We start from the raw sequence: 67,643 nt of genomic DNA, 5'->3' as shown, positions 1-67,643 counted from the left end.
TCTTTGTCTCCGGACGGAATTGGCTGAATGACCTGATGGTGCAGCGCATCCTGCCGCTGATGCCCGATGTCCTCATCCTCTTCGACGACGCCTTGGAGGCCAGCGTCTATGGCGGCGTTGAGCTGGACACTAGGATAGTGCCGGAGGAGCAGAAGATCGAGCGCTTGGTGGCTCTCTTCAGGGACACCAATCTCGTCGAGGAGCGCACGGTTGTGGTCTGCTCGAGCGCAGACGAGGTGCTCCTTCTCCGCCGTAGGCTGGACAAGAAGGGGATAGACGTGCAGACCTGCATCTCGGAGTCGTGCTTCCCCCAAGTCGCCCGCTGGCGGCGGGATTGCCCGGCCTGCCCGCTCCTGGTCTCCGACGATGTGGTGTCGAAACTAAGATGTGGCTACGTAGTCCTGCTCATCCACTACAGCTGGTCCACCAGTTGGATGCGGTTCAAGCACCGCTTCAGCCTGTTCTACAAGAACTACAAGACGGTGCCACCAAAGCAGCGCGGTCAGTCCGTGATCTTCGCCCAGGAAACCGAAGTGGACACCATCTGGCTGATGGCCGACTTTCTGCTGAAGCACGGCCTTCCGAGGCCCACCCACTTGCTGGACATTCTGGCCCAGCGCCGCCTGGCAGAGCCACTGCACCCGGCCAGGCTTAAGCTCTGCCGCCAGCTGTCTGCCTACGGGGATTGCCTGAGGAACAGCTGCCAGTATCGTCATCTGCTGTGGCGGCAGGAGGTCGTGCCGCCGGATCACTACCCCACCAAGGGGGAGATTCGCTTCACGGTCCTGGCTGTGAGTATTTTAGATATGAATCTTGCCAATTAAGACCACCGACTCACCTTCCATGTGTCCGCCAGTGCAACAGCCCAGCCCATCTATCCGTGCGTCTGAACGACCAGTTTCCCACAGTGGCCCACTTCCTCGGCGTTCCGATGACCCATCTGGGCCAGCAGGTGCAGCGCCACTACGAACTGGAGGAGCACCGACACCGGCATCCGAGTCCTGTGCCCGGCGAGAGGGTGGTGGTGAAGAACCTCAACCGCTACGAGCGGGCGGTCGTCCTGGACGTGGAGGGCGGCAAGGTCTCGGTGCAACTGCTGGACACGTCCACCGAGATCCTCAGCTACAACGCCAGCCAAGTGTACGTCTGCGAAAAGATCTTTAAGGTAGGTAATCAATATATTAAGCTTTCATTTATAACACAATGTATTATCCTCTTGCTTACTTATATATGATATATGATTGTATCTCAAAAATCTTGATATCAAATATCATAAAAAAATATTAAATTAATCTTCATCTTATGTCGAATATATGTTATATATAGACTATCTTATGTGCTTAGTAATATCATGCACTTCTTCCTAAATTTAGAGAACTTCTTGAGCTATCTCTAGGCCTTATCATGTTTTATCCCTGGTTGATCTTAAATATGTAAAAATATAATATAATAATATGTCCTATATCATAATATAGACATATAACTCAGTAAATTAATATATGTTGATATACCCTAAGTAATATCATATTCTACATTCCACTAATGATTTTATATAAATATATAAAAATATAATATAATAATAGTATATCAACATATAATTCATATAGCACACTAAATTAATATATGCTTGTAGTTGATATATCCTAAGTAATATCATATTCTACGCTCATAATATTTTATTCTTATAATATCTTAAATATCCCTGAACCCTTTGCAGGACCAACCGAGGGAGGCGATGGAGGTGAGGATCACTGGCCTGGAGCCGGGCAGCCTGGACCGCATCTGGCCCGAGGACGTGCGCAATGTGGTGCGCAACCAGTTCTTCAGCCGCACGCAGAACAGACGGAGTCGCGAGTTCTCCGCCGTCGTGCAGGCCACCATCCAGGAGACCATCTTCGTGCGCGATGTGGTCGACAGCGAGGGCAACGACCTCCGCAGCTTCGTGGCAAATCGCTTCCGCGTCTATCAGGAGGAGCGCTGCCTGGACAAGCTCATCAGGATGGTCCTGAGCTCCGAGCCCAAGCCGTGCCTGATAAGCAATTAGTTTTACATTGAATCCTGCTCGCCTGAACATTTTTATCTCCTCAATGGGCTTACATTTTAACACGAAACGAAAGCGTTTACATGCTTTCATGATTTTTGACATTTTTCGAACATTGGCAATTGATTATTCCTGCATTTGAAACATAATACTTAATTATGGAACTATTCTACACTCCTTATTCTCATATACTTGATGAAGTTCAACTTTCTGCGCTGTTATTATATTGCAATGTTCCTCTCGTTTAATAAATTGCAGGAACTTAACAAAGTCTTTATAATGGTTTGCGTTGGGTTTGGTTGGTTAACCATGAAAACATCAACTTTTACATCTAACTAAGGACTTGATTTTTAAGAAATGATACATTAGAACTGATCAAAATCAGCTATTACTAGGTATAATACAATATATATAACAACAGAACTTAATATACCATATATTTATACGATCTACTTGGGTAGAGGATAGGAAAACCTACTTAGTGTTAAATACTTCCACACTAATCGATACAAGTAATACCCATTACTTTACCTATATCTCTTTAACTTCCATATCTAACTGAAGAACCGTTTGCTTGCCCTGTGAAGGTGTTTGTCCATGTGTAGAGTTCGCCACTTGCGCAATTAATGTCGTTTTCCAATGTCCTAATCATGCGACAGCCCGACGAGGTAGGCTCCCAGTGCATCCCAGTGCCGCAAGTAGTGATCCCTCCTCGTTTTCCAGGGCAAGTGCCACATCTGTAAGCGGGTTTTCTGTTGCGGCAAGTGCCGCCAGAATCATCAGTTCAAGACCCACGCCATTGCTGTGCGAGAGCCATTGGGATTGAAGGGCTCCAGCGGCGGCGCCGGCATCACGGAGCACCGCCATCAAATGGAGTCGGGAGCGACCACCATCTATGTGTTCTGCCCCATTTGCGAGCGGCAGCCGCTGCTGCTGCGCGAGGAGATGCACGGCGAGCTGCTGGCCCACATCGAGACGTGCCACCTGCCCCTGAGATGCCGCAAGTGCCAGCGCAACTATACGCGCGTCGACGATCTGCGGGAGTTCAGCAAGTGTGTGGATCAGCAGCAGAGCTGCAATGATCTCACCGCCGACACGGAGAGCTCCAAGGTGACGGTGAAGAAGGCGCCCAACAGCACCGCCATCTCCACGCAAACCTCGCCGGGCGTCACGCCCATTTCGCTGATCAACATGCGCTGGAAGGCCAAGAGCCGGCTCACCCACGAGGAGTTCATCAGCGACAGCGTCTCCTCCATACGCAACCTGTCCTCGTTCAGCAACAGCTCCATCCGCCGCTCCATTGGCCACCTGAGCGTGAATCCGCCCGAAACGGCCGGGAAGGGCAAGGTCATTCGATCCACATCCACGCCGCTGCAGGTGGAATCCGTGTTTGCCAAGCCCAAGGAGCCGATCATCTTCAATGCCTCCAATGGCGGGCATGTGTCCAGTATCTACCACGAGGAGCCGAGTCCGGCCTTGGAGAGCAATCCCGTCCAGCAGCAGCAACAGCAGCCGTTGCAGCAGCGCGCCTGGAAGATGGGCGCCCGGAATAAGATGAGCGCCGCCACACCTCTGCGCCAGGTCATGTCGAAGAGCATACAGAAGGCCTTCGTGGAGCACGGCGGTATGCTGGTCCACCAGCCGCCATCCGCGGTGATTCAGCGTCGCGTCCGCCTCGATCTCAGCGAGCACAGTTCCTGCGAGGCGGCAGGATCCTCCGCCCTGGACCTGCGCCTCTCGCCAGCCGTGCGGCGCACGCAGAGCGAGTCCAGCAGCTCGGAGGTCAGCAGCAGCTCCAGCTGCTCGCGCAACACCGATCTCTACAAGCGTCCGTTTCTGCTGTCCGCCCAGAAACTCACCACCGAATCGATCATCATCACCCGAATGAACTCCAACTCGCAGGAGAGCTCCTCCACGGTGTACAACTCGTGCGAGAGTGTGGAGATCATACGCTCCACCTCGGAATCGGCTGACCTCCATGTCCATGTGCCGGCCATAACGCCGCTCCGTGTGACTGGCGCCGGGATCAATAAGAAGCAGATCAAGTTCGAGACGCCGCCGAAGGGCAGCGGCCAGGAGCTGATGGCGCATGGCGAGGGCGACGAGACCAAGGATCAGTTCTTCACCCCGGATCCTGGAACGCCGGAACGACCAGATCGGCGTCATCGTCAGGCGATTGTGCCGCGCCAGCTGAGCGGCGAGTTTTCGCCCAAGAAGGAGAAGGCCAAGGAGAAGGAGATGGCGGTTTTGGCCCTGGTCTCGCCGCCATTGCAGCGTCCGAGGGCGCGTCCTCCGTTGCGCGAGTGTCGCCAGCGAAGGGTCTTCAGCGGCGTGCAGGATGTGGGCGAGCCGGAGGAGCCGGACGAAGAGGAGGACGAGGTGTTCCGGCCCACGAACGCCTCCACGCGCAACGACAAGCGGCAGGAGCCGCCCAACTCCGGCCGCCTGTGGTCGCTGATGACCTCCATGATGCGGCTGCCGGCCAGCCTGCGCGGCGAGAAGGAGGTGGATGGCAGGGATGTGGAGCAGGATAAGGAGAACGCCGGCTCGGTTTCGCTTATCCGCCGCTGCGCCTCCATCGCCGGCTCCCTGGTGCGTCCCGGCGGCAAGGAGTCGGTGTCCTCCATGGAGGACAACCAGAGCCTCAAGAGGAAGCGCACCCAAACGCTGGACAACCAGTACTGCAGCCCGCTGTCGCCGTCCAGCTCCTCGAAGCGCTACCGCATCCGGCCCAGGGAGCCCATCGAGCGCATGCGCCGCCACTAGGAATTAAGCTTTTAATTGCAAATTTGTGTTTTTATTGTGAATTTCTTTTTTAATAAATGTTTGGTCTAGCATTTGCCGTTATGCGGAGCGTTGCCACTTGGACAAGATCACTTTGTCGCACTGGCAACTCTGACAGCTTTATTTCACGCTTTTTAGCATTTTTTCTGAGGTTTGTAAGCAAAGGGTCTATAAAAAAGAATTGTGTAAATATATTTCCAGCCATTATTTGATGGTACACTCTTTATTTTAACTATTTGGTGTTTAAGGAAACCCAAAAGCTCAGCTTAGAACTGGCCTCGTGTAGAGGGGCCTTAGGCAGAGCTGCCATATCGATTAAATGATCCTGTGCCCACGCCAAAACAAAGCAAAGCGCAATTAATTAATTTAATTTGAATTTTTAAAGCGACAGCGGATTGTGGGATGTCCAAGCCGCGGTCCGGTAAGCTCCAGACGCCCTCCGGCGGCGCTGGCTTTGACGAGGCGGACGCGGTCAAGCTGTGGATCCACTGCAGCAGGTGCTACGAGCTGTTCGCCGAGAAGAGGTTCGGCTTCTTCCTGCTCGCGTGCCACCACGTTTTCTGTGAGAAGTGCATCAAGGTGACGGCCGGGCGCACGCCCAGCGACGCCCCCATCTACGAGTGCTCCACCTGCAAGGGCAGAGTGCGCGGCCGCCAGATAACCAACATGATGCCGAAGCTCTTCAAGGACTACTTCCACCCGGAGCCCTACAACCTGACCAACGACACCGTGGAGAAGTTCCAGAAGCGCAACCACATGCACTTCGACAGGTTCAAGAAAAGGAAGGTGCGGATGAGTATTCCTTGCTCTAGGATCTTCAAGACAAGGAAACAAAGCTCTGAAATGATTACCTGCCCAGGTTTACAGGGTCTTTAAACGCTCCTTAAATCTCGGAATATATCAAGAACTCACCCACCTATTTAGAAAACCTTTTAAATCCTTGTAAAACAATTCAATTTCCTAAGTATTGTACCAAACACTTGATATTTTATATTTGATTCTCCTGTTTCCGCAGGAGTTGGAAGTGAACAAGTTGACCAAGGACACCGAGTTGGCCAGGGCCCTGTGCCAAAAGCGCCTGCAGGAGATGCAGATGCTGCGCGTGGAGCGCAAGAAGCTGTCGCAGCGGATGAAGCACATAAAACTGGTGAATCAGAAGGCGGAAATGCAAAGGTTCGTCTTGTTATACACATTTCCTGCATCCCCACTGACGTGTTTAATTGCTACGCTCCCTAGGATTGCCCAGGCCCAGGTGAACCGCTCGCTGGAGACGACAAAGTCATCATCACCTGCACCGGATTCCACTCGTGCACGCATTCGAGGTAGTGAAGACTCCCAGGCCCCCAGGCGAAGAGCTTCAAAGGACTCGACTCGCAGTACTCAATCTAAGCGAAGGCATGTCACCGGCTTCAGGCATCACCCAAATCACTCCTTCATTCTCTAATCTAATTTTCGAATAAGAAACTCTACAATATCGTTGAGTAAATAGCTTAAAACTCATGTAAATAGCTTGGAACTGCGAAAGTAAGATGTTTTTGGACTCAAAAGTACTCTAACCTTTACATTATCAACTTGGTTATCCGAATAAAAGTTTACGTTAAACATTAAAGTTGAATTCCATATAAATATATTACATATTAAGAGGTTTACGCAATGAGCATAACAACTTATACTGTTAAATAAATAATGGACTACATAAATTACAAGTTAAAACTTACAATTCTCTGTGAATTTATATTTTTCTTCAAACTTAACGTGCAATTTGCTGTGAACTTACATTTATTTCTTTCACATTACTGTTAAGTTAACATTCTCTGTAAACATTCCCCGCCAACACTAACAGCAACGAATACGATAAATCGATAAATCCTTTCGTGAATCAAACCAGCGGCCACAATCGATGCCTGAAATATCGATTGTATCGAATGAACATCTGCAAAAAACGCATAAAAAAGTGAATTAAAAAGGAAGCCAAAAGTCAACGAGCGGCGAATCCGGCGCTTCCCCACGCTGCGCACCAGGACTAGGACACCGGATACGGACACGGAGCCGAAGATGACCGGCAAGGCGGGCGGGGTGGTGGTGCTCAACTGCCGGACGTGCACGCGTGCCTGCAAGCAGCACAAGCCGCTGCATGAGGAGATCGAGCTGGGACCGGAGGGCAGCACCACGCTGGCCAGCATGCTCCACTACTGCGCCGGGCTCTCCTTCGAGCCGCAGGACGGCGCCGCCATGCCGCAGCACATCTGCCTCAACTGCCTGCACCTGCTCGAGCAGGCGTTCAACTTCAAGCGCATGGTCATCGACTCGGATGAGCTGCTCCGCCTGGGCCTGGACGAGGCGCACGGCACCAGCCACCAGCAGAGTCAGCAGGGCGAGCAGAACCACCAGCAGCAGCACCACCACCAGAATCCCGACCAGCAACAGCAGGCGGGCGATCCCGGCGAGGAGTACCTCATGATCGAGATGCTCAACGAGGAGCAGGAGCCCGGCAGTGTAAATAAGTAGTATTTAGTGGTATTTTAAGACAGAATGGTGAATTGTGCCAGGTCAGGTCCGAGTTGCTCAGTAGGAGTTCTTAGTTATGCGAGGTGGATCCACAGATAGCTTGGTTTATAGTATTCAAACCATCACTATGATATGGGGGTGCGTCAAAATAGATTGGGGTAGGTTGGATATGCTAAGCAATTTGATAAAACGAAGGGATTCTGCCGACTCTCAAATAGAATGCCATATAGGCGTCTCTCCCACAATCCTTAATCATTGCATTGAGCTAACACCTAATAGCCAATCCTAATGACTTCCGTCTCTTGCAGTTGGAAGAACAAGAAGTCGAGTCGGAGCGCCATGAGCACCTGAACGATGAGGAGTTCGTCATCGAGGAGGTGGCCGACCAGGAGGAGGAGCTGACGGAGGAGGAGCAACAGCATGAACAAGCGGGCGGTCAGGAGGAGCACATCACCATGGAGAGTGTTCATGAGTTCCAGCCCGCCGAAGTGGAGTATGTGACGATCAAGGACGAGTTCGAGACGATCGTCACCGAGGAGGATGAGATCGAGATAATGGACGAGTCCGGAGCCCACGACGAGATACTGGACGGCCAGATGATTGTGATACCCGCCGAAGGAGCCATAGACGAGGTCATCGGCGAGGAGGCCCTCGAGCTGGACGAGAACGAGCGCGAGGAGCATCTGGTAGGTGGTCAAGGTACAACATACAAAGGGAGTCAACTTATCCACAATTTCTCAACCACAGCTGCCGGAAGGGGAGGAGGGGGATGTCTGCGAGGAGGAGGACTTCCTGGAGGAGTCGCTGGACTCAACGCCTCTGACCACGGGCGAAGCTCTGCCGCATGTGTGCACCGTGTGCCAGAAGGCCTTCCGCCAGCAGTGCCGACTCAACCAGCACATGCGCTCCCACGTCGACGAGAAGCACTACGAGTGCGAGGAGTGTGGCAAGCGGCTGAAGCACCTGCGCAACTACAAGGAGCACATGCTGACCCACACCAATGTCAAGCCGCACCAGTGCAACATCTGCGATCGCTTCTACCGCACCACCTCCAGTCTGGCGGCCCACAAGCGAACGCATGCGGAGGAGAAGCCCTACAACTGCGATCAGTGCGGGCGCGGGTATGCGGCCTACGACCACCTGAGACGCCACAAGCTCACCCACACGGGCGAAAGGCCGTATGCGTGTGATCTGTGCGACAAGGCGTACTACGATTCGTCCTCCCTGCGCCAGCACAAGATAAGCCATACCGGCGAGAAGGCCTTCACCTGCGAGATCTGCGGCGTGGGACTGTCCCAGAAGTCGGGCTACAAGAAGCACCTGCTCGTCCACACCGGCGCCAAGCCGCACAAGTGTCCCATCTGCGGGCGGGCCTTTACCTTCACCAGCAACCTCAATGCCCACGTCCGACTGCATTCCGGCGAAAAGCCGTTCAAGTGCGAAGTCTGCATGAAGGCCTTTCCCACCAAGAAGCGTCTGAATAGCCACTTGCGTGTCCACAACAAGGAGACGCCGGTGTTGGCCACCGCCGGCGCGCAGTCGATCGATCATCGCCGACGGGCGGCGGCAGGAGGAGCAGGCGGCGGCAGCGGCGGCGGCGGAGGAGCCGCCAACCTGCACCTAACCGAAGTACCTGAGCAGCCGGTGTCCACCTCCAAAGTGGTGGTGGTGCTTTGAGCGGGCACCGGCCGAAGGGTGCGGCTGTAGAGCGTAAGACTAGCCTAAGGTTTTTACATTTACGACTGCGTGGAGCTGTTGGAAATCACACACAATAAACCCGAATGACACTGTACCATGTACATGTATTTTTCTACCCCCAGAAAGTCTCCTTTTTTACATTCTGGGAGCATGTATGATGTATCCATTAACGATATTCCACCGGGTGCTATCACTGTCTTTGATTAGATAGCACCGAATACCTTCCCTTAGCAATAAAACACACGGTTTGTTTTCTGTTTTTGGTTTCGCTTTAAGGTCATCTGTTTATAATAATATTATTATGATTACATTGCCAAACAACAAAAACAAGCAAGTTTAGTTATTTATTTAAACAAAAACATTCGCCTTATCCTTATCCCAAAGGAGTAATAAAAAGAGCGTGCCTTCCTCGCCTGCACCCGGCTCCCTCTGGCCACCTCTGTTCACCGACGAAAATATGGCTGCTGCAGGGGCTGTGCTCGTGGAGCATCCCGATCTCTGTGCCCCGGGGCAGGCGGAAGGTTAAGGTATGGATATGGAACGGGGGGTGTGCGGGATGGCCAGCCTCCTAGCGCCCCAGAATGTTGCGCGACCACTGCTTGACCATGGGCTTGGTCTTCGACTGCTCGATGCGCTCCGCCTCCTGCATTTGCTCGGCCAACTTGCGCTGGTTCTCCCGGAACTGGCTGATGGGATCGTCGAACTGGCGATAGTAGTGCAGCACCTCGCGCACATCGTCCACATTGTTCTGGGCAATAACTGGGGGGAACCACAAGACAATGTTTATAATTCGAACTTAACCCGCAGTTATCTGTGGCAAAACTCACTCTTCAGGAAGGCAATCAAGTCCAGCAGTTGCCCGTCATCGTCGTTGCCATGCCAGCGGGCCAGGCCGAATGTGTTGTCCGGATGCATTTTGGTGGCATTCGCATCCCAGTCAATCACAATTACCTAAAAGAAATCCAGATCTTTAAAGAGACTCTGTCGAGAAGGCATTTTAAGCACACACACCTTCTTCAAGTCGCGGTTGAGGTTGTCCAGGTTCTTCACATGGTGCCCGTCCACAAAGTGCGTGGCATCCCTGACCAGGCGGTACATGATGTAGCCGTTGGGATCGAGGGCGTCCAGGATGGGGAACACGGTCATGCCCTGTTCGGCGGTGAACACAACGATCTCGAACTCCTTGGCGCACTCGGCCAGGAAGTGATCGACGCCGGGACGCTTCTTGAAGCGCCAGCCCGTCTGGTACGTCCAGTCCGGATGCACCAGCACGTCCTTCATCTCCAGGACGAGCGTGTAGCGCGGCTGCACATACGGCGGCTTGAGCGGATCGGGCAGCAGCTTGGCCCGCGACGGCTCCTGGATCATGCGCTGATAGTAGTGCATGCTCTTCCACATCCGCTGCAGATACTGCTGCACCAGCGGCTTGTGTGTGAACTCATCCTCGATGGTCTGCCCGTTGGGATCCACCTCGGGCTTGCCGAACTCGTAGACGGCCCACAGGCCAGCGGCCACACCGCCGCCGCCAAAGACTGCGAAGCTGCAGGAGAAGGGGTAAGTAAGGCTGCGATTGAGGGATTGTGAAGCGGAGTACCCACCCCAGCTTCATGCGCTTCCAGGCGCGCTCGTTCTCCTTGGCCTCCTCCTCCTCGCGCTTCTGGCGCTCTTGTTCGGCAGTGCTGTCCACCTCGGGCGAGGTCTGGGGGAAGAGCTTGGCCAGCAGCGGGGCATTCGAGACGGGTGGCGCGGCCTCGGGGGTGGCTCCTCCAGCCTCCTGCTCTGTGATGCGAAAGAAGGCTCGATGATTGGTTGGGGGATCTGGTGGCTGGCGCCGTGCGGATCACTTACTGGTGGTGCTGCTGTAGCCGCGAGCTGTGTGCAGGATCGGGGCGAGGGACGGCGGAGCCGATGGCAGCGGTGTGGAAGTGGCCAGGCGCGATGAAGCACGGCGATGGTGGAGGTGGTGGTGGTGGTGGTGGACTGGGTGATTACCCAATGCTCTGGGCTGGTGCATTCGGGCGAGAACGCGCGGCGAGCTCAGGCCGCGCAGCATCTGGAGGACGGTGGCCGGGGCCATGCTCATGCTGCCTGGATTCGTGTCCTTGCGCCGATTTCGAGTCCTGCCCGCCGAGCAGGGACCTTTTTCTCACAGAATTTCCAATAAAGATTTCAACCTCGCACCGGCACGGCGATGGCGTTAGGGATTTCTGGCGGCCAGTCACCAGCAGGCGTTAGGCCATTCAGCACGTGGTGTTCCGTTGTTGCGAGGCGGCTTCTTTCTAGCCAGTTCTAGCGAATTTTCTTCTTTTAGCACCTTTGTGGAGGTGCCTACAACAAAGGGTTATTAACTTTCAATTTTAGAATGGGTAAGCTACGTAAACTAGGCTCGATGAGTTATAAAGCGATTAATAAGTTTCTGTAAAAAAACGTTGATATTTCTAAATGTTCTGAGACACAAAAGTCCTGACATCAGATGATTTCTACCAAGAGCGCGTAATAATAATGAATGTAGCTATATATTGTTTTCAAGTGTAACTATACGTTGTTTTCTAAAGCCTGCAGGGGCTTACAGATTTTTAAATATGCCTATCTAATTTATTTTGTATATTGCATTCTTTAATTTAACTTATAAATTTAAAAAAAATATAGCTATTTTAAAGCCAAGTTGAGTTGTCCACGATCTAGCTTTTTTGAGCGCCACCACTAATGGATCAGCTGATCTCTGACGACTTTTGAAAACAAAACTTGAGTTTGGGACGCTAAAGTTAGTTTTTGCTTTTGGAACCGCCACTGAAGTCTAACCAAGGCCACCATGTCGCTGGCTGACTCGCTGGAGCTGCCGGAAAGCCTCCTGTCACGCCTTGAAACGCCCATGGACGCCCTGTGCCGCGTTTGCCACATTTCATCGCCGCGCTGCTTGCCCCTCTTCAAGCCGCTCAACAACCTGATATCCGGAAAACTAACGACTCTGGCCAGCATCTTGAGCTACTGCAGCGGCCTGGAGATCCTGGAGACTGAGCTCTTCCTGCCCCATCACATCTGCCCGGAGTGTGTGACCAAGCTGCGCCTCTCGCTGGAATTCAAGCGGAGTGTCCATCGCATGGACAGGATTCTCAGGCAAAGCCATGCGGACTTTTGCCGCACCAAAAGGATCAATGAGCTGGCTATTACCGCCAGGAAGTCGCCTGAATACACCGAAGACCTCGTCTTTGTGATCGATGACCAGGAGGTGGCAGAGGAGCCTGAAGAATCCATGGCAAGTGCGGAGGAACACCTGGTTATCGAAGTAGATCAGGGGGAAAGCCGGGAGAAAGAGCCAAGGCTGCAGGCGGAGAGGCTGGAAGTGCAACTGGAAGGCCAGGGAGAGCTATCAGAGACGGCAGACCAAGGAGAACGGCTTCACTTGGAGGCCAAAGCTAGTGAAGATCTGTACGAGATTGTCGACGAGCCGGAGCAAACCCCAGACATCTTGGTCAGCAAAGGCAAGCCTGGAAAGACCCCCAATTCGTCGCCTCAGTGTGTGGTGAGTGGATAAATTATGAAAAAGTCTAAAGTAAACCCTTCAAAAGTCTTCCTCTCTCTACAGATCCGCAAAAGAACCTTTCAGTACCACATAGCACTCGATGACCCACCAAAAAAGCCTCCCAAAACTAAAGAATCTCTCCGTATTGAGCCCCATTCTCAGGCCAAAGCGGGTAAAGATCTCTACGAGACTGTGGACGAAACAGAGCAGCGAGAAGTGGAGGGCCAAAAGCCTTTGGCCAGCCGAAGCCGACAATGGAAGCCACAAAATCCCTCATTGCAGTGTCAGGTAAGTTGGCCAAAGATATATAACTACAAACCCAAGGTGTCAAACCCTGTTTTCGGCAGATCTGCGGCAAGCAGCTGAGCACCAGCAACTCGTTCAAGTACCACATGCAGCTCCATGGCACGGCCACGCCGTACGTTTGCAAGATCTGCGGCGAGTCCTTCAAGACGCGCAATGCCCACGACGGCCATGTAACGCTGCACGACCTGAACAACCCGAACAGGTGTCCCACCTGCTTCAAGGTTTACCGGCAGGCCTCGTCGCTGCGCACACACCTCCTCATCCACACGGGCATCAAGCCGTTCGAGTGCAACATCTGCGGCAAGAGGCTGACCCAAAAGTCGGGCTACAAGAAGCACATGCTGACCCACACGGGCGAGAAGCCGCACGGCTGTGATGTCTGCGGGCGCAGTTTCCGGTACTCGAGCAACCTGATTGCGCACAAGCGGTGTCACAGCCAGGAGAAGCCGCACCATTGCCAGGTGTGCCAGAAGCGCAGCTTTGGCAGCCGATCCGAGCTCAATCGCCACATGCTCGTGCACAGCAGTGAGCGACCGTTTGGCTGCGAGGAGTGCGGCAAGACCTTCAAGCGACAGGTCTCGCTCAGCATCCACCAGCAGTCCCATAAGGAGGGCAGGCGGCGGAGGAAGCTGGACCCAAAAACGGAGAAGCTGCGCGAGGAGGCCTGATCACAAGCCTGGAATAGACCCCTTGAATCTCTTGATGTACTAACGATATTTATTTAGTACTCAATCTTTTCTAACCCCAAATAATACCTTACGTTTAGTCAAAAGGCGAAAAAGTATAGTCTTCTACAAAAAGAAATTGTTTAAGTAGTTAGAAACTAAAAAATTAAACATTCCGATCACTAAAACTTGGTGAAAATGGGAGCACCCAGAAACGACAAGTTAAAAAACTGAAAACTTATCTAAAAACCTGAATTATTTGTTGTTTATTTATTACCTGTAAGGGAAGATAAAGTTCCCTAGAAAAAACCAAATCGTATTTTGAATTTAGTTTGCTTTTATTTTCGGTATTCGCCTTTGTAAAATAACAAGTTCTAAGTGTTACTGTTGCAAAATACGCTCTAGGATTAAATGTTGTTCCTCTGTTCTCACCTAACTTATGTATTGTATATATATATATCATATATGGTTAACAAGGGGCGGGAGGCGTGGAAGGGGTAAACATTTCCAGACCTGCAAAACGTTCGAGTCTTTTTTCGGGAATTGGATTTTTGTTTGTTTCAGGTGATTAATTTATCATGCGGAGAATCTCTATACATATGGAAGTTTCGATTGGGCTTGGTGTTACAGGCTTAACTCTACTGAACCGATCTTACGTGCTAGAAACCAATTAGAGGAGTGCAGAACGAGTGTGCGAGCGAAAGGACAAACATAAGGGCTGAGAATTCTTAAAAAAAAGCGGGGAGTTCTCGCGTTCTATCGCCTGATACATAAAGTTAATGTATAAATAAATATATGTGTTTAGACAATGTGAGTGCTTGCTAATACTTGGCATACATAAAATGAGAATAGATCACAAAAAGTCGCATAAAAACATAAATGTTAATTCGTATAACATATGGGATGAATAATATCAGTGAGTTAAAAGTAAAATAAATGAGACATGAGACTGACAGGCACTCATGGGCTCTCACTTGGACGATCCCATCCCTCTCCCATCTTTCCTCAGGGTCCGGAGGCGTGCAAACGAACGAAGGAGATGCCACCGGATGCCCGCAGTTGCCACTGCTAATCCTTCTCCTGCTGCTGCAGCAGGGCGGCGATCTCCTGGAACTTGTGCCGAAAGTCCACGCTGCTCTCGCTGATCACCGACATGTTCGACGAGGGATCCTAATGGGTAAATATACCATTAGCTTACCAATCAAGAAGGAGTTTTGCAATAGCACTTACCAGTATATCCCTGGTGGCATCGATCTCATCCAGATGCCCCAGCAGCGATGTGAGCGAGAAGTCGTTGATGTTGTCCTCCAGCCAGCGCGCATTGGACGTTGAGTCCTTGAGCAAGTGCATCGGGCTAACGCTGCCGTGGAAGAAGTTTTGTGCTGTCGGGGAATACGAAATATTTAATAGGGGCACACAAAATATAGGATTTTTCATGACAAATGGTGTGAAATCAAAAAAACGAAGCTTGCAAAAACCGAAACCGTGCTGAAACATTAATCTGCCTACTTGTGCTCTCATCCTGGACCGCCTCGGCCAGGGAACTGCTGACGCCAGCGGTACTGTTGGCCACACAATAGTCCAGGTTGGGCATGTCTCGCCCGCTGTTCTGAGCGGCTGCATCGTTGAGAAACTCCATTGCCTGCTGATCTTCTTGCTGCTGCGTCTGCGAAGGCCCCGCAACACTCAAGCTGGAATCGGAGCCGGAACTGATCCCACTGGAACCGCTGCCCAGGCGATCGATCGGCTCGAAAAGGCCGCTGTGCAGCTGGCGCATGTTCAACAAGTCGTACGGACGATCGCCCATGGATGCGGGGGGCAGGAGACGACGCTGCACGAGCACATGTCGACTGATCTTCTGTCGTGTGAGCTGAGGGAAGATTAATGGATTTATTGGATTTTGAGCCATGCCACTAACAGAACCCACTCACCGCTGAGAGCTGTCGCACGGGATCGATGTTGGCTATCGGTCGCCTCACCGGCAACATCGGGGTGCGGAAGTTGCCGTCCGTCAGCCCCATTGCGCTGGCTGCCGCCGACGCCGCTGCCGCCGCCTCCGCCATCTGTTGCGCCTTGCTCATCAGATCCCGCTTGCGGTCGCATGTGTGGCCGCAGTTGCACTGGCGCTTGCGCACACGCTCGCTGAGATTGGCCACTAGCAGCAGGTGCTTCAGCTTGTTGCTCACCGACGATGTGGTGACGGCCTTGACGCGTTCCACGCTATCACAGTCGTTGGGATTGTAGGGCAGCGAGGAGGAGCTCGCAATGATGGCGGAGGAGTTGTTGGAAGATGCCGCTGTTTGAGCGACGGCGGCGGGGGCTGCGGAGGTGGAGGAGGAGGGTCCTGTTTGTGTGGCCACCGACGAGGAGCTGGCTGTCACAGCGTTGGCGGGCTTAGTGCTAGATGCCAAGGCCGTCGAACTCTCCATCTCACACCAATAGTACTCCAGCTCCAGCTTGGAGTCCTGGCCGAAAACCACATACAGGTCGCCTATAGTTATGTCCGCCGCATTGGTCTCCGTCCATCCCCTGCGGATTCGCTTGAGGATGTCATCGCTGAGCAGGGGCCTAAAGTTTCGCGCCTGAACTGCGGCCGCCGCCTCTTTGGCTTCTTTGCGCTTGGAGCGAGCTGGTGGCTGGACGACCAGGTTGCCAGCTGCAGGCGTGGAAGGTGCGGGAGCAGATGAAGTAGCGGCGACAGCGGAAGCTTGCAGAACTGAGGTTACCGATGGAGTAGGCAGCTCGGTGGCGGCTGGAGGCGGTTGTGGTGTGACAGGATCCGTGGAAGTTTCCGGAGCAACAGCTGATGTATCAGAGGTGGATGAAAGAGCTGGAATTGTGGCTGCCTGCGTTTGAGCCGTATCATCCACTATGTCGCCGAGAAACTCCTGAATCTCCTCGCCCAACTCGTCTCCGCTGCTGTTCTCCAGCTTCACCAGATTCCCCTCCAGGGCCACATCGTCCATACTCTTCTCCAGCGGCGGACTGGCACCCGATTTGGGTTTCTTTGTCTCCGGCGAACGCTTCTCGGAGCCGCTTTCGGTTCTGGGTCTCTTGCTGGACGTCACCGTGATGCCGGGCAGGTTGCCCAGCGTCTCGCTGCGCACTTTGAAGCCCATGCGCTCCTCGTAGGCGGTCAGGCAGATATTGATGCTGCTCAAGTAGGCGGTGATGCTGAGCAAGGGTCGGTGGATGGCCACTCCCGGCCTGGGCTGGAAGCACAGGGAGGGATCAAGCGATGAAGCCGCCGGCTGCATTGGCTCCGGTTCATTGTTATTGTTGTTGCTGGTGGCGTTGGGGGCAGTCAGCGCCAGGCTGCCGGGGAAGTAGACGTTCTTCTCCTCGTGCAGACGCTGATTGGCACTCCGCCATTTGTACTCGAATGTCTTGATCAGACTTATCAGCTTCTTGTGCAGCGGAACTATGATCCTGCCGCGCGGATTCTGTGCCAGGGATTGCACCCGACCGAAGGCCTCCATATTGGCGGGCGTCACCAACACCTCCACTTTGCTGGGCAGCCGTATATCCTCGAGGGAATCTAGAAGTGGGCAAGCATGACACCAGGTCATTTGAAAAATCCCTGTGAAAGAACTCACCGTCCAATTGATTGAGCCGCCGGAGCGCCTTGCACGATGGCGTCTTGATGCGGATGTTCTTGCCCTTGCAGCGCACGATGATCTGTCCCTGGTAGACCAGCTGCTTCAGCTTCATGAAATGCTTCTCCGTGAGGAACTGCAGCTTGCGACGCATTTCTCCGTAGTTGATCAGCGTGTACAACTCCTGGGCGGGCTTCTTTAGCTCTGCAAAGGTTGAGAAATTATTAGCTATATAGTTAGGATCTAGTCCAATAATAATTTGTGTATAGATTAGCTCTTAATAAAGAGTTATTAAAAGGTAATAGTTATGAGGATTTCGATTTTTACATTTTTTGGGATAGATAATAAAAAAAATGTCCTGCTTTTGAGTTTAAGAAAATCCGATTTGTACATGTAAAAGCATGAATTTTTAGCGCGAAAGTTGTATTTTTCGAAGAAAAAATTAAGCTTTTTGAAAAGATTATTAATATTCGATGGTTGAAGAGCTTACTTTTAAGTAACTGATAATAACTTGTAATTTTTAAAAGAAAGTTGCGCAGATTTGTTGACCCAATTTGCGATTTGCGTATTACGGACGTCGAGAACGTTCCATTGGCCAGCATATGGTGTAGCCCGCTTACCTTCCGAGTAGCGCACATACTTGCAGATCTTGTGATAGGTCTGGTAGTAGTGCTGGCGCACCTGATCCTTGGTCTTGAAGCTGTAGTCGCTGTTGGCGTTGCGCCGCTTCAGCTTGGCATTGATGCAGTTGGCCACCGCCTCGAAGTCCTTGCCGAACTCATTGAGGGCATCGAAGAAGCAGTTGCGCTCGACATTCGTCCAGGTGGTCTTCCCGCTGCCCGTCTTCAGCTGGCTGGGCGTCTTCTGGGCGGCCTTCTCGTCCTTCTTGCTCTGTTCCCGCTCGCTGGGCGGTGGGGTCATCGGGCGCGTCTGGTCCTGCTTCATCTTCTGGATGACCCGGGCACTGGCCCGCGTTCCCGGACAATTGTGCATGGTCACCGAGCCCAGCAGCTCCCCCTCGGGCAGCTCGCTCTTGAAGTGCACAGCTCCTCCACCTCCTCCCACGGCTGCTCCCTTGCCATTGGGCAGCGGCTCCTCGATGGCAATGGCCGACGGTGGCGCCTTGCACGGATCCTCCATGTTGGCCAAACCACATCCGCTTGTCGTCTGCACGGTAATATTAATTTTAGTATCAATTAAACTGCGTAGTCTTCGGGTAGCAGTGGCAAAAAATGGCGCTTGCCGCCGCCGCACTGACGGATTGTTTGTTATTGTCACCCTTCCGCTCGCCCGGAAAGAGACGCCACTGACCACCGGACATCCACGATTCCTGGCTCAGCTCCGGCGGGCACTCACCTAGAAATCGGACATAGAAAGTCGGTGCTTTATGGCTTTTAAAAAAGATTATTAACGAGACGAGACGCCAGGGATTAGAGATGTGAAAATTTATCAAAACAGCAGCCTATCGATATATTCAAAACAAATAAGCACTCCCGTCGTTGTGTGTTATCGATAACCGTTTTTCAAATGTTGCCACGGGTACACTGAACAAAACAGTGTATGTAGGTCGAGAGCTTAAAATATTAGAAGTTTAAAGTTGAGTGCGTATAAAATGAATTAAAAATTGTGCTCCAGTGCTTGCTTCTTTTTTTTCTAGTGGCTCTGTGGATAATTTTTTTATTCATCATATCAACAAATTTGTAGGTTATAAAAAAAAATACACTTTTTTATAAACTAAATAAAAACACCGCTTAATCAGATATTAAACTTTTTAGTCATTTTTACAACACATTTTTTAAAATTATTAATTATAAAAAAACTCCAAAAATAAGTAAGATTTTAAAACAAAATATTTTAAAAACTTCTGAGTATTCGGAGAATCAGAAGATAAGCTTGTGAAAGTTTCAAAAATTCAAAATACTGAAATACTAGATACTATTATTACCCTATTTTACTTTAAAATAAAATAAAAAATGGTATTTGCCTTACCCTTTGACAGCCCGTAAAAACAAACACCAATCTTTATTCCTGTGGTTCTAAATTTTATTTTCTTAAAAGTACTTCTTAAAAATAAGCAAAAAAAAATTGTTTCACATGCATCACAAATAAATACCAACAAATAGTAATACTAACAAAATGGCTGCAAGTATCGCGATGAGGATTATTTTTTTCTGCAAGTAGAGATGAAAAAGAGTCAGTTGAAAAGTGTTTTTGGGCTTCGATTTGGGATCAGCCCACCTTGCGCGCCCTTTTCTGGTGCTGCTCCGCCTGGTCCAGTTCGTCCGCCCCCTTGTCCACGTAGAGGGTGGCCTGCTGGGCGTGGAACTCCACCCGCTGGATCACCTCGCTCTGCTCCATCACCAGGGTCTGGATGCGCATGAACAGGGCGTGCACCTCCTCGATGGACTTCTCCAGGCGGCGCAGCTCGTTGAACCGGTCCATCATTTCGCGCAGTGTCTGCCGCTCCTTCTCCGTCTCCTGCAGGAACTGTAAGTAAAAGACCACAGATCACTAATTTATTCCAAAAAAGAAATTAGCAAAATCAAATATATTAAAAGGTAAAAATAAAAGCAGGGTTATGATAGAGTCTAAAAAATTTAGTATAAAAAAAAAATTGATTATAAATGGAGAATAAAAATATTTGCTAGATTTTCTTGATTTGTTTAAAGATAATAATTTGTAATTATATATTATTGCTTCCTGTATAAGCAAAAATTATTGTTTTATAAAGTCTAAAACAATTAATTTACATTTAATATAGTACCAAAAAATATTTTAAGGACTGTGCCATGAGAGCCACTATAGCATGGGAAAACAGTATGAATATTTGTTTAAATATTTTTAAACATAAGAATTCATTCATTTCAGTTTCAGTGCTAAAAAAAGAATATTGAACAGCATTATCTGTTGCCATTTTTTGTTTGTATCACTTTTCTTTACTCACATTATCCACAAAGAGTTTTGTTGTCTTGTTCTCAATGAGTAACTCGATTTCTTGTTCGCTGGCTTCTGAATTAACTGAAAAAATATAAATATTATATTATTATAACATATTATTATAAATTATTTATAATGACTTCTCATATTCCATTCATACTTACTGATTTTCGTATGCAGTCTCAGATTCTTTTTGACTTTGGTCTCGTAGTTCTGCAGGAAGAGTTCGTTTTTATGCCAGAGATTGATGAAGGTCTGGTGGAGGCCGTAGAAGAGGGTCCTCTTCATCCTCGCCTCCAAACTGTAGTCGTTCTCCGCTGGCAGATTCGCCTTGAAGTCCTTGAATCTCGTCATCAGCGTGTTGCCCAGTCTCAGGTTTTTGTTGTGCAGCTCATCCATCTCGTTTTCTGGGAATGATTTTGGATGATATTATTAATATTTATTCTATGACATCAGTTAAAATTATTACCATTAAACGTTCGCAGATTAATGGTCTGGGACATGCGGTTCATGGCCTCCAAATTGCCGGCTATCTGTGCCAGTTGATGGCGAATCTCCGTGTACTGAAACGATTAAAATAAATATACATCTTTACATCTTAAAATATATCTTATAAAATATTTATTAATTGTATTTTGGTGATATAATAAAAATTGTGTTATATTTAAAAATTGTAGCAGTGTCAAAAAATATTTTAAAGAGAGTTGCTTAAATGCATAGATGTTTTATAAAACTTTCAATATTTTTTGTTCCCATTCAAGATTTTTTTACTGATAGTATTTTTGTCCCATATTAAAAAAAGTGCTAGGACTGCAGTGATAAAAAGTATTTTAAAATTGTAGCTGTGGCAAAAAAATATATTTTAAAGAGAGTCACTGAAATGTGTTAAAAACCTTAATAATTCTTCATAAAACTCTTAATGGTTTTTTGTTCCCATTCTAAATTTATATTACTGATAGTATTTTTTACCATATTAAAAATAGTGCCAAGATTGCTATGATACACTATTATTTAAAAAATGTAAAAGTGCAAAAAAATATTTTAAGAGAGTTGCTGATATGTGTTTAAAACCTTAATAATTATTTATAAAACTAAAAACTGTTTTATTCCTATTCCAGATACTTTTATTGATAGTATTTTGTTGTATTGCAAAAATATTTAAAATTTGTAACAGTTGCAAAACAAAATATCTTAAAGAGAGTTACTGAAACGTATTAAAAACCGTAATAATTTTTCAAAAAACTATTAATATTTTTTTTTGTGTTCCCTTTCCATTTTTTTTTATTGATAGAATTTTTTGTTACCATTTTAAAAACACTGCTAAGATTGAAGTGATAAATAAATATTTATAAATTAAAATAGTTTTAAACAGAGTTATAGATTTATGTTAAAGTTCTTAATAACTCTTCAAAAAACAATAAATGTGCTAAAAAAATATTTTAAAAATAGTTACAGAAATGTAAGAATTTTTGTTCCCATTTCTGATTTTTTCAAAAGAGTTTTAAACCTCTATTTATGTTAAAGTTCTTAATAACTCTTCAAAAAACAATAAATGTGTTAAAAAAATATTTTAAAGATAGTTCGGAAATGTAATAATTTTTGTTACCTTTTCTGATTTTTTTAAAAGAGTTTTGAACCTCCATTTTTCTAGGGCAAGAACCAGATCTTTTTGCTACATTTCTCTTGAGATATTCTGCCGGTTGTCAGGTGCGAAATATTTGTTTACCTTAGCAGAGAGTTAGGAACCCCCCTGAAAAGTGGGCGGGACTGCACTCTCCACACCGCGCTCTCAACTTGCCGTGATCACAACAACACGGGCGTGGAACCTAATGGGAAAAGGTTTTTCTACACTTATCACGAGTTTTTGCGCTACGCCGGCAACGATTGAGTAATACAGCTGATTCATATAGTGAATGCTAAAGTAAGCCGTAATCTCTCTCTTGTTCTCCGTACTCCAGTTCTCATTGAGAAACATTTTGGATCTAACTGGATACTAACAGATTTGTGGCCACGATGCTCTGTTTTGATCAAGGAAAGTATCTTACAGATACTTTTTTGGGAAATAAATAAAATATTGTGTAATGCCTATCCTAACTTATAGATATTAATCACCACTACTAAAAACAAAAAAATATAGTAAAAATATATAGTAAAAATATATATCTTTTGCTAATACCACATCCCTATTGTAAACTCACCGGGTTGAGTATATCGTCCACATTCGTTCCATACTGCGTCATCTTGGAACTCAGCCGATCCTTGGCCTCGCTACTATTGTTGTTCTTGTTGTTCTGGCCGACAATGCTGTAGCTATTGTTGCCGCCGCCGGTGTTGTTGGCGATGAACTCCGTGGTTCCACTGTACACGTTCAGGAGCAGTGAACCATTGGACGACGAATTCGAGGAGTTCGTGCTCAATGAGCGCTGAAACAGAAACGGGGGAAAAATTCAAAGTAGGTCCATGCGATCCTAACGAACTGCAGGGAAAAACTGAGTAGAAAAAAAATCCTAAATAGAAACTACCAACTTTGGCTGAGTTTATTTACGTTTGTGTGTTCACAATCTGGCGCGGTGTAAATGAACAATAAAAATGACTCCGGCACTGGAATTCACTTAGTGCTAAAAGTTCGGCGGGGAACCCGGGGCCGGTGTCCCGCCAGTGTGATGTGAGGCCCCATTATCGGCGTTATCTCTGGCCGATCTGATAAATGCCGTGGAGAACCCCCTGGCCGAAGCCCCTTGGCTTCTCAAGTCGAAATAGTGCCAAAAGCGGTGAAAAATTGAGCGAATTGTAGGAAAGACGTCTGAACATTGGTTAGAATGCACTGAAAAAAGGGAGCTATGTCTTACGTTTTATTGATAAAAAAATGTCTTATATTTTGCAATTTTTTTCGACTTTTTAATAACTCGGGAAATCAGAAATGACAGAGATCTAAAATAACCTTTGATGATCAACGGAGACAGATCATATTTACAAACGATGTGGTTTTTGGTTGATATTTTAAATTCATCATCATAACGAGTCATTTTTCGTTCTTGCGATTTAGATTTAGATTTAGTCTACAACTATCGAGGCCATAAAAAGTTCAGGTATAGGTCCTACATTATGTTCTAGAGAAGTACAAAATATAGATCATTTTTTAGAACAGAGAAAATCTAAATCTAAATTTTTAAATTCTAAAATTTTAAAAATAAATGTTTAATATAATTTGGTATTTTTTTTTAAATTCCTATATTTCTATTATATTTAAATGCAAAATCTGAAGTACTTTCAAAATGTAAAATCCAAACTCAAAACTATAAAAATGTTGTGAATTTTAATTTATAAACATTGACTTCTCAAATGTAAAGCTTTGGCGGAATTTATATTGAATTTCTTATAAACAGGTGTTTTTTTTTTCACTCGCTTTAAACTGCTTTTTAACCAATGTGCTTCGAGCTAATTAGCAGTTACCTCATCCGCACACCTCCCAACCGCCCACACAACCAATATTTTCCCATTGTTAGTTCACTTACCTGTAAAAGCTCAGGCAGTCGATCTCTTCCCATCGTGGATATATTTTCGATTGTTTTTTTTTTTTTTAATTTATTCAGAAATATTATTTAAAATATTATGTTTCTTTTTATTTTATTTTTAATTCTTTTTTCTTAATTTTTGTTGTAGCTAAGGCTTTCAACAGCTGTTCGCGAATGAGAAAACTAAGATTGAGAGCGCCGAAGAGAGGGAAACTTGTCACCTTATCTGTTAACAGAGCTTATCAGCTGGCGGCCTCTGATAAGAGCCGCCCAAATATTCACGGAATGCCCTTCACACGGCGAAAGAGAGGGGTGGCAAATTGGAAAGAGAGGGGTATACGGCGGAGGAGAGAGACAGCGAGTATTACGATATTATCACCTTTTTTCCCATATATTTGCCGCTCTTTCTTCTAATTTCCTCGCTCCCGCGTTTCCACACACATTTTCACAAAGTTATTTGTTAAAAAAAAACCGGCCTCTATTTATTTTTAAAAATTATTGTATTGATTTTCCGCCACATCTTCTGCCGCCTTTCGATTTATTGAAAATCGATTCCTTTGTCTTGACCGCGCCGCATTCGTTTTTGAACTAAGAAATCGACGCCGGCACAAAAACGCAGAGCCTCCAGTCGCGGCGAGATTTCTTCAATTTAAAAAGATTAAAGACAGCAAACACTCTGCATACAGCCGGGTTCAAGATAATAGCAGATATCTGTGGTACATTCTTATAGAATTTTTTAAGCCCGACTTTCCAATAATATACCATGTTAAATTAATTTATTGAAATTAATATATTTATATTGATTTTTAATTAAAACAAATTTTATAGGGTTTTTTTTTTGTTCAATATTAAGATTTTATTTTTTTTTACTATATTTACTATATTTACATAATATATAATAAATAATTAATTTAATTATAAATATTAAATCTATAATAAAGTCTTCGTGATTTTTTAAACATCTTTAAGCTTGATTGTAACAAGTTTTGAGATATATTTTATTTTATGCTCAGATCTTAACTCATGGAAATAACACATTTTCGTTGAACTGCGGTGTATTTCATACGTTCGTGTTGCTGGAGAGCGATAAAGAGACTCGTACTATACTATGTGTAGTTAGTTGCGATCTACATTTTTCCGTTGTCTCCAAATAAAATGAATAAATCGTCTTTTGCCCCCGAAAACTGGTTAGGCGGCGGCGAAATATGTGTTAATTGTGTTTATTATTATTACTCTGCTATATGGTAAACATTTCAACACGGTTCTGGCATTGCTGTTGCTGCAGCACTTTTCACGCTCCATGTCGCTGTTCAATTGAAAAAAAATAGAATAGAAAGAAACGAACACAAACCTGCGACGACAACGTTCAAAAGTCACTTGCGCTAATTATTTGAGTTTTTTCTACTGCCGTTTGCCTGCTATAATGCCCGCATATGCATTTTACAGGGTATCCGCGGGTCCGACTTATTTGGGTCAAGGGTTTATTCATTGTCACATTCCAATAGAAAAGAAATGGCATAAAATATTTTTATTTTAAGTTGAAATACATTTGATAGTATAACTATTTTAGCTTTGTAGTATTTTTCTATGGTTTCTATTTTGAAAAAAATGATATACAAATATTTTTACAATATACGATGCGCTAAATATATTTAAAAAAAATCCCTTTTTAAGTAAAAAAATATTGAAAAGTAAAATATATTGAATAAATCACCATATTATTTACAGGGTATTTCTAAAGTGTACCCCCGTATTTTGCCACGCTTTTGTGGTTGCAAAATGAAGCTTATGAACTGCCCTCAACTACGTCAACAACAACCATAAAAAATAAAACCATCAACACCAGACAGTTGCGAATTTCCATTTCATTTTTTTTTTGCAATTCTTCTCAGGTTGCCAAGTCATGTGTAAGAGAATAGCAGGGAGAATTCTTCGCTCTCTAATGATTCTACAAAAAAGCGTATGGTGCACGTGATATATTGATACATTGAATGGAAATGCCTGTATCGCCATAAGGTTAAAGCATTTAAACAATCTGTAAACTTTATGTGAGCTTTGGGGAATCTTGAAGACCCTTTAATAAATTTATTTGAAGTACATATTTATTTCAATAGCAAACTCTAGTATTTAAAAGGGTTAAAACCACTTTCAATGTTGAGTTTTAAATAGAAATGGATTATCAAAATCCAGATTTTTATAACATTTTATTTCTTACAGTGTTTAAGGTTACAGAATGTATTTATGCTTCAAATTATATGTATAAACTTTATTTCAGACTTTCAACCGCTTATCAGCTGAATTCTTGGGAGTCATATATGACGTGCAAGTGTCATTTACCTGTGAAGTGCCAATGGGGAATACCCCCAACCACTTTTCCCCTCTGATTCACGGTTTTTAAAAGGCATTAAATTGCCAGCAAGTTGTATATCCACTTCAATATGTATGTACAACTCTGACTCAATGAAGATATTGTATACTTTCGCTCTGCGTAAATAAAATACGTTTAACAAAGTTAAATTTAATTCAAGCAAAGTGGCGATAACTGCCATACAATACATTTCCAGGCAACCAGTTTACTTTTATTAATCCCCGGGATTCACAAGTTTAGTCGATAGCGATACAACAGAGATGAAAATGCAATACTAACTTGTTTTATTTTTATTTAGTATAGTATTTCATTCAAGTGCCTAATTTCTGCTATCTACGTTTAGCACCCTTTTCACCCATTGTTTCATTGATTTACCATAAAAAAGCTGGCCTGCGAGGGTAAAATATTACCATGGGTAGTCAAGTTTATGGGTCTGGCGTTTGTTAGTTTTCTCGGCTCTCGCGCTTTCCTTTGTTTACAATTTATTTTGTCATGTGTCGAAAATTGCAAATTTATGAGTTTTTGATGAGTCCTTTTGTGCGTTGTCCCCACCTTAGTTACCACTTCTGTTGTTATTTCTTGTTTGCTTTTTTTTTTTTGCTGTCCTCACGCACAGAACGAGAAAGGAAAATTCGTGGAAAAGCCGGGGCAGCTGGGGGAAAAGCAATAGCTTTGGGAAAATCAAAAGGGGCGGTGTGGAAGGCTAGTGTGCGCGCTTTTTGACTTTCGATTAAATTCGCACTCGTCAAAAAACTAAAAGAACAGTCCACTTTTGCATATGGCCACGTAGAATGATACAAAAAAAAATATAGTAAATAATTGAGGCTTAGTAGAAAGTCTAAGGACTAGAAGATATCCTGTGAGTAAAGTATTTATTTATTAGGTATTTTTTGAGTTATTAAATAAATTAAATATTCACAAATAATATTTTAGGTCACTTGCTTAAAGTTTCAATAAAAATGGTAATCGAAGTCTAAATATGATCATCATTATTGCTATCAATTTGAGCCACATTTTTTCATTAGGCATTAATTATGATTTGTTAGTTATTAAGTAAGATACAAAAAGAAATTATTATATTTAACTGGCCTAGAGAAAACACCTTCATATGTGTCGATATACCCACGCATTCTCCCCATATTGGCAGCGAAAAATATACAAATATTTCACGTGCCGAAAAAAACTCTAGACAAATTGCTTTTAAAGCCTTTAAGGCATGCTGCAAGTGCAGGACGATGGAAAAAGGATGCGAAGGTTGATCCGCACCAATTTAAATGTGCGCCCAAAACTATGCAACGAAATTTCATATTTCTCTTTCCATTTGCATAAAAGTCACACCAACGAGACCAAAAGCCAAAAAATTCCCTTTTGCTGGGTTTTTTGTCGCTCCTCCCGTCGTTTTTGTTGCTAATGCAAATTTTTTTGTCTAGTTGCGGTCAGGATAAGTGTTTGGTTTCGATGGTTTCCACTGGAGCGTCCTTCACGTGGGGCGTGCATCTCATCATAATGTGAATTATTCATTTGTTTATGCTTTTAGTTTATGTTTTAATTAAACTTGCTGGTTGTCAGGGGGCGGGCGTTGGTTTTATTCATAGGTCGCTGGATATCCTCGTAAAACCCATGGGGCGTATGAGTAATGCATAGCCTGACAGATTTTCGCTAAGATTTTTCCTTTGGTGCTGCACTGGGAAAATGGCAGCCTAGGAATCAATAAATTTTATCGAATATTTTATAGTTATAGTTATAATTTTTATTGCATTGAATGTTTAAATATATTTCATATGTCACACCGGGCGTATGCGTAATATCACATTTCTTTTGCATTTTTCGTTTTAATTAAATAAAATGTTTATAAAATATATAAAAGAATTAATAACAAATTTTTTAATTGTTTTAAGCTCGCTTGTGGTATTTTTATGAATTATTATTTACTTAGAGCTTGTTTTTCTTAGAAGATTTTAACTTTAGTTGTTTATACTTTAAAGTTGCATCTCCAAAAAAGTAATGAAACCAAGCATATTCAATTTAAATGTAAAAATAACTAATTTAATGAAAATGATATGCAGTAAGAAATAAATTGTTTTCTTAAAAATCGTTAGTATTATTTTCTATTTATATAAAATGTGTTTTTCTTAGAATATTTTAAATTTAGGTATTAAAAAGTTAAAGTTGAATCTCCAAAAAAGGCATAAACCCAGAGATCTTTAAAATATTATTTTAAAAATTATATACAGAAAGAAATGAATTGTTTTACTGAAAATAGATTTTAGCTCAATATTTTTATTGGGTGCAAAACTTGTTTTTCTAAAAAAAAGCTGAGCTTAAAGTACTAAAATATTAAAGTTGGGTCTCCAAAAAAGGCATAACATCCAGAGGCAGGCAATGAAAATGGCCAAGTCGCATTATTTATCGTATACGCATCGGGGGGTATAGCACACACACATAGCATACACACACTTAAGCACACACACACTCGCACTAACACTCACACAGAGACGGATAGATAGAGCGGAAAGGGGCCAACACAAAATGGCGCTGCATTCATAATGGCGGTTGGTGGTTCGGTCGCTTCCTGTCGACGCTCCGGTTCTTCTTGTCGCAGCGGATGCTTGGCATTTATTGCAGGCGACAATATTTTGCTTTGCCCTGCATCCTCTCAGCGCCTTGGCACCGCCCCCACCACGCCCACTCGCCATGCACTGGAGGAAAAAGTAAGCAGTTCGCATTTTGCATTCCAAAAAGAATTTTAGTATTTTATTTCTTGTAAAGAAAATATTTAACCCTAAAAAATAAAGTAAAAAATAATACTGTTTAATTTAAAAAAAAGTTTATTTATTTTAATTAATAGTAGTTATTTATATATAGATTGTAAGCTTTTCACTTTTTTTAAGATCACTTACTTATGTTTTTAAAAATTTTTTTAAGATTTTTAAGTCAACCCGTTCTTGATCGTTCATATAATATGGCGTACTCCTCAATAGTAGCTTATTGATTCACTTTATGAAAATCCAAATTAGAAAATAATATTTTGTGCGTTATAACTGAAATATATCAATATTATTTAATAATATATAATATTCATTTACATTTTTGTTTTAAGATTCTTAAGTCAACCCGTTCTCGGTCTTCCAGATAATGTGGCGTACTCCTCTATAATAGCTTATTGATTAATATATGACAGTCAACATTTTGAAAAAACTATATCTGCGCTATAAGTAAACTAAATCAATATTATTTAATTTTTTATAATATTCATTTTATAGATTTTTTTATTTTAGCGAATACCTATGCATTTGTGGCAGTGCATTATTTTTGTGTGTGCATCCTGTGTTCTTGCCTTGTCATTGTCAGCAGGCGATAGAAGCTCGCTGAGAGCCAAGGAAATTTTTACTCCTATTTGTTTATAATAAAGTCACAAAAGAACAACAAAGCACTCGCCGATAGGAAAATGCGGGGCGGTGATGAACGGCCACAGGAAGTGACACGTTTGCCAAGCCGATGGATACTCGGAGACTGCAGGGATAGCAAAAAAGTATCTTAAAGGTGCCCTTAATCCGAGCACTCAGACTTGGGCCGGGGAAATAATTGAATAAAAGTTTCGCAAGCTTGCAAGACACGCATGCAAATATCGGTTATACTGGCAAATAAAAATAATTTACAGAAAGGTATGCTCTCTAAAAAAATGTTTTTCTTCAATCAAAGCAGCAAAATAATATGTGTGTTTATTTTGCTGTTTACCAGCTCGCAGTTTCTTATCCCATTAGAGTTTATTTATTCCTTTATAAGACTATATTCATGCTGTTCTCGGGGCAAGCTGATTGTATAAAGCAAAACTACAACCGAGGATACAGCAAAGTAAACGGCTTACTTTGTAATCAGAGCCCAGGATTTGGTGCTGCAACAACATGTTGTCCTGATGCTGCCACACTCAACCCACACCGCCGCAGTCTCAACCCTCCAAAGGACCTTTTGGCCAACACGTCTTTCCACTCAATGCCTTTGCCAGCACCTTCCCTTGATTTCTCCTTATTTTGCCCGGCTAGCTGGGCCAGCAATTGTCCTGTCCGAAGACAAATTTCATTCTTAGTCCTTGCCACAGCCAAAGGATTTGTCAAAGCATATGAAGAGACTAAAACTTGTTAACTGAAATCTCTTTTATTTTGCCCTGCTTCGCTCGCCGGGGAAAATCACTCGCATATGGAGAGGAAAATGCTGGAAAATGCATTTAAGCAAGTGGGCGGCATGGGGCAAAGGCGAAGGATTTCGCTTGGCAGCTTAAAAATTGAAGAGCATCTGACGGATTTATCGCAGATTTTCACAACTGAGGTTCGAAATGCCAGTTGACTCATAGAAAATATAGGGATGTTTTCATCGCAACAACCATAACTTCTTGAGCAGAATATAAAGCAAATGTTAAATTAAATACTATCACGGGTACCACACAAACCACTCGGTTTCCTAAGTGTAATAGTAGGTGTCTAAAAGTATACAACAATATATATTGAGTTCAGAAAAATAATTAATTCATCCTAAAGACGACCATACTTTTTTTTTGCTTACTTTAAGGAACATAAAAATATTATATTTATCCTTAAGTACTTAAGGTATCAGTATATTTGTTAAAATAAATATTTTAAAAAAGTAAGCAATGAATTATATTTGTTTAACAACAGCAAAGATTTACCAATTGAATTAGAACCGGTTGGCCTTCACAATCCACTTAAGGCATTAGAGTCAAGTGACAACTAACCACACGTTGAAAGTTAAGTGTGTTGCAAGGCAGCCAGAGTTCTTTAACTCTCCGAGATCCTATTCTAGAGCTCTTGCAACTCAACCCTATCCTATGATTTCCGCTTATATCACTAGGACAACTGGTGAGAAGGCAAAATCAAATTGAAATGCTATTCAGTTGCAGCCTCCATATCACCCATAAGCCCCTTTGCAACCCCCCCTTGGCAAACCACTATACACAGTAAAATTATTTATGTATAACAAATAATTTAATAATTAAGACGACAGACTGTACAGAAAAAATAGTATTTGAATGGAATATAAGGCACTGTTGCATTAAAAATATATTGTAGCATACTTTTTAACACCCTTGTAGGTGATTTCACATGGTTTGCCTTAAAAAATATTTGCGTATTATATAGTAAAATAGACCATTCTCTTATTCATCATCTAATATTTAAAGTTTACGAAAAAAATATATTTTGTTGTTGCATAAAAATATGTTTATCAGTGGCTTAACTGATATGGCTATCATCTAAAACTTATTTCAGTGCACCTAATAAGACGACTCCTGTTGCCACACAACGTGCGGTTGGGGCGACGTTGATTGTGGAATTCGCTTTGGTCAAACGCGGGCAATTACATCAATTATTTCGATAATTATCAATTGCAGCCTGGCCGCAAATTAATTGTGGTCGGCTCTTCTATCACTTGCTCCTGTTTGCGCAGATCAAGGAATGTCATACCTCGTTGAGCTCTTTGTTTAATTCCCAATCTGTTCACATTTTAATTTCAAAGTTTTTGACTTTTAGATTTTTCGAAAAAAATAATGATGCACCCCCTAACAAAAAATTAAAAAAAAAAAATTTTTAATATTTCTAGAAGTTATGGGTATTGTTAGCATAGGAAGCATGCTGCTCAAGACAGTCGGCTGTAGGCCTTGTTTTGGCTGAGCTACAATCGAAGAGAATTAGTAAGAGAATTTATTTTTTGACCTATTTTCGCATTTTTTTCAGGGGACCCATCATGATTTTTTGGATTTTAGATTTTAGCAAAAAAAAACTCCTTTTTGCGCGGTTATTCAAACGTAGTTTTTCCAAATCAGGGCGTACAGCAAAAAGACAGACTGTTCTGGAAAGCTTGCTTGAGTTGCTATCGATCTGCATCATTTGTAAGAGAATTTATTTTTTGACCCATTTTCCCATTTTTTTCAGGGGTCCCATCATGATTTTTTGGATTTCAGATTTTAGCAAAAAAAAACTCCTTTTTTCGCGGTTATTCAAACGTAGTTTTTCCAAATCAGGGCGTACAGCAAAAAGACAGACTGTTTTGGAAAGCTTGCTTGATTTGCTATCGATCTGCATCATTTGTAAGAGAATTTATTTTTTGACCCATTTTCCCATTTTTTTCAGGGGTCCCATCATGATTTTTTGGATTTTAGATTTTAGCAGAAAAAAACTCCTTTTTTCGCTGTTATTCAAACGTAGTTTTTCCAAATCAGGGCGTACAGCAAAAAGACCGAGTGTTCTGGAAAGCTTGCTTGATTTGCTATCGATCTGCATCATTTGTAAGAGAATTTATTTTTTGACCCATTTTTGCATTTTTTTCAGGGGTCCCATCATGATTTTTTGGATTTTAGATTTTAGCAAAAAGAAACTCCTTTTTTCGCGGTTATTCAAACGAAGTTTTTCCAAATCAGGGCGTACAGCAAAAAGACCGACAGTTTTGGAAAGCTTGCTTGATTTGCTATCAATCTGCATCATTTGTAAGAGAATTTATTTTTTGACCCATTTTCCCATTTTTTTCAGGGATCCCATCATGATTTTTTGGATTTTAGATTTTAGCAGAAAAAAACTCCTTTTTTCGCGGTTATTCAAACGAAGTTTTTCCAAATCAGGGCGTACAGCAAAAAGACAGACTGTTTTAGAAAGCTTGCTTAATTTGCTATCGATCTGCATCATTTGTAAGAGAATTTATTTTTTGACCCATTTTCCCATTTTTTTCAGGGATCCCATCATGATTTTTTGGATTTTAGATTTTAGCAGAAAAAAACTCCTTTTTGCGCGGTTATTCAAACGTAGTTTTTCCAAATCAGGGCGTACAGCAAAAAGACCGAGTGTTCTGGAAAGCTTGCTTGATTTGCTATCGATCTGCATCATTTGTAAGAGAATTTATTTTTTGACCCATTTTCCCATTTTTTTCAGGGGTCCCATTATGATTTTTTGGATTTCAGATTTTAGCAAAAAAAAACTCCTTTTTTCGCGGTTATTCAAACGTAGTTTTTCCAAATCAGGGCGTACAGCATAAAGACAGACTGTTTTGGAAAGCTTGCTTGATTTGCTATCGATCTGCATCATTTGTAAGAGAATTTATTTTTTGACCTATTTTCGCATTTTTTTCAGGGATCCCATCATGATTTTTTGGATTTTAGATTTTAGCAGAAAAAAACTCCTTTTTGCGCGGTTATTCAAACATAGTTTTTCCAAATCAGGGCGTACAGCAAAAAGACCGACTGTTTTGGAAAGCTTGCTTGATTTGCTATCGATCTGCATCATTTGTAAGAGAATTTATTTTTTGACCCATTTTCGCATTTTTTTCAGGGGACCCATCATGATTTTTTGGATTTTAGATTTTAGCAAAAAAAATTCCTTTTTTCCCGGTTATTCAAACGTAGTTTTTCCAAATCAGGGCGTACAGCAAAAAGACCGACTGTTTTGGAAAGCTTGCTTGATTTGCTATCGATCTGCATCATTTGTAAGAGAATTTATTTTTTGACCCATTTTCCCATTTTTTTCCGGGGTCCCATCATGATTTTTTGGATTTTAGATTTTAGCAAAAAAAAACTCCTTTTTTCGCGGTTATTCAAACGTAGTTTTTCCAAATCAGGGCGTACAGCAAAAAGACAGACTGTTTTGGAAAGCTTGCTTGATTTGCTATCGATCTGCATCATTTGTAAGAGAATTTATTTTTTGACCCATTTTCCCATTTTTTTCAGGGGTCCCATCATGATTTTTTGGATTTTAGATTTTAGCAGAAAAAAACTCCTTTTTTCGCGGTTATTCAAACGTAGTTTTTCCAAATCAGGGCGTACAGCAAAAAGACCGAGTGTTTTGGAAAGCTTGCTTGATTTGCTATCGATCTGCATCATTTGTAAGATAATTTATTTTTTGACCCATTTTTGCGTGTTTATTTTTTATCATGATTTTTTGGATTTTAGATTTTAGCAAAACGAAACTTCTTTTTTCGCGGTTATTCAAACGTAGTTTTTCCAAATCAGGGCGTACAGCAAAAGGACCGAGTGTTTTGGAAAGCTTGCTTGATTTGCTATCGATCTGCATCATTTGTAAGAGAATTTATTTTTTGACCCATTTTCCCATTTTTTTCAGGGATCCCGTCATGATTTTTTGGATTTTAGATTTTAGCAAAAAAAAACTCCTTTTTTACGCGGTTTTTCAAACTTAGTTTTTCCAAATCAGCAAAAAGACACACTGTTTTGGAAAGCTTGCTTGATTTGCTATTGATCTGCATCATTTTTGGGAAAATTTATTTTTTGACTGATTTTTGAGCTGTTGTTCGTTGACCTCGTTGTTTAATTTCCAATTTATTGGCATTTCGATTTCAAATTTTATGACTTTTAAAATTTTTTGAAAAAAATATTGTTTTTTGGTTAAAAATCGGAATGACATTTTTCGACATAAATTTTCCGTTTTTTGGCTGCTTAATAAAAAATATAAGTCAGAATAAGGAGAGTCATAGCTCAAACACGAACTCACAAACTCTGGTCAGCGCATATTTTTCTATGGTTTGGCTGGAGTGCAATTTAAGACATTTTCCCCTCTTTGTGGCTGTAAATATTTAATATATTTCCCGGGCCATTCCCGTAAAGCTTTCACCCTAGCATCTAACCTTTCTCGGGCCGAAAATCCCCACTCCCAAACGGCTATTGGCATAAAAATAAAGCGAAGTCCTCGAATTTCCTGGACTAGCATTATTATTGTTATTAAATTTTACTGCCTTTAACTGTTGCTGCGGGTGGCAGACAAATTAGGGGAAGCCAGGGGATACGTGTGGGTGGGCTAAGGTCCTAAGGTTGGCAGGACCTCGTCCCTTTTACGCACAATGTTTTAATGTTGTGTTTGTGTGCTCATCAATATTTATTGCGGTTCGACTACGTGAGCCGCACACAATCAGCGCAGCTCCACCTTTCGGCCTCAACATTTGTGCAAATATTTTTATTATGCCCGATACCTGTTCCAAAAAAAAGCAAAGATTCAATTTCAAATGTACCCAGCAAATGTGTTATTATTTAATAATACTTAAATAAATGTTTTGACCAAATTAAAGTCTTATACAAAACAATTTCCAAAAAAATTAATTGAGAAAAATGAGTATTTGCCAATAGATTCTTTTATTAATAATAATAATCATGCATTAAAAAATTTCTCGTGAGCTTCTAAACCTTTTTTATACCTTATAAATTAATAAATATGCCCAAAATTATGCTACAATAACGCATTTATCAATGGAACTTCTTGGTCTTACATTATTTGCAGCATACTTTTAAGGAGCTTACATAAAAGTTTTAAGACTCTTTGAATGAAAAATAAAGTCCAAAAAATATTTATTTTTCCACAGTATTTCCTTCGTCGAGTACATCCATTGTCAAACACTTAATTTTACTTATTTTATTTGTTGGCATCGTTTTGGAAATGCGAGCCAAGTCTGACCTCTGATATATTACCGAGCCGTGGGCGAAAAAACAATGAGCAATTGGTGGGCGGTCGAAGTTCGCTGGCTGGGAGGGGGGGCGTGGCACTTGCTAAACAAGACTCTTATTTACTATTCAAAAACTTCAATTACCGCAAAGTAGTCGCCGGAACGTTAATCTCCACCACCGAGTTTCGCCACCGCACCCACCCTAATAATTATTATGCTGACTTAACGCTTTATTTGCGAATAAATAAAACAAAAGTTTATTGGTTATTATGTCATTTCCGCCCGTTGAACCCCTAGATTTTCCCCCCTTAATTTTCTACCTTTTCAAGAACGATTTAGCAGCACGCAGCGCTATTTTCACCTATTGTTCTCTGCCGATTGTGGCTTGGATATATGATATCTAACTGGATTTAATAGAGGTATGGTATAAATATAAGCTGCTTCTTTGTGGTTTTTAGCATAGATTGGCATAGATAACATTTAAAACCATATATTTAGATAAAATTAATTAAAAGTTGTTATAAAATACCTGATTTCAATCTTTTTTATATTGTTTTTATTCCTTTTTTTTATATATTTCTCTATGATGCTTAGTTTTTTTTTATAAGGGATGCTGCTTTCCTGGTTATTGGCCGGCAATTTCCATTATCCCCCATCCTTGGGATGAGTCCTTGGCATTATTCGCATCCATCTTTCCATTGAGTTGGCCACGCGAACAGGCAGGAACAAATGTGGCGCATTAAATGCAAATGGCTCTTGTCCCACCTGAGGCGACTTGTGTCCATCGAGGTCCGTGGGGCTCCCCCGCTCAACCCTGCTCGCCCCCGTTACCCGTGCTCCTGCCTGTTAACCGATTCCTGGATTCTATAATTCCCCTCCAGCCGGGGATTTTGCTAATTAAACACAAATCGCCATAGTTCACAGCGTGTTAGGCCAAGCAAATTGATTTGAACAACAAGAATGGGGGCTTCGGATGCCAGGAGGTCTTGTTCGGTAAACACTGAAAACGGGTCTACAAAGCGGGGCTTACACATTTATCTGTTTAAGTCCCAAGCATACTTTATAGTACCAGGGGCAATCATTTGTTTCAAATTTAAATTTAATCTCCTCAATATAGGAAATAGGCTTCTTAAAATTAAGTCAAAAAGTATTTTACTCTTTCTCAGTGCCTTATAAGTCTTTAAAAATCATTATAAATACCTAATAAAAGCATTTGGATATTTTTGAGTATATATTTTCGTGCAGTGCTTTATCTGTTAATACACTTCCCTTCGTTTGTTTGTTACAGTGTAGCACTCTCATTACAGCTAATTAATTCGTTGGTCGCTTGGTTAATTAAAGGCGATTGACCATGGAAACCGAAGTGGATGCCACAGCTGATGAGGCGGCCTCCTTTGGAGCATCCTGCCACGCCGCCTTCCGCCTCTACCTGTCCATTAACCGCGTCCTGCGTAATTCAATACACAGCCGGCAATGCAATTTGTCAGAAGAGATTTTTGCAAAGCAGACGAGGTGCTTACATTAAAAACGAACTTACTTTGGGTGGAAGCCTTTGTGGAAATATATAAAGTTATAACAATAATTTCTTAGCAAGTCTTAGGTAAATATAAAAAAATGTATAGGAAATACTTTTAAAAACCCCGAAGAATGTATATAACGTAAAAAAAATATATAAGTGCTTTTATCAGTTTGGTTTACTACCACACATTTATGCATTTTTAAGGCTTATCACTATTTCTAACAACAAATAAATATTTTATGAAAAACAAAACAAAAGCAACATATATACAATATATTTTGTTTCATTTGAAACTAACATTTTTATCTCGCTTTTTGCCACCTAGGAAGTATATAAGGCATCCCCAAAAATGTGCGGAGAAACCGAAATGTAAATGTTTTTATCAGTTTGGCTTTGGCACTTTTGGCTTTCTCACAAATGAACACTTCAGTGTAAATTAAACGCTCTTCTCAAGCAGTCATAATTATTAAAAATGCTCAAGTTGGCAATCTGTTTATTAAGTATTCTGTTTGTCCTGGACATACAAGGATTATTGGAAGGTTCTCCAGAAGCCGGGTCCTCGTCAGTTACATAAGAGCCTCCGGAGGTGAGACTGCGAAGATTCATTATTATTAATTATTATTATTAATTATTATCAATAAAAATAGCGCTTCAGTTTGAATTTTTTTTAACTATTATTTTATTATAATATAAATTTTTAAAGTGCATTTTTGGTATAGTCGGGGGTAGAGAAAGCGCGGAGATGGACTGGTCCACCGGCTTTGTTCATTTGCAGTCGCTGGCCATAAATCGCCGGGCAACGCGGCGTATGAGTTACGGCACCTTGAAGGATTCCGCCGCCGTGTCAGCAATTTTTCATGCATTTAACAATAGGAGACGCCAACGCCAACGGCAACACCAAGATGCAGATGCACTTGCAGTTGAGAGCCCGACGCCATGGTCCACCGCCATTCAGTCAGCCATCCATTCACTTGCTCATCCAGTCACTCAGCTGGTCATTCGTCTATTGCCTGGATTGATGGGCTAATACCGTGTGAAAGGCGGCCAAGTTCCATTCCTCTCTTAAAGATATCCTCGTAAATAGGACCCTTTCCGAATTCCATTATTTGTTGTATAAGAGAACCGACTCCAGAACTCAAAAAAAAATATCATTAAGTATATATCTAAGATGTGTGAGCATTTTTTGGTTAAATTAATTTAATCTTATAGCTTTAATGATAACTATTTTACTTTTAACTTTTAAAAAAAAGTTTAAATTAGCACCTTTAAATCTATTTTATCTTCTAATCTAATTTTTACAGTCCATGAGAGTTAAAATTGTATGCAGACAAAAACAGTGTTGTAAAATTCTCTTTTTCAGAATTTGAGTTGCAGTTATTTTACCGGTACTCATTTCCACGCTAAGGTATTCAAAGCGTCTGTAATTGTTTTTCCTGCCCCATTGTTTCGGGTTAGTTTTTCTTGTTCGCCGTTCTTGTTATTTATGCAATGGCTTGACAAAAGTGCGGACTAGCTGCGGCCATTATGGCTTAATTAAGTTTTGCAACACTAATTGAAACTTGGCCTTGCCTTGACACCTCAACGTCCCCTCTGCCACCCGTTTTTCATTCGTTTTCCATCCATTTTTCACTCATTTTCCAAGCATCCCCCATCCCCCATCCCCCATGGCCGTGCCTCCGATTCCTTTGGATCCTCCATCAGCGAGTCAACCACATTCACGTGCCTCGGCAGTTTATCTTCACACATTTGTCCTTTGTTCCTTCATTTTGTTTGGCCGGGCCAAAGGACACGCCGCCTCGGTGGCCTTGTCACCCGTCTCCTTCGCACCGCCCGGCGCCCTCTCCCTCTGGCCTTCTGCTCTGTTGTTTCCCTTTTGTTGGCTTTTTGATTGGAACAAATGCTTTTCTAATCTCAGCTGGAACCATTGCCTTCTTCGAGCATTTCTTCATCTCGCTTTGGTCCTACTTGGATATTTCTCATTTCGTTTTGTCGCCTATTTGTCATTGCATTTTCCTTGCACATTTTCCCACAGGCAACACCAATACACATACACAAACACCCCATCCCCCCCCATTCCCCGACACACACACACAGATGGAAGGACATAGATGTCAACACCCACATCTGCTGCAGGCCATCTTCAATAGTTTTCCTCCTTGTCCAGAAAGGATGCACTGAAAAAAAGCCATCTTAATATTTCACAGTTGAAATATTTGATAAGGGTGTTAAAAAGTATGCAACAATATCCCTCAAGCCCTGGAGCTCTTGAATTTATTCCAATAGATGTAGTTTTTCTTTTCCCTGCGTACTTTTAGACTCCCTTGGTAGATTCTCTTTTGCTTGCATACTTTTAGACACCCTTGTTAGATTTGTAGTTCTATGGATTTAATATAAATATTAACTGTTCAGCTTTTAAATCTATCACTCTGAAAAGATAATAAATAAATGAAAAATATTACAAAAATATATATATAAACTCTCGAAATTGAAGATTCATTCTGAAAGATGACAATGCATACTTTTAGATACCTTAAATAAATTCATACTATTCTTTATAATCATCGATAGTTTATAAAAGTGAAACTCCAATCCCAATTTGCAGTGTAGAGAAGAAGAGTTGGCCAGGGAAAGCGAAGGCATTTAATGGCCAGCTGTGTTCAGAAAAATTTTAGAAGGCTAAAGGGGACAGTCTATGGATCCGGAAACAAGTTGGGAAGTTGGAAAGTTTCTCCGAAAAATGTTCCATCTCGAAACGGAAGTTTTGCGCCTTTTTAGCTGCAAACATATGTCCTTGCCACAATTCAAAAGGATTTAAGTGTCTGCCACGTGTGCCAAAAATCGATCTGTGTCTATTGATAATCTGCAGCATTTCTCCAGTAATACATATTTATCACTGGCTTGCCAAATTGAATTTTAAGTGCATGTTTCAATAAGGAATTCACTCTGGCCAAGTAATAATTTAATAACGTTGATTGATTAGATAAAGCAGCCAAAACACAAGTTCAATTTAAATTAATGTTGGTTTGTGTAATGCACACAATGTGTGTTTCAATATTTTATATAATTTATTAGCCAGGGCGCAGATATCCAAATAAATCACAAATTACTTTGGAATAGTGAGCTAATGCATAAATAACTGATTATTAAACAAATTTGGGTAAACTATTGGGTAATTAAAGGAATAAGCACATGAAGGGCGACAAAACAAATGGGGTGGGAAGTAAAACACTAATAAATAACTGAATTCCCTAGTTTAATTTGTGTTAATATTTTAAAAAGATTCCCAAATAATACACTTAAAATACCAACTCCCTAATGGTTTATTTTATGAGCTCTTGGCATTCCGGGAGCCAATCGTCTTGCCATTTGATCCTTTTAACATTCACTTAATCACCGCTCACCGACGCTCGTTTATCAATCGCTTTTATTGGGCGACAGGGGCAAGTATGTAACATCTAAAAATCAATGTTTGATGATTCCGCAGGCTTTTTGCACTTAATTCTAAGGGGAACTTTAAGCCGAAAGCTAAAGCTGAATATGTATCGGGATGCAGGAACAAAGGCCTGGGGGCAGACATTCGACTCCGGTTTTTCCCAGCTCCGTCTCGATTTTCCATTCCTTTTCATTTTCCTCACAAGAAAGCCCCCACTTGCTTTCCATCCCGGCTTGTTCATTTTTGGTAAAATCCCAAAATCATATCCCACACACACAAAAAACCCGGAGATGTGCACACATATCCGAGCCATTTGGACATTTGGTAGTCTCTATAGGTCGCATTGCATTTTAGTCACGTACCGACGGAAAAGTTATCGAAGATTTAAACGCACGTACACGGGGCCAAAGCAAACTCAGACAGTGCGTTTCAGTCGATTCATAATTTTCCCGGCCAATATAGAAAATATTTAAAAGGGAAATACCACTTAGTGGAAAAACCTTCTCGTAAGAAACCACTATGGCTTAAAAATCCCCTAAGAGGGCTTTAAAAGTTAGCTGTAAAAGCTTAGCTTTCTTCAGAATAAATTTACTAATTCCAGATATTTTGTAGCATACTTTCAGACGCCGGAAGAAGTGTTTTCAAAGCATTTTTTTTACACTTATTCTGTTGTTCTTATTCTTAAGGTAGGAAAAATCGTCGGGAAAATCTACAAACTATTAGAAACCAAAAGCTTCTCTTCCCAATAAATCAAACTGATTAAAAATATCCTGAAGCATGCTTTAGGGCGCAGAAAGAAATGCTATTAAAACATTTATTTATTTGTTTTCCTTAGTTCTTATTTATATCTTGTGTATTTTTCGCCTTATATTCCCGTCCCGCACCTTACCGTGATAAAGAAAGATAGGGAATACCAGAAGACGTCATCAAATGCCGTGAGTTATTGTAAAACGTCGAGTTCTTCAATTGCGACTCTAATGCGGACGGGAATATATCGGTGATGGGCGAAAGGTGGGGGAAAGCGGAAAAGGAAAACTCCCCAGACTCCCCAAACGATTTGCACGTAGTCGACGAGCGAGAGAGAGAAGAAGTGCCAACTGTTTTGCTTGTCAAATTGAAATTAAAAGCCAAAATGCCTCAACTCGGCTGCTGCCTGTTCCCCCTGCCGCCATCTATATATGTATATACCGCCCGATCAACCAGCGTTCCCCATTGGAGTCATAGATATAACCTTTTTATAAAATCAATAAAACCAAATAAAATATATAGAGGAGTATCTGCAGTCGAGCGGCAAAGGCACACTCAGAGAATTGTTGAGTGAGAATATTTATTTTATATTTTTGATGATATAATATAATTTTTTAAAAGAATTTTTTTAAAAATTTATGGATGAATTATTGTTACTTACAAATTTTTAAACCTCTTACATTAAATAAAAATATTTGTAATCAATACAAATACTTTACTTATAATATTTTTAGCTTAGGACAAAAAAAAGTAAATAAATATTATTATAAATACTACTGCAATTTATAAAGTGACATATTTTTTTGTAGAAAGTTTCAGATTTGTTGAATAGTTTAGGATAGTTTCTTCAAGTGCATTATCTGGGCACGTAGTCAGTTGTGGATTCCTTGGCCTAGGGATGGGGCCAAGTCCCCGGAGTCAGACGCAGGACCAGACCGAGCCGAAACCCCATTGCTGTGGTCAGCTTTTAGGGGATTGTGATACTTCTGCGGTCGCGTGACCTTTGCCCTCCGCCCTGGGCCCAAAAAACTTGCAACAAATTCGAAGGAATGTGGCAACAACTTGAGGTGCCAGTGGGGGCCCCTCCGTGTCTGGGTCAGTAGTCAGCGGTCGGATTGGTCCAGTTCGACAGTTGGTCAAGGGGATCCTCCACTTAATTCACTGCATTCGAGGGCTGCGTGCATGTGCTGCATTTAATTTGAGACTTTTCCACATGTTAACTTTAATTTATTACAGTCAAATAACATTTACTTCGAATTTATAGGGCTTTTTTACTCAATTGAATGTTGTAAAAGTCATGGGGGTATTTTCATTAATTCGTAAAGCCCAGAAAACTGTCAGTTGATAAGCATATTTTTTTGTAAAAATATTTATTTATTGAATGAAATGTTATTAATGTGAATGTGAATGTTCTTATCGTGGATAACAAATTTAATAACTAAGTTAAAGCATTTTTGTTTACTTAAATAATAATCATATAATAATCATGCAGGCATTTAAAAACCGAGAAAGTAGATAAGCAAATTAAAGATAAAGTCATTTTGTATCGTTCCCTTTAATTGTTTTATTTATTTTGTTGAATGACTTTTTACCTGATTTTGAAATCAGCTTGTAGACATTTTCCCACATTTTAAAACTAAGTCTTTAAATATATATTTACTTTAATTGTCTGTACTTATTTTACTGAATTGAATAAAAAATCATGCAGTTTTTTTATATATCTAGGGAACCTAAAGTTAAAGATACATGAATTTCTTGTTGTTTGTATATATTTGTGGCTTGTCAAAATATTTCTTTGCAGAATGAAAACGTACTAATTTTAAAAACATTGATTTAGCTGTACTTTGTGAAAAAAACGTTGCCCTTTTTTAACATTTAAGCCCTAATAAAAAATATTTACTTAAAATGTAGGGCTGTTATTTTAATTAGTTTTATAATTTATAAGTCCTGAAAATTATTTACAATTTGTTCATGTATTTTAAACTTAAATTTGGTAAGCATTTTTGTGGCTTGTTCAAATATTACTTTCCTTTAAGTTGTTACTCATAACAAGATTGATAACAACGGGGATAGCTGCATTAAATATTGTTTAGGATTACACAGAGCATAGTGGTACATTTCCATATACTTTTCCCTACTTTTCCTTGATTAGCAGGGGTTTTTCTGCATTTTCCAACGTTAATTTGCCTCGTGCTCGCTCATTTGGCCAATTGCCCCGCGCCGCTTCGCATTTCATGTGCCAATCGTTGGCTCGTCCATTTGCTCATTCATTGATGATTTAAGTGCCGTTTCGACTTTCGGCAATCCTGCGGGATCCTGTGGCCCCGGGGCCCGCGTGTTCCCCAGTATCCCTCCGGCCCCCAGGAAAATGCACCTCGCGGCCTGCGAAGCCAGCTTGGCAATTATTCATGCAGCCTAAACACAAAACAGGAGCTGTCCGTGTGCGTGTGTGGGGCTGTGCTGGTGTGCGTGAGGCGGTGCGTGTGTGTGCGTGGCGGAGTCCATGTGGGTGCAATTAAACCAAACTGACTGTCTGTCTGTCTGTCTGTCCATCTGGCAGCCAAATCGGCGCTTCCGCCGTCAAGCACTGCGAAAAATCAGTACTATCTATTTGCAGAAAAATTCCCTCAACATTACTAGATTAAAATAAAATAAAAATAAAATAAAATAAAATAAAAATAAAGTAAAAATAAATTAAAATAAAATAAAATAAAATAAAATAAAAATAAAATAAAATAAAATAAAATAAAATAAAATAAAATAAAATAAAATAAAAATAAAAATAAAAATAAAAATAAAAATAAAAATAAAAATAAAAATAAAAATAAAAATAAAAATAAAAATAAAAATAAAAATAAAAATAAAAATAAAAATAAAATAAAAATAAAATAAAAATAAAGTAAAAATAAAATAAAATAAAAACTAAAATAAAATATATATAGTATATGTATAAAAAATATAAAGCATTGCTGAATAAAATATGAAAAGAAAAATATTAAAGCCTCTATCGAAAATGTTTAATATTTAATTTAAAAATCTAAATAATTATAAGTCAGTCAGTACTGTTCTTAACCTTTATAATCTCTTAAATAAAGTTATATTTACAAACAAAGGCATATTTGTAAACAAAGAAATATTTTGCCAGGCCACAAAAGCCAGCGATTAGAACACTGATAATATTCCATTATAAAAGCGCGCCTAATTGCTTGAAATGTTTATTAAACTCTCGAAAATGGGGCAGTGGTCATCTTACTATTTGGGTCTGCTGCTTGTCCTATATGTGCAAGAATCACTGGCCCATATCCAAGATTCTGAAATCCAGAAAAAGTTGGATGGCATTCAGGAATCCCTGAGGACGATTATAACAAAAGAGGACTTCGAGGCGAAACTGCAGGACCTTCAAAGCCAGCTGGATGGCGAATTTCTGACGCTACAAACCAGTCTTAGGGAACTTCAGAGCAAACCGCCTCAAAATAATCCACGGCATATACCAGCAAAGTTCGAGCAGATCGGCTCGAGGTACTTTTATATCGAGAACGATATCATTCAGGACTGGCCCACAGCTGGAGAGACCTGTCGCCAGATGGGTGGCTACTTGGCATCGATCAAGGACAAATCGGAGCTGGATGCCATTAGGACCAGACTCAGCACGGATGCCTATTACTGGCTTGGCATCCACAGCCGGGGCACAAAGGGGGACTTCGTATCCCTGGCCTCCGGAAAGGCGGCCGCATTTTTGAAATGGCACATCGGATATCCCAGAAATTATGCCGAAAATGTGAACTGCGTTTGGCTCTCCAACGGCGAAATGCATGATTTCTACTGCACATATAAAACACACTTCATTTGCCAGGCTGATAAGGAAGTATAGTTATAATATTGGCCTGATAATAATAAGTTGTATTAAAAAAATTGTAAAAATTGTTTGATGTTAAGAAGTAAATAAAGAGTAGAATTCCTTACAAAAGAGATTTTTAGTAATGGTTTTAGTTTTTAGTTTCTTACTTCAGCTATTATAAAAAGGAAAAGTGTTCTGTTAATTGCCTGGATTTCCAAAAATAATTTTTAAAAATTTTTTATTTATTTGAAAACTATTTAAATTTATTATTTAATAAAAAGTAACTTAAGGTTTTGTATAAAAATGGATAAAAAAATTTAAAAAAAAAATACTTCCACCAGAAATATTTATACTCTAGCATCATTTTAATATTTTAAAGGTTTTTCTTTTATTTTCTTCTCTTTTTTGAACCCATTAATTTCAGTGCACTTTGCGCCGTCTTGCGTTTCTGTTGTTTAGCTGCGTTCGCGCAATTTTCCCATTTCCCGTTCGCTTATTAATGAATTTTCCAATAGGTTCTCCCGACAAAGGGAGGGGCGACTCGGGGGCTGGGATTTGGGGATTGAAAGGGGGTCGAGGACTCCACGTCCATGTGCTGCTGAAATATTGGTCGCACTTAGACTTATTGTTCGGGCCTCGGCCATTAAATCATTTTATTCCGACGGCAGACAGATGGTGAGCACAAGGCAGAACACAGACAGAGGTCTGGAGACGTCCAGCTATAGGTTTTCATTTCGGAAAATTATTGCCCTCGACGGTCCAACTGAAACATAACATTTTAGAGAGCCGTAGCATTTTTTTTAACTAGAGCAAAAGTATTTGTATTTTAGTTGTAATATTTATTTATTAAAGGTAATTGAATTTTCTTCTAATTTTGGATCGGAGAAAGGGCGACCTGCGATCTGCATTATCCAACGGAGCTGGGGCTCCAACTCAATCAGCGAACAACAACAGCCGGGGGCAATGTGTGCTTTTCTTTTTCCACGCTTTTCCGCACCCGTTTTTCCACATTTCCCAACCCTGCCAGGCGCAGCATCTCGGCAACTTTCAATTGTTTGGGGAATTCAGTGAACGTTTTCTGCCATTAGTTAAGCTTGAGGTCGATTGTTGGCTGAAAAGGGGAAACACACGGAAAAATAAATGTTAAATAAGTACAAGCTAAGTCAACACGAATAACTATTAAAGTGTTTTTTATATGCTAAAATTCCAAAATACCATTATTTTAGGTCTAGTTAAAATTGATGGTTTCTTCATTCGTCATGATTAAAATATAATTACTTGCTAACTAAATATTAAAGAATATTATTAAATATTGATATTTTATCATATAAGTTATCTAAGTATCTGTCTTTCTACTTTTAAATTAAAATGTACCCATATTTACTGTGTAAAACGTCTAAGAAAAGAGGTGTAGAAACTGGCAGAGAAAATAGGGGGAATCCCCACTTGAGTTCTCGGTTGTGCGTTAACGTTAATGCTGTTAAATGTTAACTCTGGGTCGGTAATGTATGTTTGATAAGTTAATTTTCGCCCTTGGAAGGGGCAGGGGCAATCGAAGGGCTGGCCGGGAAAACTGCCAGCTTATCATTAAAGGCATTGGAAACGATTCCTTGGCCCGAACACACAGCCCAAAGGACTCCCACGGCAACAAAGCCATTAAAGCGCTTTGTGTGGATGCTTCGGAGGGGCGGGGAAATGGGGGAAAAGTGCGGGAAAACTCGGGATAAACTGGGGGCATTCAAAGTTACAAAGACGCAACCTTCGGCCCCCTGACCCCCAAATAATAACCCCCATTCAGTCACTCATCGTCATTGATCCAATCATTCATTTTCTGCAAGGGGTCGAAAGGGCAGGACACTTTGATTGCCCAGTGAGTGGGCGGAGGGGGGAAAGTGGGGAAAAGCATGGGAAGTCACCAGGCTGACAGTCAGTCATCCATTCATTTAATACAGTGGGTTTGCCTGGCTTAGAAATATTTTAAAACTAGATTTTGAAGACATTCACAGGCTTTCTTTAAAAGAAAGAATTAAAATATGCAAAAAGGTGAATATTAATGTAAGGAATCATGGTGATTACACATTATGATAGTTGGCAATAATATTCCCTGAAAAATAATTCAAAACATTTTGTTTTAATAATTTTTTTTCAAGTACAATGGCTAAAGGAAATATAAGCCAGAAAATAAATATTACGCATACGCAATGTGTGCCATTTGCAAGATATTTTATTAAATAGAATTAGCTACTTATTAAATAGAATTTTTAGTAGGCATTGTAGACAATTTAAAATTTTTATTTTAATTTCAAAAATATTTATGTTATTTTATTTAAGAACATACGAATAAATAATACATTTTTATGCACTCTTCCATGCCAGTGTGCGAGTGTCTATTGTAGTCGATAGATGATTTGTTTTATTTTTATTTGATTTACTTAAGAAATCGAACGCTTTACGATTTTGATTTGCGCTCGTTGTGTTTGCTTATGAAAGTGCTACTTACAGCGCAACAATGGATGCCATATCGGCAGCCCCAACCATTCCGGAGTAACCGCAGTGCTGGCACCCTCTCCAATATGCCAAAGCCAGGACGAAAACGGGAATCCGGCTGGGGATGGCGATGAGGAGGGGGATGCGGAGGACGAGGACGAGGAAGGACCAGAACCAGAACCAGGAGCAGGACCGGGAGCAGGACCAGGAACAATATCCATTCCCCCGCCGAATCCCAAGTGGCTGGTGTCGCTGCTCGCTTCGCTTCTATTTGGGTTCGGTTGGGTTATGGCTTGGCTTTTGCTGATTTCACTGCTCGAAAAATAGCATCCTTATTAAGAAACATCATATGTTCAAGTAAATATATTAATTACTTAAATAAGTTTAATGCACAATTTTATTCAACTATTTTAGGCAGCAATAAATTGATTGCAAAAAAATAAATTGGTAAGCTGGTGTAACTAAACAAAACATAAAGTTGGGGAGTTTCTAACAATGTTTTACAATATACAGAAAGAAGATGAATATAAACTTAAAATAAAAAAAGGTAAATGAAAAATACATATATGAATTTTTAAATACATTATTTTTTAAAGATTTGCCTAAAAAGGTTCAAAGAAATAAATAAAGAAAAATAAAGAAAAATATATATATAAATATATTATTTAATTCATAATATATTTTAAAAATTAATATTGACAATTAAAAAAATAAATATATATTATTTAATTCATAATCAATTTTAAACATTAATATTAACAATTAAAAACATATACATATTCTTTAATTCCTAATTTATTTATTGATTATAAACATATTCTCCTTATTTCAAGTAAGGATTCTTCTAATAGTTATGGTAAACTATCTTTTTCTGTTTTGGACTTATTTTTCTGTGAGATTTTCCTAGTCAAAAATGTAAAATATAATCCCCAGTGTAGGGCCTTCGTTTGGGAGCTGGCTTGGCTTGTTATCCTTTCTGCGCGAGGACTCGCTGGTAATCAATGAAATTACTTTTTAGTTCAAGGCAAGCCAATAGTGTTGCAAAATGAAATTATTGCGGAGGAGGAGGTCCCGGCGCTTTTTCCGGAGCTTGCTAATGAAGTGTTGCCAAGATTGGTGGGCGGAAAGGGGGCGTGAGATATCGGCGGGACATGCCAGCTCACATTTTTCAGTTATTTCAGTTCGGTCTCAGTCTCAGTTCCATCGAAGGCTCCAGCTCCTGCCCCTGCTCCTGCCCCTGCTCCTGCTCCAGCTCCATCTCCTGCTCCTGCTCCTCTTTTTTCCGGTTGGCTTGGGTGTTGCATACATTTGCGCTTAATGGCTTTGGGGAATTCCGATGACGTTTATAGTCGACGGCAGCCGGAGCTCCGGCTGCTCGGATCCTCGGGGAAATTTGCTTTTGAAAGTTTCCCGCCCCGTCCTCGGTCGCCTGCTTGGAAAACACTTAAAGCCCGGCTCAGAATAAATGGCAAAGAAATGGCCTGCACATAAAGTAAGGCACAATCTCTGGCCGGACAATAACTCCTTGATGGTCAATGATTTGCTGATGGATGATCTTCATTTTATCCCCGGCCTGGATTAGGGCGCCATGCCAGAGCGGAGATTGTCAACTTGTCCAGATGGATTGAGGACAAAGGGGCAGAAAAAAGATGCACCTAATGGGTTTCTCTGAATGACAAAATAATTTAGTGATAATACGAAACTAAAGATATTCGTGAATTGCATTGGTGTTACATTTATTAAAGGCTTATTAAATCTTAGAAAATATATGTAAATTATTGTTACTAAGTAGCAATGATATGCAAACGTCTTACTTTAAAATAGGAGGCACATTTATACATTTAAAAAAAATTAAAAATCTAAATTCTGTTAATTTATAATTATTTTTTTTTTTAATTTAAAGGTTAAAGTTATAGTTCATTTTGAAAATAAAATTTATTTATTAGAAATTTAAAAACCCTATTTTCTTTGTTTTAATTAAATATGTTTGTTAATCAAGCTCATTAGCTAAATATTCCAAATACAGTATTGATTCTAAAAGCAAAAATAAATTTATAATAATTATAATAAATATACATAATTAAAACTAGTTTTTTCAAAGAATTTTCTTGGGGTCCTTACTAACTCTAAAATGTTGTTATACATATTTCATTTTATGGCCCCTTTTCTTTAGGAAATTACCCATACGTACCGTGGGACCTTGCCCATAATTACTACTTTCCTGTGGTTCACTGTACTGAAAACCGTGATGGCTGCCTGTCCGGATGATTGACTCCGGCCGCGGGGATTTCCGTGGAAGGCTGGCGGAAGGATGCCTGCCAGGCAGGTGGCTGGGTTGACAGGATGCCTGACAGGAGGAGGAGCAGCCGGAGGAGGTGGAGCCGTTGGAGGAGGCAGGCAGGCAGGCAGTCAAGGGTTAAGCGGGTCACAGCCGGTTGACAGTTGCAATTAATGCGGCAATTGCAGTTGAGTTTTTGTGCCAAAGATGATGCAGCATCATCAGGAGATTGATGCAGCCGGGCCACGAGGAGTAGGAGCCGTAGTAGGCGGGCAGGAGGAGGAGGAGGAGTGGCTCCATGTCCACGATGGTTATACCCAGTTTACAGCTCCTCCTACTGCTAATTGGCATGCATCAATGCATCGATGACGTTTATTAGCAGTGCTCAGACACACTCGAGGGAAGCGCAGTGGGCTAGTGGGCTGGCAGTGGCACTCTCTGATGACGTTATTGTGTGCGCAGTGCGGCAAATTAACTTAATTTGATTTAATGGGCAACGCGAGCCCCGGCTGACGGATAGTTATAATTGCGCTCCCGGGCTTGGAGTGGGTAAGTCGAGCGCATCGAGGACCCAAATGCCAACAATGCAGCTCAATTAAAACACGGCCTAATTGCCAACGACTTCTATGTCGAGAACCATTCACTTTAGTTCGCATTCCCTCTTCACGCCACATATAACGTACACTTTTACAACCATTTCATTTGTCACTTTTAAAATAAAAACAATTATTTCATACTTATGCAAACATATTTTTTCATAATCAAACAAGTTATTATATACAGGTGTCTAAAAGTATGCAGTGCAAAGAGGCTTGATAAAATATCATTGCATACTTTTCGCCACCTTTGAAGAGATTTCAAAGACACCTTTAAACTGATTTAGGAAAGCTGAAACCTGAATTATATTTGGGATCTTATTAGATTGTCTTTAATTTATTGGAGCTGAGAATTTCAGCATACATTCCATACATTTTACAACAATTTCATTTGATACTTAAATTCATTGTATTATTTAATATTTCTTTATTTTAAACACTTATTTTCCTAATCAAACAAATTATTGTATACAGGTGTCCAAAAATATGCAATGCAAACAGGCTGCATAATATATTGTTGCATACTTTTTGACAGCTTACAAGTAATTTCAGTTAAAACTATATAATTTGTATTTATTTGATTATGTTAAAAGCTAAAATATATTTTGCTGAAATATAAAGGCTTTTTTACTTGCATTTGCATTTACTCCATTTCTAAGGTTGGCTAATCTAGTGATTCATGCATTTTTTTAACACGTCCTGGAATTCCATCAATTGACACAACACACGATCCTCCGAAAACAAGGATGGGGCGAGATGTAAACACTGGCTTAGGCCGCCCCTCCTCCTCGGGGTTATGTAGATGTGGAAATGCTTACATGTCGTATTCTTTGGGCACTGATTTAGCTGCTGTCGCTTCTTGTTCCACTCGTTGTCGTCATCGGGTCGAGTGGCAGCATTTAATGAGGTGCAAATGAGCTTGTCCCGGCATCAGCAGCAGCATCATCGCACCGTGTAGCCCAAGGAGCCAGAGTCGCGCACTTTAAAAAGAAATTAGCTGCCAGGAGTAGGCCAAGTGGCAGAGGACCCAAGGAGCGCCCGGCTCGAGAGTACACTGTGAAAAAACAACAGAAAGAACATTTGTTTCGTATTTTTCTCAAGCAAATATATTTTTTGGTTACCTCTTAACATGACTATTTGTGTTTTATAATAAATGTTACCCTGCTGTTTATTAAAAATATGTATGTATGTATGTTATTAAAAAAAATTAAAAATATTTAAAGATAGTTTAACATATTTATTAACTTCATATTTCATTATTAGGCTATTTTATTCTTAAAAAAAACAATCTTTGCTTAAATGAAAATTTATTTAAAATATTGAAAAAATATGTCAAATATTTTTGAGACACATTTGCAATATTTTAAATTATATAAAAGTACGTTTTTTTTATTTAAAGTCACAAATTAATTTTTTATAAAATTGTAATTTGATTTTTTCTCAGTGCTCTCAGTATCGAGATGAGTGGCAAATGTTGTTGCTAATTTCCCCACTTGCTCTGCTCTTGTTTTTTTGTTTTTCTTTAACTGTCTGTCTGTCTGTGTGTCTTGTAAATTTTACATATTTTCTATGAAAATTACCATAGACACATGGCCGTCGTCCCGCCCCCTTTTCGGGGGGCGCGTGGGCAGGGGGTTCCTCAAATGCCGGGCACGTAGTCGTGGGTGCACCCACTTAACATGATAAGCGACAAGACACCTAACATGTTCAACACGACACCTTCACGACAGCGACGACGGAGGACCCCAGATCCCCGGATCCTTGAGGGGATGGGGCTGGAGGCGGAACGGGTGAGACGGGGTTCCGGGTGGTCCTGGATCCACGGGGGGCGCATGACGCTGCGGGAGATGTGGGTGCTGAGTACTCAGCTCGTTTATGGCCAGGACTTTGATTTGATGGGTGGAGTTTGCCACGTTTATGGGTAAACAGGTATAATAATAACACTTCAAAGCTTAGTAGCTGTGCATTTGAGGATTTCGAAGAATATTTGTGAAATAGGCCTAAGAATCGTGTAAGAATTATAGAAATATTTCATATTAAAGGCTAGCATAAATAGTAAAATTCTAGATATTTGAAATTTATTTTATAATTTATTTAAAAAATCTTAATTACTATATGACAAGTGGTCAACACTTTGAAGCTTAACAATTTTAAATTTAAATTATTTTTGCGAATTAAACCTAGGAATTATAAAAGCATTATCGCAGATTATAGTTATAAAAAAATGTATTAAAACAATGTGGTTTTGAATGGTAGTAATAATTAAAATTAATTGCATAAATATTTTTGTTTTTAATGGTTGAAGTTCTTGGTAAACAAATTTTATAAACATACTAAAAGCTATACAGCTTTACATTTACATTTGAAAAGTTTTAAAAATATTTGTAAAGCCAGCCTAAGAAGCAATTAAGAACTATTAAAAATTATCATATTAAGTGTTCCGAAAATATGTTAAAAAAATTTTGGAAACAAGAAGGTTTTGTATCAAATGAATATTAATACTTATAAGTACCTAAAATCATTGTTATACTTTTTTAACAATTTTTCTTTGAATTTATGACAGACCTCTTCATATTATAAACGTAGGCTCTATAAGTAGGCACTCCCACCCCATGGTATTATTTTCGTAATAAAAATAAAATCATTCATTTACATTTTAAATGTTATTTGTAAGTGACAGCCATCTGACAACTCCTTTTGCGTGGAAAAATCCAGGCTATCTCGGCGGGAAACTTGAGATTGCTGACGCCGAAGGGGGTGGAGCGTGTGCGCAGGTTACTTGGGTGGTTTTGTAGGGCTCTGTGGGTGGCTTCTGGGTGGCAGAGGCGCACGCCACCCCCCAAGCCGCCTGCTGTTGCCAACTTGCGGCTTCTGTGTCTGCGGCAGGACTTCTGCGGAATAACCCGCCCACATGTCATATTAAGCCAGTGTCCTGGTGAACGTTGCGGCATTAGTTGCCACAGCATTTACACTCGAAACCCCTCAGAACAGGCCCGAAACACCACGGCTGCAATTATCTATTTGCGAGAAAGATTTGCAAACAATTTTTGCCTTTGACTAATTAGCGAGCTTAGTGTTTTTCCCACATTTTCTCTACGCAAAATGGCAGTTTACAAGCGCATTGAATAAACGGACTAAATGGCCAGAGTGTGTGTCGAATATTTTACAAAACTTAAATGGAATTGGCATCATAGTATGCAAATATTCTTACTAAATACGATTATCACTCTTTCGGAAAGGAGATATTCTTTGGTAGCAATATAAAATCATAAATAAATTTAAATAGAAGACATGATATACAATTGTTTTTATTTATTTTTTTAAATGTTAGAGCTAGTTAATGTGACTTATCAAATGCTTTGTTGTACTCTCATTCAAGATTTAATTTTGCCTGAGTGCAGACCTTGTTTTCAAATGGAAAACAATTAAATTGCTTCGATTGAAATATTACACATACGCCTCGTTGGCGCATTTGTGCCAAGGAAATTATTTGCCACACATTTCGAGCATCTGTGGGCTTTAATGGGCGAACACTAAATAAAGTGCACTGACATACAATTTTGTGGGCCTGCAAGATGCTTTTCTAATTATTTTTCGCAATGGAAATTTTCCCTCGACTCCATTTTTTTTGCCACATTTGTATGGTATTTTCGTTTTTTTTTTTTCGGGTGGGTGGAAAATGTACGGTCAGCTCCATAAATTGTCAAACCACAATGTGGGCGGTGCAGTGGATAACACAAACCAAGCCACAAAACGATTGAATGCAACCGCGTAACGTTTTGCCACTTTTTACACTTGTCTACAGTATTTTAAATATACTTTTGCGGTCAGTCGGTGGAGGGACGAAAAACAAGAGCAATAAACAAATAGAACAATAAAAAATTGTCTTTAATTTAAACGAAGATATTTTACCCATTTAGTACTGCTGAAAATTAATGTTTTTAATTTAATATAATACTAATTCAAATAATTTTATTCAAATTTTCAGACTTTTAACAACTATTTAATATATATTTTTTAATTGCAAATTTGTGGCATTAAATTATGTTTCTTATGCTCAATATTTTAATCTTTTTAAAAATGTATATTCTATAAAAATATTACAATTTAAATTTAGTTTAAAATATTTTTATAAAAAGAAGTATTTAATTCATTTCTTTCCATGCCCACACACGCTTGATACCCTGTAATTCGTAGAACATAACCACCGTGATATGCACAGATCCAAACGCATAAAAACCATGTTACCTGCATACAATTGCCACTTTTTTTTTGCCTTTGGGGACATTTGTTTTTTTCTGTGCTTTTTGTTGTGTAGCTTTAAGCTACACAAATTGCATAAGGTCGGGGATTTTGGGGGGGAAAATGGGTGGGGAAGCTGACGAGTCAATGACTCGGAATGAACACCTTTAAGCCGCTTAGAAAATTGCAATGCCCAAAAATCACATCACAGCGAAGCGGAGCAGCCAGCTACAACAATGGTTAGACATTTTTTCAGTTGTCAAGGGAGATGACATTGCATAGCCCCCATCGTTGTGCACTGAGAAGAAATTCTACCTATATTCCAAGGCTTAAAGCTAATAATAGGGTTTTTTTGTACATTTTGTAGTATATTTTTAGTATTTTAGTTTGATTTTTCGATCTGGTATTTTTAAGTTCACGTAACACCATTACTTAAAATTTGTTATTAATACTTATGACAGATAGTACCTTAAGTTTATATCTTATATTTTGGATTTTAACCACTTCTTATATGAAAGAAATATAAATATATGTATAAAAGTAGTATAAAGTATTATATACTGATAACCGTGCATGATTTTTATTCACTTAAAAATACCAAAAATACTAAATTCAATACTACTTCAGAATTTGAAAAAAAGGAAACTTAAAGGAATTTTCAGGGTTTTTGGAGTGCACTTCCCTAGTATATTTCCGCCCACCAACTCCGCTTTTGCGACTCCTTTTCTCTGTTGCACTCGCTGCCGTCCAAAAGGATTTCCAAATCAATTTGATTTGCCAGGGGTTAGGGGCTGTGTGTGTGTGTGTGGGTAAAGGGGCGGGGAAAATGGTGAAAAAATGGGGGAAAGGGGAAGTTTCAGGTCTGCTGCCGTTCGCAATCAATATGCAATACTGTTGCCCATTGTCTCTCGCTTTTTGATTTCGTTTGCTTTTGTCATTTTCCACGGACGGCCTCTTGGTCCTTTTTTTCCTGATCCCTCAGGTCCTAACTCCTTTTTTTTCCTCGTATTTTTTGTTGATTTTGTTTGCTGCAGAGATTTCATTGCTTGGTCCCGCTTTGTTTGCCTCCGTGGCATTCCCATTCCAATTTCCATTCGCCCAGCGAAATCACATTTGACTTGGCATTTTAATGACGTTGACAGGAGCGGAATTCCAATCGTAACAAGCTAAATTAACAGTCCTCGTCGGACATGAGTTGTCTGTACAAAATCAGAATGGAATTTAGCCACCTATTTAGTTGGCATTCAATTTAAAGCCATTTTCAACAGATTTTGCTTTAAATATTTTCCTAAAATTCTAAGAAACTATTTAACAAACATGGTCAAAGAAATAGGTTTTCAATCTAAAAATAATTTTTTTAGTAATGTCTATCACCCCAAAAATCCACAGATCTGCTGCAAACCAATTTATTTCTCCCTGTTGCTCCTTTCTTCGGGAAAATTTCCACAAATTATTCGATAATAGAAAATCAAATTGCAACAAATTCGCACACAATTGCAACACAAAGTGGAGGACACAAAAAAAAAAAAAATGAGAAGAAAAACAGATGAAAACGATGTGAGATCGAAAATAAAGTGAATGCCATCAGCAAGACGCCATTGCGTCAGTTCGATTTTCCCCATTTTCACTTGAGGCGGCGGGAAAATGCTGTGGAGAGTCTGGCTTAGTCCAAAAGGGCAACAATGTTGTCGCATTTTGTAGCTGTCTTGCACCGGTCGCATCGCCCCTACCCCCTCCAGACGGCCCGGAAAAGCGGTAGGGGTTTTTCCGAGCACATGCAGCGAGTTAAAGAATTCCAATCAGCAGGACCATTGTTCTTGAGACATTCGCCCAGCAAAATTGAAGATAATTGAAGTGTAAAACGTTGCAAGCGGAAGTGCAGCAGTCAGCAAGGGGTTTCCCCAGAAAAGCCCCCATTTTCCACACTCAACCCCCGCCCCTGAGGTTGTGTTTGTGCTGCTGATGTCAAGGCATATTATGCAATACAATTTTGGCAACAGCAGATTTCCCTTCTCAAACATTTTTGAGTCACGTCGACTGTCGAATGCGGAAATGATGAGACAATAGGTTGATGCCGCAGAAGGAAAGAGAGGGCTGTAGGTGGCAAGAGAGAGAGGGCTGCAGATGGCAAGAAAGAGAGGGCCGCAGATGGAAAATCGAGAGACCACAGCGCAAATGGAGGCCAGCAATAAAACTGTTTGCTGCATGGACAGCAACAACAATGACTGCCCGAGTGCACTGCAGAAAATTTCACATTATTTCAAAATATTAAGTGTGTACGTTATATTTGAATAGTTAGGCACGTTCTTTTAATATTGTTTTTATTATTGCAAAGGTTGTTTATTCTATAAAGAATCAGACAATGAAAAAAATAGTTATAAAAAAATGTTTTTTATGAACTATACAGTATACTGGAATATTTAAAAATTAAATTGTCAAACAGAAATATGTATATGTGTTTATTTGAATATTTTTAACAATTTTATACAAACATATTTTAATTAAAATTAATAATGATGATGATTTTATATTTTAAACAATTATTATAGGGCCTGCAAAATTTAATTACCAGTATTACCATTATTTTAATATTTTTGAATCATTTAAAAAGGTTTAAATAAATTATACAATAGATTCAAATATTAAATCAGATAATATAAACATATATGTTTGAGTATTGCTAAAATTCTTAATTAACTTTTTTTAATGATGATGAATTTAAAAAAATATACAATCAATGCGTTTTGATTATTTGGTTTTATCATTTATAAATCCTTTTAATAAATCAAAATAATTAATAAAATATTTAAATATTTTATTATTACAATTATAATTAAAATTTCTTTGTATATTGCTAAATTTCTTATTTTAACATTTTAATTTGCTATTTTATAAATCTAAAAAAACGTAGTCAATGCACTCTGAATATTCTTTTTTCACATAAAATAATAAATAAGTCATAGAATTAATAAGTATGTGGTCGGCTTTCAGATATTTTGCCACAAAATATTTGCCATTGTGAGCCTTAAATATCCACAGTGCCCGAAGTAAAATAAGAGCCCGAACAATGGCAGCAATATGAAGTGGAGGTATAAGAACAAAAAGTGCAATAACAAAACAACGATATGCAAATCGCTGACAACGAAGTGAGCAAACAATCCTTGCACCGAATCCTTTTGTCCTGCCAATGCAATTGCCAAATTGCCAACGTAATAAGAAACAAGAAAAAGATTTTGGGGACAGGACAAAAAAAAATTGCGGGGAAAATGTGAGCAGCGATGGAGCAGAATGAAAACTTGGGCTATTTTCGTAGGCAATTTCCAAGTGCATATTGGCCACGAGTCGAGTTTTTATTTGCCGAGCGGCTTTCTTTTTCCACCACAAGGATCAAGGACATTCTGGTCGCGTATAAAGTAGAATTTTAAGACTTTTATTTGCTTAAAGTTTACATTTTCTACACCACCAAAAATGTATTAATATTTTACCATTTACTGTACTCATTATAAGCAAAACAAAAATCGTGCTCGGCTTTCAAAGGCAGACTTATCGGAAAATGCAACAAAAATATGCCGAAAATGGAATGTAAACGAAAATTGAAAGTAAATCAAAACAAGACACGGCAAAAATCGCCCGGCGACATGCCATAAAAAATGGCTTTGCTTTTGTGATTGAAGAGGCCATGGGTGGTGGCCGGATGGTGAAAAAGGGGGCCACATTTCGCTCCGGGCGGAAATGTCATTGGCAACGCGACTCAGATTGCCGACAGTTGTAAAAACGATTGGGATGTTTACTTCATAATATGTAGGGGGAGGTCTTGGGGGCCAAACAACCCCCCTTAACCCATGGCGTTGTTGTTCTTCTGCAAGTGTAGAGCTGGAAATTCAGGGCTGAAAAAAAATTTTAACGCAATTAAAAATTTGAAATAAGAAAAGTTAGTAACAAAATATTAATTAAGAAGAATTGTAATCTATATTTTAAATTTTTCAATATCAATAGCAATCAATATCGCCTTTGCTCTTTTAATTTCATTTGACTTCGATTTATTGGCACTTCCTGCAGCCCTGCAGGACCTAAAAAACCAGAAATAGGGGAATCCCAGCGTGGAATTTTCGGGGCAAGTTGGGGAAAATTGGCATCCATCACCTGGAGCGCATTACCAGCGGTAAGGCCGAAAAGGAATAAATGAAATTCCGAATGCATGTGAAATTGCATTTGTGCATGCAGATGAGCGGGGAAAATGGATGGAAAGTGGGTGGAAATTTGGTGGAGAACAGGGACTCAAGCCGGGCTTAGAAAGGGTAGGCGGCCAGTAGCCCATTTTTATAATTGTATGAAAAATGTGGCATTTTTTCATGCAAAGCCAACCACAATGTCCGCTGATAAACCTTGCTGTTGATATAAAAAAAAATTCCCAAAATATGAAACTTTTTGGGAAGATTAAATGGCACTACAAATTATTTTAAAACAAAAAACATCCAAGGAAGGATTTAAAAAATATGACCGACTTGTATATTAAAATGTATTTAGTAGAATGAATTTATAATAAATTTATAGAATTTTAATTGTAAGCCTATTTTTTGATAAAGATTTTTAACAGAAATAAATGTATTTTCTTGATATTTTATAACATTTACATTTTCTTTAATTCTTGTTCATTGTCTTAAGATTTTGTTTGGCATTATTTATCTCTGACCCTATAACCTTTTTATATTTACATTTTCATTGAAGCTTTCTGCTTGTCCTTAGTTTTTTTGGAGTTATTAAATTCCTTAAATTTTGTTGTCTTATCTCAGTAGCTTTCTAGATATTTTCCTCCATTTTCCGGAGCAACCTTTTCGTCCTCGGCCGCCGGCAAATACCTCCAACATCTGTCACTCTCGATTGCTCCCAACCGTCGCCCCTTGGATTGTGTCGAGCGTGTTATCCACTTTTGGGCGCTTGACGTCGCCTCCCTGCCGCCCTCCCCCTTTTCCAAATTTTTCCCGCCTTCCTGAATTTCCCCACCCACTTCCGCCCGGCCCGCCCTCACGGCCTTCGCCCTCCTTTTTATCCCCCGTATTTTTTGCCTGACCATTTAAAGTCAACGATGCGTTGATGCTGCAAAGGATTCCCGCTGCACACAGGCTGCTGTCAGCAGGTGACCGCCCAGAGGGGCGTGGCACATCGGGGACGGACCCGCCGCACAGACAATTCGCTGACTGGCAGCCGAAAAACCGAAATAAACACAAAAGGAAAAACTACGGAAAACAGCGAAATAAGCGTACTGTTTTCACTTTTTCCAACCCATTCCACATATGTAAGTATATAGCTGTGCTCGAAACAATAGCAGAGGGTTGATGAAAAATGTACAAATAGCGAGTTCTAGTTTAAAATAAATTAAAAAACAATATTATAAATAATAAAATACAATACAAAAAATTATACAAAGATATATAAACGATTGAAGTTCAGCTCATAACTTATTGAACCTAAATAAAGAGATAATTTCAACAAGCTTTCACATTTTTATAAATAAAGCAGGTTGTCTAAAAATGTTAATAAGTTTTATCTGTTTTTATAGATTTTAAAATAAATAAATTAAATATTATATTTAAGCTTTTTCAAACCTAAAACAAATTTCTTTTCAATAAATTTTCACATTTCTTTAAAAAAAAAAGTCTTTTAAAAAATTTAATAAATGTTAGCAAATGTTATAATAAGTAATAATCTATAAAAGCTTGTAACTAAGATAATCATTTTATGTTTGGTATTAAAACCTACAAACTAGACTTCACTTTTATTTTCATCGAATTGTAAATCATTTAAATACATCATTAAATATATTATAATAAACAATAATAATTGATCTAACCATTTTATTAGTAATTTTAAAACTTTAAAGGCAGTTGAAACCAAAAAAAAGGCCTTCACTTTCATTTTTGTATTTATTTAATATTTTTTTATTTAAATATTCCTAATAATCCTAATAATCCCACCACATCTGTGGCTATACTATATATGTTTACACAGAAATAGTTTTATATGCACTTGATTGTTTTGGCTTTATTCCTGATCAGCTTTTATTCTGCGGCTGTTTGTGGCAGCAAAGCGGAAATGCGATTTAAATTATTTGATTTCCGTTTTTGTGGGCAAGCTATTTATTCTGCTCGCTAGTGCTTCGTGTTGCCTATTTTTTGGCGACAAAACTATCTACATATTTGCAACGCATGTTTTCCTTATTTCAACATCTTATTTATGTTTGTTTGGAATTCATACTTTTCAATACTAGAAAGCGAGCAAATATGAAATAAAGGTTTAGAAAATATTAAAGGGGAAATTCAATTGCACAAGAATTAGAACATAAATGTATACAAAAATATAATGAACAGATTGATGTTAAAATAATAAACAATAACTTTCTATGTTCCCCTCTAGTTTTAAGGTATAAATATACCACATTTCAGATGTTAGTTTATTTTTACTAAGGCCTAAGATATTTAAATCAAGACTCTTCTATTTTTAAACATTTTTCCGCCAAACTTTTCCCTGCTTTTCGCTTTGCTTTCCTGCTTTTTGTTCCCCTTTTTCGCTGCCTTCTAATGATGGCCACTTCAGTGTTTCCGCCTGCCAGCGATGCTAAAGCGCAAAGGCTGGGAAAATGGGAAAAGCCAAAAGGAAAGCCATCGGCATTGGCAGCAGCATCTGGGGGCGTGGCAGGGGCGGCGGCCAGAGGGGGCCGGCGGGGGGTTGGCTGGTCTGGCGTGAATGTAGCTCGTAAATTTGTTAGTTTATTAGCGCAATTTCCGTTGCTAATTAATTTCCAGGCCACACACACAAATACACCAAAGAAAACGTAGCAGGCACTTGGAAAAAATACTTGAAATAGAAAAATGGAATTTCGATTTTTGTCTAAAATACGAGATTCAGATTTTGGTCAAAAATGCGATTTTTCTTTCCACTTTTTCAGTCGTAGTTTAGCCAAATAAAGGCGTACAGCTAAAAGAACATTTATTTTTTAACCCATTTTCAGATCTAAATTTAAAAAAAAAAAGTCTGAATTGTTAATAATTCTTAGATTTTAATGCCAATGAATTGTAAATTAAACAGCGAGCTCAATGAGGTATGACATTCCTTTTTGTGATTATTACATATCGCTTAGCAGCCAAAAATCTAAAAATTTCGGTCAAAAAATGGTATTCCAATGTATTTAAAATAATTTTTTTCCAGTGCATTCTCGGTCATCCCGCTCTAACGCTAGAAGAGATATTAGTGACATGCAGCTTGCAGTTTTTAAAATGCCGGAAAACGGGGGAAAGTGAGGTTGAGGTGGGTGAAAGTGGGGGAAGGACGCTTCAAGGATGCTGCGGTTTTGTTCTTGTGCCAGGCAATCTGCTGAGCTGCATATTTCTAATTAATTAACCTGCATGCTGGAGTGCATATACATAGACATAAATACGTATACGTATAATAAATCCATGTAAATAGACCAGCACACCCACACGAGCGCCATCCATGCAAATTTTCAATTTCCGGCCATGTCTTAAGTAGAAGAAAGGTTAAATGCTGAACGAAAATGCTCTCCAAAAGTTATCTTAAATATATTTCTTGTTTTTTTACAAAATGTGTTTTAGAATTTAAGAAACTTTCAAACCGAAATAGTTGTTTTTCTTATTATGTTTAGTTTTTTAAGTATTCGTAAATCAAAGAAACTTGAAGAATGCAAAAAATTACAATTGTATGAAGAAAAAAAGCAAATATTTTACAATAAAAAATATCTGCAATGGAAAAACATAGAAATATCTATATTTCATATTACTCTTTTTAAATTTCCTCTGTCTTTCTAATTTCACGTTAGAGTATCTTGCCCTATAAAAATAAAATCGGACTAAAAGCAGAGACGAAGGAGGCCAGCGACAAGCTATAAATTATAATTTCCAAGACATGTTTTCGGCACATGGCGTGGGCCAGGGGGTGGTAAATGGGGCTGGGGATGGCGTGGGGTCAGGGGTCGGTGTGTGACTTTGACAAGTTTTGATGATGTGTGCCCCCTCTTTATTCCCAAAACCCACACCCTCGTGTAGGCAACATTTTTCAATTAACAAACGAACGAAAAATGTATGACATGCCACACATAGATACTCACCAATACTGCCATGCTAGCCACTCGACATGAGAAACGGTGCCAGGCACCTCCCCCCACCCCCTGCTGCCACCTACCGCCACCCCCACCACCCACTTTCAACCTGATATACATCATTTTTCATAGGCTTTCAGCCATTTCCCCAGCCTTTTTCCACCACCGCAGCGCTTCGAATCAAAGCGCCAAAAACGGCCTGTCAAAAGGGGAAAAAGGGGTGGGTGTTAGAGGGGGATTCGGATCAGAGGGTAACTAACTAACTAACTTACTAACAGTCAGGGGACGAAGACAAGGGAAAATCGCAGGGTGCGCAGATCGAATGGGAAATACTCTGGAAATGTAGAAAAACATTTAGGAAATTTGGGGTATTCAACTAAAAATATTTAATAAAAATTACTTTAAAAAAAGGTACTTAAAATATTATTAGTATTTTAATTTAAAAAATTAAAATTTAGATTAAATTAAAATGAAAGCTTACCTATTGTAATGTAAGCAATCTATTTCCAAAAAATTATGAGATCTATATTGTTTGAAAATATATTTATTTTTCTTTATTTTACTAACATTTTATGATTAAATTAAAAAAGATTTAAGAAATTTTAAGCTTATTGTAATAAAATCTACTTATTTTCCTAAAAATAATCAGAAATTTAATTTTTAAAAATATTAAATTTACTTTATCTAAATGTTTACTAGATGTGTTATATAAAAACGTATACAAATTAAATGAAATAATTAAATAAAAATAATTTCCAGAAGTTTGAAGCTAATATTAATACAAGAACTTGAAAAAAATTGAAAATATTTAAGTAAAATAATATATAATAAATTTGACAAATAAAACAATTTTGCAAAATGCCCTATGGCCCAAATACAGGGTATCAAAAGGACAGATTATGTACATGCATATACTTATGTACATGCCACTATATACGTGCATATAAATGACTGGGGATTTGTCTGGGCGCCTGTGTGATGTACTTGTGTCATTCGTTTCGCCTTGGCAAAATGACAAGCGAAATGTTTGCTGCCACAAAATTTCATTTAGAAAAAGGGTTATTAATAATATCAAATTTGACGCTGGGCGGCCATTACATGGAGCACCCGGAGCCCCCTCCTGCGCCTTTGTCTCTTTTTGGGGCCGTGTCCTGGGTTGTCCTTTTGGGCGTTTTGTGGCGCGCTAAACACCTGCTATTTTATGATTTTATTAGGCACTCAACACGCCACACGAAGGGGGATCCTCGCCCCCCAAGGGGGGCTGACGGTCTAACCTGACGTGTGGAAAACGAACTTCACTCGATGAAATGGTTCATGTTCGCAGGAAAAAAAGGATGTAGGGGGAAAATATATATATTGAACATTTCACATGGAATCCTGTTTAAAATAGTTTGAGGTTTTGTCGGCATTTGTATGCATTACCAAAATAAATTTAAAAGAAAATCATAAATTAATAGTACTTTAATCTATCAAAGTTAGAAAAAAATTAATTTTATTTTTTTCTTAAGAAAGTCTGTTGAAGAATTTTATATACTATAATATTTAAATACAATGTTCACTTTTGAATAAACGATTTTGTATTTTAAAATGAGTTTAGTCTATATTATAAAAATATACTTAATTATACATAAATCTTTTAAAAGTCTTTTTTAGAGGTTATTTATTTATGTTTTATTATTATTATTATTTATTAACTATTATTGCCAACACATATGTACTTTGTCCACAACCATTTGCCCTTTGCTCCTTTTGTTTCGCCCACTTCTGACCTCAAAATCACTTGCCAAAATGTGAAAGCAAAGGCAACGGTCAAGTGTTTTAAAGGCGAAAAGTATCACTATACCTATGTTCCATTGTGTACCATTTCCCCGGGGCGGCGGCAGTGAAGGGGGCGTGGCAGGGGCTGCCACTGGCCAGCGGTTGTATAAACGCTTTCTCATAAATAAACTGCCAAACATAAAATATGCATATGAATGCTGGCCTCACACACTCACACAAAAGGCGCCGCACTCACACAGGCACATGAATTTAAATTGATTCAACTTACACGGACACCATGCACTGAGCGAAATGGAAACAACAAAAACAAGGCCTTAAAAAGAACATCAGACAACTATGTCTTAGGCTGCGAAAGGAAAGTCTAGAAAATAAGAAGGAGAAAGACATACTTTGTCTTAAAAAATAATAACCTGGTTTTTAATTTTTTTAAGTGTATGCAAACATTGGCTTTCAAAAATGAGCTTCCTTCCTTGCTTTACTAAATACTTATATATATATCGTATTTTTACGCTATTATATTTTATGCTATTATAATCCCATTATTATGTCCTTACATTTTTATATATACTTTTTTTTTTTGTTCTGTAGAAATTCATTCTGCTAAATAAGCTGGCACAAGTGTTTTTGAAAACAACACAAACAAAACAAATGGAGCCCCTATTCAACGACACGGAATAAGTGCTCTCCCCCCGCTTTTCCTTTCACCTAATTAATTTCCAACTTTTCCAACAAATTTCGCTCGAAATTATAATGATTTTTGCTGGTGAAAATTTCCGGGTCATAAAAAGTGAGCATATTCAAGACAAAGCTAATAAAAAAAAACAACAAAAACCAAAGTTCCGCAAACCCAGCGATGATTTCCTTGGAGACAAATTAGCAAAAAGCAGTTGACACACGCACACCGCAAATGCTTTTCGGGGGTTTTTGTTCTGGTCAAACATTAATAAACTTGCCGGCACTGGGGGTTTTCCTTTTGGCCAAAATGTTGCCACAGGCAAATTGGCATTTGTCTTTATTAAAGTGACCGTGCAAGTGTGTGTGGAAATCTTTTCTTTTCGCCGAAAGTTGTGAAAAGTCCACTGACAGGGGGTTTTCGGGTACTTTCACCATCTTGCGACATTATGGGTTGAAATTGAATACATTTATCTTTAAATATAAGTGCTTTAAATGTTATAAACATTGTCAGCATTTCCAATTCAAATGGTTCTGATTTAGGGTTTTTCTGATTCAAAATACTCGGTAGCTTAAGGGATAACTTAAAATATTTTATTCACTAAGGTACATACCTGAAGAAGTTTTCGATGCTCTGGAGTCTTGAACAATGACATCTCCGTATATATATCCTCTATATCTTTCCATACATATTCTGTGATCCGATGATCTTTCCAACATCACCAACACACACACAATCATTCGCTGGAACTTCCGGTCAACTGGTTTTTCGAGTGACCATAGCATCCATTTTTAGCTAGAAGTAAAAGAAGAAGAGATCAATTTGTTATTAGCATTATGACGTGGCCAATTGTAAACTTTATAAATTTGCATAACAATTACGTAATTGTTCAAGGTTATTTATACAACATAAAACATTAAACATATATTGTATGTTGTATGTTGAATGTTTTATGTTGAATGTTTTATGTTGAATGTTTTATGTTGAATGTTTTATGTTGAATGTTTTATGTTGAATGTTACATGTTGAATGTTACATGTTGAATGTTACATGTTAAATGTACCTCCATGAATGGTACCTCCATATTGTCACTGATCTGTCCAAGAGCACTAACACACACACAAACACTCGGCGCAACTTCCGGTCAACTGATTTTTGGAGTGCCCATAGCCCACAGGTCATGCATTTTCGAGCTAGAACTAATTGAGAATTATAAGCACCCACAGACGAAATTAATTTGTAAATAACATTTTCGATGACGTGGCCATTGTAAAATTTAAATATTTCTGTATAACTGCTTAATTTAAGGTTTTTTTTTTGCAACATCACACAGTTAACATGCCTTGAGTTGTTAGTTGTATGTTTTTTGTTGAATGTTACATAATGAATATAAGCTGTTGAATTTTGCATATAAAAATTACACCCCTAAAAAAATGAAAAAAATTTCAAAAATTAAATTTTTTCCAAAGTGATAGGGATCGTTAGCAGAGCTCGCCAGCTGCTCAAAACAGTCGCTCTTTTCGCTGTACGCCTTGATTTGGCCAAGATACAATCAAAAATCCACCAAAAAAGGAGCATTTTTCGCCAACATCGAAATTTTCAAAAATCCTGATGGAGCCCCTTACAAAAATGAAAAAAGTTTTCAAAAATTAAATATTTTTTTAAGTGATAGGGATCGTTAGCAGAGCTCGCCAGCTGCTCAAAACAGTCCCTCTTTTTGCTGTACGCCTTGATTTGGCCAAGATACAATCAAAAATCCACCAAAAAAGGAGCATTTTTCGCCAACATCGAAATTTTCAAAAATCCTGATGGAGCCCCTTAAAAAAATGAAAAAAAATTTCAAAAATAAAATATTTTTTTAAGTGATAGGAATCGTTAGCAGAGGTCGCCAGCTGCTCAAAACAGTCGCTCTTTTCGCTGTACGCCTTGATTTGGCCAAGATACAATCAAAAATCCACCAAAAAAGGAGCATTTTTCGCCAACATCGAAATTTTCAAAAATCTTGATGGACCCCCTTAAAAAATTGAAAAAAATTTCCAAAAATTAAATATTTTTAAGTGATGGGGATCGTTAGCAGAGGTCGCCAGCTGCTCAAAACAGTCGCTCTTTTCGCTGTATTCCTTGATTTGGCCAAGATACAATCAAAAATCCACTGAAAAAGGAGCATTTTTCCTTAAAAAAATGGAAAACATTTACAGAAATTCTGCAATCTGCCAACACGGTTATATAAGCTGTACTCCTTTATTTGGCAGAACCACGACTAAGAAACCGGAAAGAAAAATCGTATTTTGACTAAAATCTGGGAATTGTATTTTTCGACATATTATTTTGGCTGATGTAATAAAAATAAAAGTCAGACTGAGGAGTGCCAAGCCTCGTTGAGGTCGTTGTTTAATTTCCAACGAATTGGAGATTGGATTTTTTGCCCCTAAAAAAAGGCGATGTAGTCGGAGTTAGTTTTGGCATAATAAACATATAAATATACCACTAGTAAAGATCCTAAGCTAAATGTATTATACATATTAATTATAAATTTTTGCTAAAAATTCA

The 67,643-nt window shown here is 40.0% G+C and overlaps 9 protein-coding genes and 1 long non-coding RNA gene across 11 annotated transcripts in view; 6 read left to right on the top strand and 4 right to left on the bottom strand.

Annotated features, from left to right (window-relative positions):
* Window positions 1–2,289, top strand: part of LOC108025953 (putative ATP-dependent RNA helicase SoYb) — a 4,436-nt gene extending 2,147 nt beyond the window's left edge. The window contains exons 2-4 of the mRNA XM_017096651.3: window positions 1–791; window positions 857–1,165; window positions 1,718–2,289. The exon at window positions 1–791 is cut by the window's left edge and continues 1,507 nt beyond it. Of these exons, the coding sequence (XP_016952140.1) occupies window positions 1–791; window positions 857–1,165; window positions 1,718–2,044 (1,427 nt within the window). The 3' untranslated portion in view covers window positions 2,045–2,289. The remainder of the gene's footprint in view (window positions 792–856; window positions 1,166–1,717) is intronic.
* A 277-nt stretch (window positions 2,290–2,566) lies between these two features.
* On the top strand, window positions 2,567–4,878 carry LOC108025615 (mitosis initiation protein fs(1)Ya). The gene is made up of 2 exons (XM_017096148.3): window positions 2,567–2,709; window positions 2,765–4,878. Exons 1-2 carry the CDS (start codon window positions 2,668–2,670, stop codon window positions 4,805–4,807), a joined length of 2,085 nt encoding a protein of 694 aa, XP_016951637.1. The 5' UTR covers window positions 2,567–2,667; the 3' UTR covers window positions 4,808–4,878.
* A 259-nt stretch (window positions 4,879–5,137) lies between these two features.
* Window positions 5,138–6,434, top strand: LOC108025674 (RING finger protein vilya). The gene is made up of 3 exons (XM_017096211.3): window positions 5,138–5,611; window positions 5,841–5,998; window positions 6,062–6,434. The coding sequence occupies exons 1-3, from the start codon at window positions 5,228–5,230 to the stop codon at window positions 6,267–6,269; spliced, it is 750 nt and encodes a 249-aa protein (XP_016951700.1). The 5' UTR covers window positions 5,138–5,227; the 3' UTR covers window positions 6,270–6,434.
* Window positions 6,435–6,740: 306 nt separating this feature from the next.
* On the top strand, window positions 6,741–9,125 carry LOC108025862 (zinc finger protein 718). Its single transcript, XM_017096530.3, has 3 exons — window positions 6,741–7,321; window positions 7,642–8,019; window positions 8,081–9,125. The coding sequence occupies exons 1-3, from the start codon at window positions 6,881–6,883 to the stop codon at window positions 9,008–9,010; spliced, it is 1,749 nt and encodes a 582-aa protein (XP_016952019.1). The 5' UTR covers window positions 6,741–6,880; the 3' UTR covers window positions 9,011–9,125.
* A 211-nt stretch (window positions 9,126–9,336) lies between these two features.
* LOC108025863 (mitochondrial import inner membrane translocase subunit TIM50-C) lies at window positions 9,337–11,438 on the bottom strand. The gene is made up of 5 exons (XM_017096531.3): window positions 10,880–11,438; window positions 10,630–10,810; window positions 10,043–10,571; window positions 9,859–9,982; window positions 9,337–9,790 (listed from the first exon to the last, which is right to left on the bottom strand). Exons 1-5 carry the CDS (start codon window positions 11,112–11,114, stop codon window positions 9,600–9,602), a joined length of 1,260 nt encoding a protein of 419 aa, XP_016952020.1. The 5' UTR covers window positions 11,115–11,438; the 3' UTR covers window positions 9,337–9,599.
* Window positions 11,439–11,759: 321 nt separating this feature from the next.
* LOC108025833 (zinc finger and SCAN domain-containing protein 2) lies at window positions 11,760–13,839 on the top strand. Its single transcript, XM_017096491.3, has 3 exons — window positions 11,760–12,554; window positions 12,618–12,842; window positions 12,902–13,839. The coding sequence occupies exons 1-3, from the start codon at window positions 11,844–11,846 to the stop codon at window positions 13,526–13,528; spliced, it is 1,563 nt and encodes a 520-aa protein (XP_016951980.1). The 5' UTR covers window positions 11,760–11,843; the 3' UTR covers window positions 13,529–13,839.
* A 5-nt stretch (window positions 13,840–13,844) lies between these two features.
* Window positions 13,845–18,591, bottom strand: LOC108025832 (protein cramped). Its single transcript, XM_017096490.1, has 7 exons — window positions 18,478–18,591; window positions 17,742–18,288; window positions 17,122–17,325; window positions 15,457–17,063; window positions 15,035–15,395; window positions 14,756–14,907; window positions 13,845–14,695 (listed from the first exon to the last, which is right to left on the bottom strand). Exons 2-7 carry the CDS (start codon window positions 18,259–18,261, stop codon window positions 14,594–14,596), a joined length of 2,946 nt encoding a protein of 981 aa, XP_016951979.1. The 5' UTR covers window positions 18,262–18,288; window positions 18,478–18,591; the 3' UTR covers window positions 13,845–14,593.
* Window positions 18,592–19,148: 557 nt separating this feature from the next.
* LOC108025926 (syntaxin-4) lies at window positions 19,149–24,142 on the bottom strand. The gene is made up of 8 exons (XM_017096617.3): window positions 23,953–24,142; window positions 23,574–23,737; window positions 22,257–22,481; window positions 20,528–20,621; window positions 20,223–20,465; window positions 20,066–20,139; window positions 19,360–19,608; window positions 19,149–19,292 (listed from the first exon to the last, which is right to left on the bottom strand). The coding sequence occupies exons 2-8, from the start codon at window positions 23,604–23,606 to the stop codon at window positions 19,221–19,223; spliced, it is 990 nt and encodes a 329-aa protein (XP_016952106.1). The 5' UTR covers window positions 23,607–23,737; window positions 23,953–24,142; the 3' UTR covers window positions 19,149–19,220.
* Window positions 24,143–44,319: 20,177 nt separating this feature from the next.
* Window positions 44,320–47,739, top strand: LOC108025586 (accessory gland protein Acp29AB). The gene is made up of 2 exons (XM_017096114.2): window positions 44,320–44,952; window positions 47,428–47,739. The coding sequence occupies exons 1-2, from the start codon at window positions 44,320–44,322 to the stop codon at window positions 47,737–47,739; spliced, it is 945 nt and encodes a 314-aa protein (XP_016951603.2).
* Window positions 47,740–50,832: 3,093 nt separating this feature from the next.
* Window positions 50,833–66,235, bottom strand: LOC127011473 (uncharacterized). Of its 2 annotated transcripts, none has more exons than XR_007764460.1 (3): window positions 66,157–66,235; window positions 65,707–65,888; window positions 50,833–51,340 (listed from the first exon to the last, which is right to left on the bottom strand). It is a non-coding gene; the product is annotated as an uncharacterized LOC127011473 (long non-coding RNA). The 2 variants fall into 2 exon arrangements; XR_007764462.1 differs by having other exon boundaries at window positions 66,172–66,227.
* Between the last annotated feature and the right edge of the window lie 1,408 nt (window positions 66,236–67,643).

This window comes from Drosophila biarmipes, chromosome X (assembly GCF_025231255.1).
Source record: "Drosophila biarmipes strain raj3 chromosome X, RU_DBia_V1.1, whole genome shotgun sequence".
NCBI classification, from domain to species: domain Eukaryota; kingdom Metazoa; phylum Arthropoda; class Insecta; order Diptera; family Drosophilidae; genus Drosophila; species Drosophila biarmipes.
The sequence above is the reverse complement of the archived record's forward strand: the minus strand, read 5'-3'. Positions and strand labels throughout refer to the sequence as shown.

What these genes read in the sequence shown, in the direction of transcription:
- LOC108025833 (XM_017096491.3), top strand. Translation starts at nt 11,844, where the DNA reads ATGTCGCTGGCTGACTCGCTGGAGCTGCCGGAAAGCCTCCTGTCACGC. An exon ending in ATTCGTCGCCTCAGTGTGTG is followed by an intron (nt 12,555 to 12,617) that starts GTGAGTGGATAA and finishes CTCTCTCTACAG; the next exon opens with ATCCGCAAAAGAACCTTTCA. An exon ending in ATCCCTCATTGCAGTGTCAG is followed by an intron (nt 12,843 to 12,901) that starts GTAAGTTGGCCA and finishes TGTTTTCGGCAG; the next exon opens with ATCTGCGGCAAGCAGCTGAG.
- LOC108025863 (XM_017096531.3), bottom strand. Translation starts at nt 11,114, where the DNA reads ATGAGCATGGCCCCGGCCACCGTCCTCCAGATGCTGCGCGGCCTGAGC. An exon ending in CGGCTACAGCAGCACCACCA is followed by an intron (nt 10,811 to 10,879) that starts GTAAGTGATCCG and finishes TTCGCATCACAG; the next exon opens with AGCAGGAGGCTGGAGGAGCC. An exon ending in CTTGATTGCCTTCCTGAAGA is followed by an intron (nt 9,791 to 9,858) that starts GTGAGTTTTGCC and finishes GGTTCCCCCCAG; the next exon opens with TTATTGCCCAGAACAATGTG.
- LOC108025926 (XM_017096617.3), bottom strand. Translation starts at nt 23,606, where the DNA reads ATGGGAAGAGATCGACTGCCTGAGCTTTTACAG. An exon ending in GACTGCCTGAGCTTTTACAG is followed by an intron (nt 22,482 to 23,573) that starts GTAAGTGAACTA and finishes TTTCTGTTTCAG; the next exon opens with CGCTCATTGAGCACGAACTC. An exon ending in ACCAGAAAAGGGCGCGCAAG is followed by an intron (nt 19,293 to 19,359) that starts GTGGGCTGATCC and finishes CTCTACTTGCAG; the next exon opens with AAAAAAATAATCCTCATCGC.
- LOC108025586 (XM_017096114.2), top strand. Translation starts at nt 44,320, where the DNA reads ATGGGGCAGTGGTCATCTTACTATTTGGGTCTGCTGCTTGTCCTATAT. An exon ending in TTTGCCAGGCTGATAAGGAA is followed by an intron (nt 44,953 to 47,427) that starts GTATAGTTATAA and finishes TGCTACTTACAG; the next exon opens with CGCAACAATGGATGCCATAT.
- LOC108025862 (XM_017096530.3), top strand. Translation starts at nt 6,881, where the DNA reads ATGACCGGCAAGGCGGGCGGGGTGGTGGTGCTCAACTGCCGGACGTGC. An exon ending in AGGAGCAGGAGCCCGGCAGT is followed by an intron (nt 7,322 to 7,641) that starts GTAAATAAGTAG and finishes CGTCTCTTGCAG; the next exon opens with TTGGAAGAACAAGAAGTCGA. An exon ending in ACGAGCGCGAGGAGCATCTG is followed by an intron (nt 8,020 to 8,080) that starts GTAGGTGGTCAA and finishes TCTCAACCACAG; the next exon opens with CTGCCGGAAGGGGAGGAGGG.
- LOC108025674 (XM_017096211.3), top strand. Translation starts at nt 5,228, where the DNA reads ATGTCCAAGCCGCGGTCCGGTAAGCTCCAGACGCCCTCCGGCGGCGCT. An exon ending in ACAGGTTCAAGAAAAGGAAG is followed by an intron (nt 5,612 to 5,840) that starts GTGCGGATGAGT and finishes CTGTTTCCGCAG; the next exon opens with GAGTTGGAAGTGAACAAGTT. An exon ending in CAGAAGGCGGAAATGCAAAG is followed by an intron (nt 5,999 to 6,061) that starts GTTCGTCTTGTT and finishes TACGCTCCCTAG; the next exon opens with GATTGCCCAGGCCCAGGTGA.
- LOC108025615 (XM_017096148.3), top strand. Translation starts at nt 2,668, where the DNA reads ATGTCGTTTTCCAATGTCCTAATCATGCGACAGCCCGACGAG. An exon ending in TCATGCGACAGCCCGACGAG is followed by an intron (nt 2,710 to 2,764) that starts GTAGGCTCCCAG and finishes CTCGTTTTCCAG; the next exon opens with GGCAAGTGCCACATCTGTAA.
- LOC108025832 (XM_017096490.1), bottom strand. Translation starts at nt 18,261, where the DNA reads ATGGAGGATCCGTGCAAGGCGCCACCGTCGGCCATTGCCATCGAGGAG. An exon ending in GCGGCTCAATCAATTGGACG is followed by an intron (nt 17,064 to 17,121) that starts GTGAGTTCTTTC and finishes GCCCACTTCTAG; the next exon opens with ATTCCCTCGAGGATATACGG. An exon ending in GGTCCAGGATGAGAGCACAA is followed by an intron (nt 14,908 to 15,034) that starts GTAGGCAGATTA and finishes ATTCCCCGACAG; the next exon opens with CACAAAACTTCTTCCACGGC.